We start from the raw sequence: 72,089 nt of genomic DNA on the forward strand, positions 1-72,089 counted from the left end.
TGCGGATGAAGTGCCGGTTTTAGAGGAGGATAATGCTGTGCCGATGGTGCAAGAGGCATTTGGATTGCAGCCTGAGGCTGCTAGGCTTCTTACTGTAAGTGCAGGACTCTGGGTTGATCCAAACATGGTGCAGCCGGTGTTGCCTGCCTTTAGTGGTGATGCAGGGTGTAGAGTGGATTGTGAACATTTTTTGCCTATACAATTTTTTAAGTTGTTAATGGATGATGTGTTTTTGGGTGAGATGGTTGAGCAGACTAATTTGTATGCTGAACAGTTTTTGAGGGACAACAGTGACAAACTTAGGCCCCACTCTAGAGCTACCCGGTGGACTCCCTCAAATTTGGAATAGATGAAGAAGTTTTTGGGTTTGACTTTATTGATGGGTTTGATAAGGAAGCCGTCCATGGCTTCATATTGGTCTTATCAGTCCCTTGATGGCAACGGCCATATTTCCTGCAGTTATGACTCGTGATCGGTATTTACTTTTGCTACGGATGCTGCATTTTGTTGATAATTCTTTGGCGTTGCCACGAGATCACCCTGAATGTGACCGTCTTTTTAAGATTCGGCCTGTTCTTGATTACTTTGTAGATCGATTTTCAGAGATCTATACTCCAGGGAAAGAAATATCTATTGATGAGTCTTTGGTCTTGTTCAAGGGCCGTTTGGTTTTCAGGCAGTACATCCCTAGCAAGAGGGCACGCTATGGAATTAAGCTGTATATGTTGTCTGAGAGTAAGACAAGATATGTTTTTAATTTCCGTGTGTACACTGGTAAGGATTCCACTATTGACCCCCCCGGTTGTCCGTCCACTTTTGGAGTTTCTGAGAAAATTGTGTGGGATCTTGCTAGAGGACTGTTTAACAGAGGCCACCATTTGTACCTTGATAACTTCTACACTGCTGTGCAATTGTTTAAGGAATTGTTCAAAGTGGACCTGTTGCTTGTGGCACAATCCGCTCTAACCGTAAAGGTTATCCAAAAGAGCTTGTTTGCAGAAAACTTCAGAGGGGACAGTGCAGTTCCTTGCTTAGTGATGAACTACTAGCTGTGAAATTTGTGGACAGGAGGGATGTGTACATGCTGACTACCATCCATGATGAGAGTACTTCACCTGTGGCTGTTTGGGGACAGATTTCTGAAGTGCGCAAACCTGGGTGCATTTTAGACTACAATAAGCACATGGGTGATGTTGATAGTGTAGATCAGAGGTTGGAACCTTACACTGCTATTTGTAAGGCTTACGTTTGGTATAAGAAGTTGGCCATCCATCTCTTTAATTTAGCAACTTTCAATGCTTTTGTTGTGTTCAAGGAGAGTTCTCCTGCATCAAAGTTGACTTTTGTTCAGTTTCAGCAATCTGTGATGGGCAGCCTTGTTGTTGTGGAACAGGCAAGTGTTCCTAGAGTTGGAGTGGTGGAGGATGTGGCTCGATTGAAAGATCGCCACTTTCCTGATTGTAATCCTCCCACATCCTCAAAAGACTTTCCCACTAGGAGATGTAGAGTCTGTTGGCGAAGAGGTACGCTGAAGGAGACTCGTAAGTACTGCCCCGAGTGTCCTTCTAACCCTGGGCTGTGTGTCCCGGCATGTTTTAGAGCGTACCACACGCAAAATAATTTTTGGGAGCATCCATGAGTGGTAAAGTGAACTGCCTGGTCTGTATTCTTTTGAAAAATTTGATTCTGTTTCAAGGTTGGCATTAGTGCAATGTATTTAGTTTCAGATTTTGTGTTAGTAGATTTGTATCTATTTGCAATTTGTTTGTGTTTTTATTTTTGTCTAACAAAAATCCTAAATGTGATGGTGGTGTGCGTGGACTGGAGCTTGGCTGGTGGTGTGCGTGGACTGGTGCTTGACTGGCGGTGTGCATGGACTGGTGCTTGGCTGGTGGTGTGCCTGGACTGGTGCTTGACTGGTGGTGTGTGTGGACTGGCGCTTGGCTGGTGATGTGCGTAGACTGGCGCTTGGCTGGCGGTGTGCGTGGACTGGCGCTTGGCTGATGGTGTGGGTGGACTGGCGCTTGGCTGGTGGTGTGCGTGGACTGGTGCTTGGCTGGCGGTGTGCGTGGATTGGTGATTGGCTGGTGGTGTGTGTGGTCTGGCGATTGGCAGGTAGTGTGCGTGGACTGGCACTTGGCTGGCAGTGTGCGTGGTCTGGCGCTTGGCTGGCAGTGTGCGTGGACTGGTGCTTGGCTGGTGGTGTGTGTGGACTGGCAATTGGCTGGCGGTGTGCGTGAACTGGTGCTTGACTGGTGGTGTGTGTGGACTGGTGCTCGGCTGGCGGTGTGTGAGTAGTGACTTGCTGCTGGTCACTACACACACTGCTAGCTGAGTGCCACTCCACGCAATCCATCAGCTTGTGTGGTTGCTGTGTCAGGAATGTGGGCGTGTGAAAGTGACGGGCCCTTGAATGGCGCTTTCTGCTGGCGTGAGTGTTGCAATGTGATGGGCCCGCGGCTGGCGGTGTGAATGGTTTGTATGTGTTACACGTATGAAAGGTGTATGAATGGCCTGTAAAGAGGTTGGTGCCTTGTCGTGGCTTTACAGCTCACAAGCTTTGAGTCAATGGTTCAGTTTCTCGCCCTTTCAATTATTAACAGTGCATTTCATTTTTGTGAAATAACTTGCTAATACAATTGAATATACTGAACCATCACTCACCCTCGTGCCAAATCCAACCAGTATGTGTGTGTGCTTGAGGATTAGATGGCTGTGCAGTAATATTTGTCTTTCTGAAGCAGGGTGTACCTTGTCCCTTTTTGTGAATGTTGTAATGTGTTGTTTTTGTGCCTGGTGGTGTGAATGGTATTGTGTGTATCACGTATGAAAGATGTGTGAATGGCCTGTAAAGCGGTTGGTGCCTTGCTGTAGCTTTACAGCTCACGAGCTGCGAGTCACTGGTTCGGTTTTTTGTCCATGTAATTATTAACAGTGCATTTCATTTTTGTGAAATCTCTTGTTAATAAAACATTTTATATACTGAACCACTTAGTCCCCGGTCCGTGGCCTCTGTGGCTGCCCCAATCCTGAAAGAATGGGTACCGAAGTTGGAAGCGTCCAAGCCTACCGCCCCCAAAGCTAGAGCAAGGACCCTCCCAAACTGAAACCTCGTAAGGGGGGAACCGTCCTGGTTGATCGATAGGGGCCCACCTGTGCCCTGTGGCCTGCAAGCCATATATGACTCCAGGTTGCCCACTGGACAACATGGGCTCCCTCGCGCTGTTTCAGGATAACATGATCCCCCCTCCAATTCTGGTCCATTTTTGATCTGGGAATTGATAAGGATACTGAACCAGCCTGCCTTTGAACATGGGCAAATTGCATCACCCCCGCCAATCCTTCTTGTTACGTGCCACCAGCTCTCCCACCCTGAAAGCACCGTAGAAGGTGAGGTTGCCAACCTTTCAGAGCCCTTTGGACCAAGAATGTGCCCGTGGGATCCCTATGTCCCATCATTTTTTTTAAAAATGCCACTGCGGTCATGTGACGCTTTGCGCTAGCCACCGACCGCCCTCCGTCCCTTAATTCCCTTAAGAATGATAGGGTGGATACTGGATTGTGCCAAGATTTTTCCCCATTGATGCCCTAGGGATGCGCAGTAAATGCCCCCTCATAGGCCCGCCTAGGCCTTGGCGCTAAGCTAGCTGCCATGAGGTTTGGTACGTTGGGGCACCAAGCTGCCACAGATGCTCCGGAAAAGGCATGGGACAGTCCGCTGCTTCCGTAAGATGAGACCTGAAAACCTGCATCTTGAAATGAGACAATGCATCAGCTGCGTGGTTGAGTATGCCCGGACATGCCTAGCTCTACACAACACATTTAATCTCATGGATTGCAGCACAATTTCTTTAAGCAAGTGAAGCAACATTTTACATTTTGCAGACTGCTTGTTGATGCATTCTACCACTGCCATATTGTCTGACCAGAAAACCACGGACTGATTGTGGAACTGTTGCGGCCAGATTGTCACAGCCACCAAAATGGGGAATTATTCCAAAAGTGAATTGTTATTTGTGACACCACTGTCGACCCACCAATCGGGCCAATGCTCTGCCGCCCAATGGGAACCCAGAATGGCTCCAAACCCCTCACTCCCTGCCACCTCTGTCATAAGACCAAGCTCTGGACTGGACCTGGCTGGGCTGGGCCACACTACCACACCATTGAAGTCACGTAGGAATGCCATCCAAAGCTGCATATCCTGCTTAACCTCGCTGGACAACCCAGTGTGGTGATGCTTGTCCTTTAGCCCTGACATTGCCTACACAATGGAACGTGAAAAGGGGCAGGCCATAGGGACAATTCTTAGGGCAAAGTTCAGCATGCCCACCGCTTTTTGTAACTGGTGTAAAGTAACTTTTTCCTTTCTCAAACAGACTGCTATTGCCAGTGAGAAACCTTTTACCTTGCTCAATGGTAGCGTGACACACCCTCAATGGAATGGAGCTCAATGCCGAAGAATTACATTTTTGTGGCTATCCCGACTGTCTTTTCCTGTGCCAGGGGGACCCCAAGTACCCCATAAGTGTGCAAAATGTTTCCAACGCCCTGCTACACTCCTGTGACTGTGGTGCACCTAACAGCAAGAAGTCATCCAAGTAGTGCAATACCCAGTGGTGCCCTTAGACTTGCCTGAAAACCCATTCCAAAAAGGAGCTGAATTTCTCAAAATGTGTGCAAGAGACAGAGCATACCATTGGAATGCACTTGTGCATGTAGAATTTCCCTTCCAACTGAAAACCCAATAGATGGAAATCTTGTGGATCAACAGGTAATAAGCGAAATGCAGACTCAATCTCAGACTTTGCCAATAAAGTGCCTGGGCCAAGCGACCACAGCATAGCGATAGCCTGGTCCAATGATGCGTATCTCACGGAGCACAGGGCTCCATCAATGGCCTCATTCAAGTACTGGCCCCTGGGAGTAGACAGGTTATGGATGAGGCGAAAATCCCCTGGGTCCTTTTTGGATACTACCCCCAGTGGTGAGCAAACAAAATTATTCACAGGCATTGAATCAAAAGGACCTGCCAATCTCCCCAAATGCAGCTCTTTCAGTACTTTTTCTCTTGCCACAGATATGTTGTCCCTCACTGACTGCTGACTGCGGCAATAAGACACCCCTGAGTAACCAGGAGCCGGAACCGGAAGCCGTCCCTAACACCTTCCAACAAAATATGGGCTGTGCTTGGGCAAGAATATTTATTTAACAAGGGTATCAGGGTCATAATGTCAATAGGTAAGTGTGCTTTCCCAAATAAATAAACCTCATTCTTGTTTCTTGACTCCCCTGTCTTTTGATTTATTTAAAGCACCACAGAACGAGCAGGCATGCTTGAATTTACAGGAACCACTGGGCCTGGTGCATGTCTTTCTGTTGAAATCCCCACATGCTCCCTTCTTGCTGCCCCTCCCGCTTTGCGGTGCGCCTGACCAAAAGGACTGCCCTTTTGGCGCATCCTTGCTTTGGTAATTCATGTGTATTAACCACAAAATCATATCCACCTGGTCCCATTTGAGCGCTGGATCAGATGCCTTTATCCTTCTAAAAGCCTTGTCATATTCCTTCCAGCACGTTCCACCATACTCATCATGGGTGCATGTAATCCTGTTCTGGTAGCACACCTATTCTGTGCCCAACCCTGAAAATTTCTCTATCATTGCCGCATGGGAGTTTCCAAATGCCTTTATCCAATTAATCAGTGTTTCCTCAACCTTTTTCCTAGAAGGCCAATTGGCCCAGTCCCTTGGGTGAGACCATTCCCTTAATTTCTTGGCCTCCTCCCTCTCATCTTTGTCCACCAACAAGGAAAACATGTTCACGTATACCCCCTTCCAAATTTGTTCTTTTACATCCTGTGCGAAGTGCCTAGCCAGACACTCCCTGTTGGAGCGCACATCCCCCAAACATAAACTTGGCAGCAGTTGTACTGTACCTGCCGATGTGCCCACTTGCATCTTGGCGTCTTCAGGTCCCGCAGTTGCAGCCTTCTTTGGGGGTCCAGAGTCAGTTGTGGTGCTCCCTGCTCTGTTGGGAACCTCAACCGGTGGTGGCACCACCTGTGTTGCTTTCTCAACTCACGCTACCAAATTTCTTGCCTCTTCAATCGCATCCCCCTCAGCTGACAGGACCCCACTACATGTAGGCGGAATCACTGCACCTGCTTTTGCCAGCCATGGTAGCAATGCTGCTAGATTCGCCACTATGTCCTGCTGACCCAGCGCTAAATTGGGAGTACTGGCTGATGGAACTACCGGCTGAGCTGGGCTCTCATTACAATTGGCACCCCCCTGGCGTGCTGGTCGGCCCTGTGCCTCCCATGCCTTGTGAAGGAGTTGCCCCCCCTGGCGTCACCCCCCCCCCCCCCCCGCCGGGACCCCAGGTACTGGGACTACAGCCCCCTGGATGGCTGGTGTTAATGGTACTGGGACCACAGGTCCCGGGATGGCTGGTATTATTGTTAATGGGACCACTGGCACTGAGATGGCTGGCACTACAGGCTCCATGGATCGTGACAGGGTCAATACTAGCGGTTCTGGTAATACCGGTAACGTGGGAATTTCTTGGACAGCTCCTCCCTTCACAAGTTTTTCCTTGGATCTCCGGGGTACCGGAGGAAAAGCTGCCCTGGGTGTCACACCAGAGCACCTGGGCCTGTCCTCGGTGTCCTCCTGCCCGTCTACCCTTCTGCTTAGCTCTGCCACAGTCTGATTTAGGTCACTTATGAAGCGCATCATGCTTGCCATCCACTCTTCCATCCTGGATGGAACCTGCCCCCTTTTGGCTTTTGGCACCATCACTAACTAGGGGTCACCTGCTCACTGCAGTGGCACCGAAGGGGCTAGTACTTGGCCAACCACTACTACCTAGTTTGTGCGGCAAACAACACCCTCGGTGCTCACCTCCACTAGACAAACTACTAACACGTTATTTGCCTATTAGCCTAAACACCCCACTTAGTGCCCAGCAATGTGCCCATAAACACAAACATCTCAACGGAGCGTCAGATACCCACTGCAAAACACCCCTGCCTAAACAGCTCTATTTTTGCAGGAAAAAACAATCCCCCCAAGACCCCCTTACCTCCCTACAAAAAACAGGACCCCAAAACTGCAGCTACAGCCAGAGCCACTCCCACACATTCAAGAAAGTGGGGCAGGTGAGGATTTACTCCAACCCACGTAGCTCCCGGTCTGTGCTTGGAGGTGGTAGTACCGATGAGGAAGGCGAAGGGATCTGCCGGTTGCTCCAACAGATGGCTCCGATCCTGATTTGCAAGCATGCAACAGTGGGGAAAGAAATTGAAAGAGGTTAAATTCCTTGTGCCCGTGCCGCGCCCTAGGGCAGAGGCGTGCGTGAGGTAGTGTAGTAAAAAATCCTCGCAAGCTTCCTCCCGCTGTGCTCCCTGAGATCGCCGGAATGCTGCCACCTGCAGTAGAGAAAGAAAGAAAGAAAATAATATGGAGGCTTCCTGGGAGAACTCCACGAGTGCAGTAGGGCGTTCTCCTCACTGGCAGAGCGGTGAAGAAGGAAGAGGATCTTCTGCCACTCTACTGTTGTTTTTAAAGGGGGTCCTACCCCAGAACTAGTTTAAACAGGTCCCGGTGAGATCCTGGATCCGTTTACCTCACGTTTGCCCAGGAAGGGCATGGACAGCTTCCGGGGCAAATCCACCTTAGCCAATGTGCAAGGGTTGGGAGGGCGGGTCCCCCGCATGCCACTAGCGCGTGCCTCACCTCGCCAGGGAAGTATACCGGGGGCCGGCACAACCGCCAAATTGGCAGCATAACTGAGTTCCCAGTGTCGCCTGTGGATAATGAGCAGTTTATCTATTACCCATCAACCCTCCAAATCAGTTTCTTGAGAAATAACAGAACAATTCAATTTTTTATGGCATAAAATAATTACTAACTTTTTCTTAGTGGTTGTAGGAGACACTAAAACTAAAGCAACCCAATTCTGTTTAAGTTTCAAAGCTTCAGACTCTGTCAAATGGGTTTCTTGTAACAAAACTAAAGCAGAATTGTAAGAAGCTAAATGGGATAATATTCTCTGCCTCTTCATAGGGTTAATAAAATCTTTCACATTCCAGGATATAACTCTGAATGCAAATAAATTAAACTAAGTATAAAACAGCATGCTCAACAGTGATAGAAAGGGGTGAGTAACCAAAAGGAGAAAGACGTACATAAGATAAGAGAAGACAGTACATGACATACATAGAATAACGACTGTAGTACATACCTTCAAAGGGAAATAAGGAAATAACAAGGAATGGCGACAGACAGTCAAGACGGCACAACCAACAAAATGGGAAACGTACCATATCAGGAGATCAGAAAAAAACAGGGGATAGGTATGTAAGGACTCCAGATGATCTGTAATAATAACAAAAAAAACAGATAAAGATGACTTAATACAAATATATCTCATAAAATGCAACCTGTAGCAAAAGAAAGAATTAGAGAAAAAACCAACATGGGATATTCAAATTCTCAAAAGTTGTCAGAAAAAAGTCAAGTGACAGAAGAAGGACCAGCTGTATCCATGGAAGCTGTAGAGTATACATGAAGAAACTTTCGAAGATCTGCAGGGTCTTCAAAGGAGGCGGTATGATTCTGAAAAGTCACTTTAAACAAGCAAGGGTGAAATAGAACATAGCGTGTACCCAAGGTACGTAGTGCTGGTCTGAGTTCAAGAAACTCCTTCTGGCATCTAGCCGTCCCTGTAGACACATCTTGGGACAAGAACATTTTGGCACCGACCAAATTAATTGTTTTTTAAGTTTGGTCACATTTAGAATTTGCACAAGATCAGTAAGTGTCAAAAATAGAAGGATTACGCCATGGGGCTTTGAAGGAGCGGATGAAGAGTTGAGACGAGGACCCAGTCTATGGGCATGTTGTATATTCAAAGACACTGACGCAGGAAGGTCTAGAAGCTTTGGAAGAAAAGAGGTGACGAAGGTCACAGGGTCATCACCCTCAATACCCTCTGGAAGACCCCAAAGACGAAGGTTATTGCGCCTATTCCTGTTTTGAAAATCCTCAGCAGACTTCTTTAAGAGTGTAATATCCTTCTCCAGTGATGAAATCCTCGAAGAGACATCTTGAAGATCACTGATGTGCTGTTCCACGACGGATACCCTGGAGTCAAGTGAAGACCACTTATTATCCAAAACTTGGAAACGTGTAATAGTTTCCTCAATAAATGGTCTCAAAGCACTCATTTCTTCCAGGACAGTGTCTAAAGAAACAGGTGAAGTAGATTTTGGTGGAGAAGGGAAGTCTTGATTAAGCCTTCTGTTAGCAGAAGCAGGCGAATGCATTTCTAATGGTGCAATAGTCATAGAAGTCGTTTTGGAAATGTTAGAATAAGTCATCTTGTCAGAATTATGCAAATCAGTCATAGGGAGCATAAAGGAAGCAGAACCTGATACAGGCAAGCCGGCAGTAATCATTTAATCGGAGTGCAGCAAATGTTTGGATCCACCCATATGTGAAGCAGATACTCTTAATCCTGCATCAGTATGGTGCATCAATAAAATCTCCTTTACATGAAATATGTTGATAAGAAAAGTTCAGATGCAGAGGTCCTGAAATATAGCCATTGAAAAAGAACAAAACAGTACCGTAACAATTTTCCATGGTAGAAATTAGTTCCTTTAGTCAGAAGGAAAACCAAAATAGTGACCGGAACTCAGCAATCCCTGTCACTTGACGTTTCAGACAGCCAGTAGGGAGGAGAAACCTGGGGACAGCCTCCCATTTAGAGATGCCACATTGGAATAGTTAAGCGTCCCTGCAACTGCCGAGAATAAAAGTGTCTCTCCCGACGCGGTTCGGAGCACCGAGATTAAGCGGCCATCTGGCGGGGCGAGGCGCGCCACAACCCAAATTGTACATCTAAGTGTGATACAGAGCCAGAGATGAGCAAGATCTCAATTAGTAAGTTAGGAATTAATTGCCTTAATAATAGGTTGAAGGAATTTCCTCTTGAGCCCACTGGAGAAACCTTCCACAATACGCTAGCAAAGAACAATACTGCCCGTCCCATGGCACATGCTCTCTTCACTCTTGGTAGTTGCTGGAAGAATTACCACAAGTTCCTAGTGGATGTGATGGATTGTACAATTTCATTCTGTCAATGCAGTAACACCTTTCGGCTTGGACTGCAGAAGGATCCCAAAAACATTTTCTCCAAGTGGAAGGGATGCTCTAACTCTTGGATCCACTGATGTCTACTCTTGCTGCTGAAATTTACATCCTTGTTGTTTTTGATGGAGCCTGTAAGTACTGAGTTGCAATATTCTATTTTAGAGCCAACTATGGCTGTTTCAATAGCAGCTCTATCTGACTCAGCCAACAACCTTCAAACTCTCCTATTTCATTATATGCTATAGTTTGAAATAGTCACAAGGCATTCACATATTTTGCCAGAGACAGATCAGTCAAAGATGACTCCCATGGTTTTACTTTACTCATGACTGATCTGTCATTCGTTTGGGCCTATAATGGGATGCTAATATCGAAAATTCAATGTTATATTCTTTTAGCCTTAGCTATCATTCACCCAGGTGTGGATTTCGTAGCAGATGGATATGACACGAAGATATCATGCATCTGAAAACCTCTGGAAGTGGATCACAGTTTTGGCAATGAGGAGCGCGGGGTTTGTTTCCAGAGGTTGATATACCTATATAAGTATGAAATGACATTGTAACTGAGGAACTTCGATTTCTGATCGCGATCGAATCGACCCACCATTTTGTGCTCCGTCGCCATTTTGTGTTGCCATCACTCAGGCAGCACGGCGAGCAAAGTCTATTCTGCTTTTTCTGCAACCTGGTGTCGAAATACGCTTTCTGCCTCTATTTACAAAGCTGGTGTTAGGTCTGGCCGAGTACACTAATCCCTGTCTGGCCTTCCTAATCCCCGTCTCAACTATCTGTAACACTATTCTTTCCTGACTTTATCTTATCGTCTGGCCTTCACTGTCTTCTGCTAGCGTTCTCTCGTTTCACAACTGTCCTCCAACACACACAAACGTATCTCGCCACCTGCAAGTTAGTTATGAGTCTGTTAATGAATTAGCTTAAGGGAGGGGTGACAAACATAGTTGGAGGAGAGGTTTCTTCGAGTCATCTGACACTTTTGTTTTCCAATCTCTCCTATTGGTTCTATCCTGTTTTTCCAACTTTCCTTATTGGCTCTTTCTTGTGTGTTCTGGGAGTGCTTTTGGTCAATGTATCTGAACCCTATACAGTATAAAACCCTGTGCGCCACAGAGTGAAGTGGCAGTCTCCTGAGAACCTACTTTGTGTACTTCTAGGATAACTGTACTAGCTGCTGTCAAATAAATCTGATCTTCTAACGCCGACAGAGTGTCCCGTGTCTCTGTGTAGCTGAGCAGGAGAACTCCGGAGATTTGGGCGTACCCTGCGCCGCCAGACCCAAAAGGTTCTGGTTCTTCAACTGGCGCCCAATGTGGGGCGGCTTCAGTGGTACCGGTTCTGCCTGAAGGTCGTGAGGAACCCCGCAAGAAAATTCTGGAGGATTCGCGAGCCACATTAAGCAACCCCTGTATGTCGAAAGTGGTCCGAAGGTCTTTTGCAGCGCGGTTACTCCTTCCTGATGGCTACTGACGACCGCTGCCCTGACTGCCGCCCTGCTTTGGCCCTTCCTTTGATGATGTATGGTAAGGCGAGACGATAGACGGGCCTCTGTTGGTGGGAGAAGACGTCCTTAGTTAAGTATCTTCGTGGGTCGCGCCCACAATTTTGGTTCTTTGTTTTTCTTTGGTTCTTAGATTTGTCTATTGCAATAAACAAAGCCGAGGGTAAGTGCATTTGTGCTGCGTAAACTGAGTTTTACTCCCTTGAAGTTTGTGAACAGACAGGAAAAATCGCGAGATGCCTGGTCTGACTAAGTTTGGAAGAATTTGTTGTCTTGGTTGTAATAGGGATTCTTGTCCTGATTCCTTCGGTTGGAACTCCCACATATGAGCTCTATTCAAAACATGGTATTGGCCCCATTGCCTTTAACGCGGCATGGACCTGATACACAAAGAAAGATGGTGTTCTAAAATGGCCAGAAAATGGTAGCTTTGATCCTGATGTGTTAGATAATTTGGAAGCAGTTTTATTCAAAAGAAAAGCCCGGCCGGCAATGTTTGACTCTTTCCGCCTTTGGCGAAAGGAAGCCAAACAGAAAGAAATTAAACAGGCAAAACGAGATAGAAAAGCACAGGGTATGACGATTATACAGGCTGCCCAACAGTTTAAAGATGATGAAATTGAAAAAGTAACTGAAATTTCAGAGAGACAGCATCGCATGGCGATAGATAAATGCTATCCGATGTTGCCTGTTTCCCCCTCTGAAAATAAGAAAGATATAGAAGAAGATCCCCTAATGTCCCATTTATTGAGGTTGCCTCCGCCCTATGTACAAAGTGCCAATGCACCTCAGCCTTTACAGCCTGCCCAGTCGCCAGCGGTACCTCCGCCTGTTCCGGCTCTTCCGCATTTGACTCCTCCAGTATTACCCCCTTGCCGGTTTTACCATTAACTTTGACTTCTTTGCCCTCATCTCCTGATCTTAGATCTCCTTTGCCTTCTGCTCCTCCTGCAATTATCAGTTCTCCTCCTGTCAGTTCTCCTAATACTTTGTCTCCAATTCTTATGTCTAATTCTCCGTCTGTGCGTAAGCGTCTCACAGACACTGTTACTGGTATTCTATCTCCTTTCTTTGAAGCTTTAAATGTGTCTCCGGCTTTTGCTCGAAGACAGTCTCGTAGTCAATTCCCAGATTTTGAAGAACGAGAAAGGTTAGACTCTCTTGCACGAAAATGGATCAAGAAGGGTCCACAATACAGCGTGCTTGATATTATGCCTACCTTCTCGCAATGGAATGCGCCTACGCAGAGATATGTTTTTAATGTAATGTGCACCACTCTCATTAAAGAATGGGAAGATGTGAGTTCGAGTCCAATCTCACAAGACCTTTTAGATGTTCAAGCTGATTTTGATAAAGGACTTATTGTGGGTTCTAAGGTTGAGAAAGCTATAAGGACACTTATTTCTTATAGATCCTTGTTGTTCTCTCAGGCTTTTCTTGATTCTGATCCGTCGGTTAGGTTGACACTGAAAAACTATCCCATGAGAGAGGTTCCTCCAGTATGGAAGGAAGAGGTTGCGGGAGTAGGTGCTAATGCAGCTATTCCTGCTCATTTTCAACGTATATGGGTACATGTTTCATGGAAACGATCTGAAGTCTCGGCTCTTAGAAAGACTCTACCGGATCCTCGTAAGAACCCTGCAGATTATTACAAAGAATTATCACAGACAGTTGATTTAGCTGATATCGACATGTTAATGGGAAATGTAGTCCCACAGACAATATGGGCTAAGATTCGTAGGGAGGATCACGCGCAGGAACTAGGTGCTACTTGGGATGTTATAACTACTACAGATAGAGATCAAGTGGGTGGTGGAAAGCCTGAAGCTTTGATTTCGGAACTCCCTGGTAGGATTATTACATTAATGAAAACTATGATGCCTGCATTGAGAGTTAACTGGGACAAACTAGCAGCATGCAAGCAAAAGAAAGATGAAAGTGTCTCTGACTTCTTCACTCGTTTCGAAGAGACCTTTATTGATCACAGTGGTCAAGATATGGCTACAGAAGGTGGACAGCGATTATTTGTGGACAAATTCGTATTCAATTTGCTTCCCGAGCTGTCACACAAATTAAAAGATTCTGAAAGTTCATGGGCTGTTACTTCTTCTCCCCAGATATTGGCTACTGCACAATATTATGAAAACAGAGATAAGGAGGAAAAAGAAAAGCAAGAGAAAAAGACGAAAGAATTAAAAACGAAGGTTCTCTTGCAACAAGCCTATCCTCCTCGCTATGTTCAGCCTCAGTTTCAACAGCCTCCGCAGTTTCAGAGGTTGTATCAAAAACCTGAGCCATACATTCCGCGACCTTTGTTAGGTCCTAATCAATGTGCCTATTGTAGATAGGAAGGTCATTTTAAGAATAGTTGTCCGGTTTTATTGAAACGCAACGGAACATTATCTGCTCCACGAGGTCGTGCTGGCCTCCAGTCAGCAAACAGAGTTAGAGGTCGAGGTGTGTTGACTCAAGAACAGCGTACCCTTCCTTCTCCCAATTCTGTGAACTGTTTTGATCAGGAAAATGTTAGGTCTACGCAATATTATAATGAAGATTATTATGTTGAAAACGGAAATGAGAGTCTTCATGCCAACTAGGACAGCCATGGACAAAGTAAGGGAGTTGTGTCGATTCCAGTAGATCAGAATGGACCTTATGTTAACGTCACTACAATGGGTGTTTCAGAGCCATTTCTTTTAGATACTGGGGCGATGAGAAGTTCTATCATTCATTCTAAACTCCTTGGGGCAACTTTGTCTGGCTTAACGAATGTTTCTGTAGGATTTTCTGGCGCCCCTGTTCGCAACCCAGTTTCTTGCCCTTTGCCTATTACAATTGGCCCCTATGATTTGGAAGCTCCACTTCTGTTGACGAATGGTTGCGGTGAGAATCTGTTGGGTCTAGATCTACTGAAAAGAATGCATGCTACGATATATTGTTCCCCTTCTGGTGTACATCTTACTTTGGGACAGAAATTGATCTCCCCAATGTATTTGTCCAAAGATCAGTTTCCACCTGAATTACTTTCTCTTCCAGCAACACTTTGGGCCACGGGTCCGAACGATGTGGGTTGTCTTGAGATTCCACCTTACGTTGTCACTCTCAAGCCCAATGTTGAATTACCGCGTATCCCGCAGTATAAAATTTCCACTGAAGGTGAAAAAGCGCTTTTGGAAATTATTCATGACTTGATTCAGAAGGGTGTGGTTGAAGAAACAAGAGGTAACGCGTGCAATAGTCCTATTCTTCCTGTTCTCAAACGCACTGATCCTTCTCAACCACCTGTATATCGTTTCGTAATTGATCTGCGGGAGGTAAACAAAATTGTTGTCCCACAATTTCCTGTTGTTCCAGATATCACTGCTCTGTTGACAATGATACCTTCCACAGCGACTTGGTTCTCTGTTATCGATCTAAAGAATGCTTTCTTTAGTATCCCAATTGCAGAAGAGAGTAGGGACATTTTTGGCTTCTCTCTTGGAGGCCGAAGCTTCCGGTTTAAGCGCGCACCTCAAGGCTATTGTGAAAGTCCCTCTATTTACAGCCAAGCTTTAAAATATCATCTTGATACTTTCATTTGCCGTCTGGTGCTGCTCTTATCCAGTATATGGATGACTTGTTAGTAGCCGCTGATTCAGAAGATATCTGCAAAGATGTCACTGTTGCATTATTACGCCATTTGTTTAATCTGAATCATAAGGTTTCACCTTCCAAATTACAATATGTCTGCCGAGAGGTTATCTCCTATCAAAGGAGGGACGACGACTAACGCCAGAACGAATTCAGGCGATTACGCAAATGTCTGTGCCATCCACACAAAGGGAGGTACGTGCCTTTCTGGGTATCACCTCTTATTGTAGACAGTGGATCCCTAACTTCTCTCTAATAGCCAAACCTTTGTTGGCACTCACTTTAAAAGATACGCCTCAGCCCCTTCCATGGACTGATGAGTGCCAAAAGAGTTTCACTGACTTACGTGCTGCTCTGTGTTCCGCTCCTGTATTGGGTACTCCTGATTACACTAAGCCTTTTACGCTCTATGTTCACGAGAGAGAAGGTTGTGCATTGTCAGTTCTAACACAGCAATTTGGAGACAAACAGCGGCCATGTGCCTATTTTTCGGCTACGTTAGATCCTGTAGCTAAAGCATTGCCCAGTTGTCTCAAAGCGACAGCAGCAGCAGCAATTTCTATTTGACAGTCTGCTGGAGTAGTGTTGGATAACACTTTCATTGTCATGGTGCCACATGCAGTGGATACCTTACTAAACAGAACGAAAACGCAGCATCTTACGAGCGCTCGTCTAACTGGATACGAGCTGACGCTGTTGTCTAGTCATGTACACATCAAACGATGTAATACCCTGAATCCAGCTACTCTGTTGCCCCTTCCAGATGAGGAAAGTGTTGAAGAACGGCATGATTGTTTCTTCCGTACTGAGGAAGAGACGAAAGGAAGAATTGACCTGAAAGACACACCACTAGAGAATCCGGATGGAACTCTATGGGTAGACGGTTCTTTTCTTAAAATGCCTAATGGAGATACAGTTTCAGCCTATGCTGTGACTACTTTGCACACAGTGGTGGAAGCTGCACGTATTAGACATAATTCAGCGCAAGCAGCAGAATTGATAGCTTTAACAAGAGCCTGTGTATTGTCGAAAGGGAAGAGAGTGAACGTGTACACTGACAGCCAATATGCTTTTGGTGTAGCGTTCAACTTTGGGCGTCTCTGGAAGGAAAGGGGTTTTCTCACCTCACATGGCACCAAAATACAACATGGTCAGTTAGTGACTGAACTCCTCGAATCACTTGCCTTACCCACCCAAATAGCAATCGTGAAGTGTAGTGCACACAAAAAGATTACAGATGATGTTGGTCGAGGAAATGCATTTGCAGATGGAATTGCGAAAAAGACAGCAAGAGATTCTACAAGTCGAATGTATGTGGCAGGTCCTGCGAATTGGGTCAGAGAGAGAGGAATGTATGAGAATACAGTAGAAAGTGTAAAAGCGATTCAGAAAGAGGCTTCAGAGAGGGAATTGAGCAAGTGGAAAGAAAGTACAGGAATGTCAGATGAAATGGGTTGTTGGGTAGAATTATCTGAACACCAACGTTGGCTGCTACCAGATGCCTATGTACTCCCAGTGGTTACTATGACACATGGTCCAGCCCACTTAAGTGCGAAAGGTATATGCAAGCTTCTGGCTCCAGTGTGGCAAAATGACAAAATCCCAAAATGTGCAGACAATGTAGTGAAACATTGTATTGTTTGTTTGATGTACAACCCAGGAAAGGGAACCCCAACTCCAGCAGGTCATTTTGCTCCTCCAACATATCCATTTGAAGTGTTGCAGATCGATTATATTCACATGGAACGATGCAACAACCTCAAATATGGTCTAGTGGTAGTATGCGCCTTTTCAAGATGGATAGAAGCATACCCCCTAAAGGATAACACAGCCTTATCCACAGCTAAAGTTCTACTAAAATAATTTTTCCCCAGGTTTGGTTTGCCGCGCATTGTCTGGAGTGACAATGGGAGCGAATTTGTTGGCCAAGTTATGCAGAAAGTTTGTGCAGGTCTTGGTATCAAGCAAAATTTCCATGCGGCAAATCATCCCCAGTCAGCGGGTTTAGTAGAATGTTACAACGGAACCTTAAAGTTAATACTAGCAAAGGTTCAAGCAAGTACAGCACTCAATTGGCCCGATGCTTTGCCATTAGCCTTGCTATCCACCAGAACTGCAGTACACTCTCGTTTGGGACTTAGCCCTTACGAAGTGGTTTTTGGACGCCCAGCTAATGTATGGGGAGTCCCTCGCCCTAAGAAATACTCAGACTTGCCGTATCCAATGTTGATTGACTATCTGCATGATCTTACGACTAAATTGCGTGTTCTCCATCAACAGGTTCAGAGTGCTTTACCAGAGGCTTCCACAGACCCAGGTCATTCCATCCGACCAGGTGACTGGGTCTGCATCAAAAACTTTCGGAAAACAAGGAATTTGGAACCCAGATGGAGGGAGCCCCGAATGGTCTTACTCACCACGAGAACAGCAGTTAAAGTCGAAGGAAAGAAAAATTGGATTCACGGTGTGAATTGTAAGAAAGTGCCTTTGCCTTTGCCCTTTGATCAGTGGGTTCGCAGAGGTGTTTGGTGACTGTGAAAGTGAAAAGATTCCACGATTCGTGCCTTTTAGTGATGCACACCTGAATGGGACACTGTGTGAGAAAGAGGACAACAACGTTTTGCAGGAAGCAATACCACCACATCGTCGCTTGGATACGACTAATCCACGAACTTTGTTCCAAGACCAAAGCGTTCCTGGGAGGGAACGATACAATTTAAGACCTAGACCAAAGAACACTTAAGAATTTTCTCTCTTGTGTAGTATTCTGTCCCGGTTGCAGGGTCACGGTAGGAGTCTGAATCACGACCTGAGTAGTGGCAATAGGCCTGCAGGACTTACAGTGTCATAGGACGGTAGACAATCGTGATTGAGCGATCGAGGAAGATTGCCATGAGCATCCATTAGCAAGATGGAAACTACACTAGGCAAAAGAGAGAGAAAAGAAGAAATAAAGAAAGAATCCTGTAAAATAATGTACAGTTGTTTCAGTATAACTTTATGTGTTATTATATTATTGTGTATTGTTTTGGCATTTATAGGTTGGATTATTTATGCTCTGCATCCAAAAGTTGTCTCTCCTTCTTCTTTTTCGTCTTCTTCAACTGTCTCTCCACATCTCTTTCATACTCTTCCTCAACATGAACTCATTAGAAGAACTGAATATTATAACAATTCCTTTGTCCAGTTATTACATCAGCATCAGTTAGTGGTCAATACAACTAACTGTTGGGTGTGTGGACTTATGCCACCCACCGCAGAGAAAGGAATGCCATATTTAGTTCTCCCTTTTTCTTATGAGGGTTCTGCTTGGGCTTACTTCGTCATCTTCTCCAATGCTTATCAAAGCAAATTCAGACGATCTGTTAGTTCACATGTTAGCGATCCTGATTTTAGTCATAGTTCTTTGATTAAGGGAATGGTAGCTATGGCTAAAATCATGGAAAATAGTAAAATCTCCATTGACGAAAGAAAGGCGTACACTAACTGGAATGTCACCCAATATATGTCTAGTCTTAGTGATAAAGTTAAAAAAGGAAAGTCTTCACCGATTTGGACTATACCACATCAGGGCAACTTCTGCTTACAGATAAACGATCGCTCTTGTGACACTACATAAAGGAATAACTGCTCCTACACGTACGTTTATTCCTCTCAGAACTCGCCTCCTCTAGTGCCGTCTCAAGGCACCTATTTCATTTGCTATAATAGAGCTTATACATGGTTACCAACGGGTTTCTCCGGTACTTGTTATATAGCCTTTCTTCTTCCCCCTACTTACACCGCTTCCACAAACCATCATCGAACCAGATACGGCAGAGGGATTATTGATTCGAAGGACACAGCAGGACAAGAGGGAGGAGATTTCCTCAAAGGATTCCTTCCTTTTTGGGGTCCAATGGCCAACAGCAGAAATATAAGGCAACTGGTCCGTGTTGTAGAGACCACAATAGACATCACTGTAGGAGCTTTAAGTAATATCACGGCAGAACTACAGGCGGACCGTCTTATGACCTTACAAAATCGAGTTGCCTTAGATTTTGTTCTCACAGATCGTGGTGGAGTGTGCAAATTGATCGGGTCAAGTTGCTGTATTTTCATACCTAATGACGCTCCGACAGTATACCAAGCTATCTCCAAGTTGCACATAATCTCTGAGTCTATTCACCAGGACGAAGGAGATTGGTCTTTTACGGAGTGGTTTTGGGGACTACTGTCCAAATGGGGTTGGAAAGCATTGACATTTCTTGGTATAATTCTGACCATTATTTTCTCCTGTTGCCGTTGTATGCACTGTGGTCCCACTATCTGTGACCTTTGTGCTACTATGTGCATCCCAAAACCCAAACCACAAGTAACAGAAAACATAAGAATGATGTTACAGCAACAACTCGATGACCTCATGACTATCGACATTGACTCAGATTAGCATGAGTCTATCTTGCCTGAGTTCTGGCAAAAGGAGGGTCTGAGGAACTTCGATTTCTGATCACGATCGAATCGACCCGCCATTTTGTGCTCCGCCGCCATTTTATGTTGCCATCACTCAGGCAGCACGGCGAGCAAAGTCTATTCTGCTTTTTCTGCAACCTGGTGTCGAAATACGCTTTCTGCCTCTATTTACAGAGCTGGTGTTAGGTCTGGCCGAGTACACTAATCCCTGTCTGGCCTTCCTAATCCCCATCTCAAGTATCTGTTGGTTCACACTATTCTTTCCTGACTTTATCTTATCGTCTGGCCTTCACTGTCTTCTGCTAGCATTCTCTCGTTTCACAACTGTCCTCCAACACACACAAACGTATCTCGCCACCTGCAAGTTAGTTATGAGTCTGTTAATGAATTAGCTTGAGGGAGGGGTGACAAACATAGTTGGAGGAGAGGTTTCTTCGAGTCATCTGACACTTTTGTTTTCCAATCTCTCCTATTGGTTCTATCCTGTTTTCCAACTTTCCTTATTGGGTCTTTCATGTGTATTCTGGGAGTGCTTTTGGTCAATGTATCTGAACCCTATACAGTATAAAACCCTGTGCGCCACAGAGTGAAGTGGCAGTCTCCTGAGAACCTACTTTGTGTACTTCTAGGATAACTGTACTAGCTGCAGCTAAATAAATCTGATCTTCTAACGCCGACAGAGTGTCCCGTGTCTCTGTGTAGCTGAGCAGGAGAACTCCAGAGACTTGGCCGTACCCTGCGCCGCCAGACCCAAAAGGTTCTGGTTCTTCATAACCCACTACACATCGGCCCAAGTCTGTCTAAAGTTATAGATACGGGTATAGAAAATAAGAGGCCTTAGTGAAGACAGACTGGTAGTAATTACTTAAATTAAAATCTACAAAAAATTGAGGAAAATACTTAGGTAAGCCTTAAGGAAGGACGAGCGGCATGTGTTGTCATGGCGTCCTCCAGACATGAACTCTCCAAATAGACTGCAGATAGGCACAAAAGGGCTATACTAGTCAGTTCGGGCCTGAGGCAGCACAATGGTGATGAACTGTACTGTAGAGGGACAGACATCAGGCTTTTGGGATTCTGGAAAAAGCAGCCTTGTCTATTCTTATATGATTTATAAACACAGATAAAAATGAAATACAACCATATTTACTTAAAAAAAAAAATTGAAAAGGGACTGTGAAGGTAACTATAAAACTATACTTTAAAACATGCGCTATTTTATTGCCAGTGGCTAAATCAACCCTGACGCTAACAATAATACATTTTAAAGATTGTTGTAAAAGCCTTCAATACTTTAATTATCTATGTGCTTTTAGCCTATAGGCAGTCTGTGTACTACATGCCTACAGCCTGGCACTCTGGCAGTACCGGGTGGGTCAGCTTTAAAGGCACAGTGTATGGGCTATTTTATTTTGTCAAACTCTTTATATTAAAGATGTCCATGGCCACAGTATCATACAGTCATCATATAGCGAGGAAAGTCATTAGCCATTACATCAAGATAACAATAATCTTCACAGTTGCCAAAAACATAATTTTGCCAAAAACAGCCAACATAGTCGAAGATGGCATTGTCAATTGTTCAGCAGTATGAGAGCAATTCCAGTGCTCAACATCCCCTGCCCCCCTCCCCGGAAAATACAGTAAACATTAATCTATGAGTGTGAATGATAATTTGTATGGTGTGTCATGTGTCGCGGGCACCAGTATTGCCACGGTTAATGGTGCAAGCTCAGGTCATAGTGGTGCGATATTCAGATTGTTCATGAGGATCCGATCTGGAAGAGGTGTAATACTCTTGTACGAAAGGTGTAAGTTGTAGTCTTTCTGAAAGAAAAGTAACTAGTGGTCTCCATTGGTATTCAAAGTTTTTGTTTATGTCCTGTAGGATGTTTGTCATCCATTCCATTGGCAATGCATGCCAAAGCCTGGTGTGCCATTGAGTGAGGTAAGGTGAGGTAAGGTGCTGCGGTTTTCTTCCAAATGCAAAAACAACAGTTGATGGACAGAATGCAGAACAATGTCATACATTCACCCCAGTACAGAGATCTTGGCCTAAATCCATCATTTTTTTGCTCACCATGCCATTCTAGTTTGGATCCAGCCATATGCAAATCAGTCTTGACCCTTTGCCTCATGGGAACAGTCCAGTACAAACTGCCAAACCAGGTCCTCCCTGGACTAGAAACAAACATCCTAGGACCTGTTTCGGGGTTTCACCCCTCTTCAGCCAGGATAGCTTGATTCCAGTGGCATGGAGAGCACGGGACCCACGTCTGTGCATACCCGTCCCACTCGGGTGACAAATGCAAAAAACCACAGCTAATGGACAGAATGCAGAACAATGTCATACATTCTCCCCAGTACAAAAATCTGGGCCTAAATCCATCATTTTCAGCTCACCATGCTATTCCAGTTTGGACCCAGCCATATGCAAATCAGTCTTGTCCTAGGATGCTTGTTTCCCAGTCCAGGGAGGACCTGGCTTAGCAGTTCGGGCTGGACTGTTTCCATGAGGCACAGGGTCAAGACTGATTTGCATATGGCCAGGTCTAAACTGGGGTGGCATGGTGAGCAAAATAATTATGGATTTAACCGAGAACTCTTGACTGGGGGTGAATGTTTGGATTTGTTCTGCATTCCGTCCATCAATTGTGTGTCTTTTACTTTCTCACCCTAAGCGCGCCAGGTGTGCCCAGATGTGGGTCCTAAGCTCACTTTGCCACTGGAATCAAGCTAGACTGGCTGAAGAGGGGTGAAACCCCGAAACCGGACCTTGGATGCTTGTTTCCGGACCAGGGAGGACCTGGCATGGCAGTTTGGGCTGGACTGTTCCCATGAGGCACAGGGTCAAGACTGATTTGCATATGGCCAGGTCTAAACTGAGGTGGCATGGTGAGCAAAAGAATGATGGATTTAACCAGGATCTCTTGACTGGGGGTGAATGTTTTGATTTGTTCTGCATTCCGTCCATCAATTGTACGACTTGTGGTTTTCATCCAGGCTGATGTCAGGGCTGTCTTAGCAGCTCCCAAGCAAAGCCACATGATGGAGCGATTGTTAGAGGTTTGGTGTTTTAAAGTGTCACATACCTAATAATTAAGGGTCGGCAGAACTTGCGAAATTGACTTTCGCAAATTATCGCGAAATTGCGCAAAATCTCCGCGAGCATGCGTAACTTTTGCGAAGATGCGGACATTGCTTTTCCCGCGCCTTCGCGATGTGTTTTTGCCTGCTCGCGGGGAAATATATCTCCAACTTGCCCATGAGGTCGCTAATGGGTGCGGCCATCTTGCTCGCGATGCTTAGTTCCTGTTCCGGGTCGAACGACGTGTTCACGATCGCAATGACGTGTTCACGATCGCAAACTCTCGCGGGATAGCGCGACCGGCTACCAACAATCCAACATCTCGTGCCACGCGCGAACGCATAGGAACACTCGTCCGCGAATGCAGGGACCCGGTAAGTTACAACCGCGCGCGCGAGAACGCATTTTTAAAGCGCGAACAAGAAAAATACATCCGTTTTGCGGCAGATTGCGAAAGTTTTGCCATTTTCGCACTCTCGGCGGAACGCGAAAATGTCAAAATATCGCAAATTCCGCGAGCGGAACAAAATTTACAGCCCAGGCCTACTAATAATGCCAACTCAGGTGTGGATGGAAGGGGATAGCACAATATCATTTTAATTTGTGCTAAACTTTCTTCCCAGAAGGGTTGAATGAGTCTGCAGTCCCACCAAATATTTCAAAAATCCCCAAGTAATCCACAGACTCTCCAGCAAAGATCTGATGTGTTAGGGTAGATTGTTTTCAGTTTGGTGGGGTAGAGGTCCCAGTAAAAAAGAATTTTTATAGTGGGCTTCCGTGAGTCTCAGGGAATGATTTTGTCTGAAGATGTCTTTCCACAATTTCTGCCACTGCTTCTCAGATATTCGATTTCCTAAGATGTTAGCTGAGAAATGTACACGTTCTGGCATGGGAGGGTTTCAAGTAGGTGGGCATAGAGAAAAGAAATTAAGCCCTTGGCATTGCTGGCTTGTCATACAAATGTTTCAGGGTGTAGGACCCACGTTTTTGATTGGGTATAATGATATCTTTCAGAAGCAAGTAACCCAAAGTCACGTTGACAATTTTCAAAGGTAAGAATGTCCCACCCAAGGAATAAGTCAGAGATAATGGGAAAGCCCTCTCTCTCTAGAGATCAAAGGGGGTTGGTGTTAAGGTAAGGGTAAGGCAGGATTGAAGTATATGGGAGTGTAGGGAGACGGAAAGCTAGCCCAATCTGGAATTCAAGTGACCGTGTCCCACACTTTCAGAGTCATTTGGGTAGGGGCACTCTAGTATGCATTAGGGGGTCGGTCAGCCCTGTCCATATGAAGCCAATGTTTGTCTGACTCTCCCATAGTCCATTCTGAAATTGCCCTCTTTTGTGCTGCTTTATAATACAATTGAAAGTCAGATAGGGCTAGACCCCACTCTCCTTTGGGAGCCTAATTTGTTGATAGGGGAGCCGGGCTCAACAGTCCTGCCAGATGATTCGGAGCAGAGTTATGAGAACAATTCTCAGGGCACATTTATTGGAAGGCCTTGGAAGAGACATAAGATACATGGCAGGACTATAATTAGAATGGCGTTGATGCGTCCTAGCCAAGACAGATACATAGGGGCCCAGTGTTTAAGTCTAGTTCGAGTTTTCAAAGCAATAGGGAAAAATTGAATTGATAAAGATCAGTGATCTTGGGAGTAACTTTAATTCCTGAGTAAGTAATGTGTTTTTTCCTCCACTGAAAGGGAGTGGTTGCAACTAATGTTTCTATCTCTGGTGTAGAGAGGATCAAATTTAGGAGGAAAGACTTAAGTAGATTTATCCAATATCCCGCCACTGTCTCACAGTGGGCCAATTCTTGTTGCAGAGCTCTCAATAAAGTGGAAGGAGATGTGAGAGAAAACAATATATCATCTTCAAAGAGCGAGCTTTTATTATCCACAGAGCCAAAGTGGAAGTCTTGGCTCTCTGGCAAAGCTGTGATTTTTGTCAGCTCGAGGATCTATACTGAGCGCATATAAGAGTGGGGAAAGTGGACGCGGATGGGTGCCCCTACTGAGATGGAAACAATTTGAAACCACCCCATTTACTAGTACTCTTGAGGGAGGGTTTTCAGAGTTCGCTTGGACCATAGCGATGAACCGGTCATCAAAGCCAAATTTATGGAGGGTATGAAAGAGAAAGGACACATCCATCCAGTAGAAAGCTTTTTCAGCATCTAGTACTAAAAGGATAGCTGGAATCTGCTTTTTGGTGAGCTTTTTCGATCCGGTGGAATCATTCTCCTTTGAATATTAGGTGTTGTCTCCCTCAAATGAAGCCTGATTGGTCTGGATGAATTAAATCTGGTCATACACTTTCCAATCTAGTGGCTAGGATCTCAGTGTAAAGTTTTACACCTACGTTAAGCAGGGCTATAGTTCGATAAGAAGCACAATATTTAGGGTCTTTCCCAGATTTAGGGATAACTGAAATGAGTTCTTCACTCATTGAGGGAATAACCATTTTAATAAATGCCATTTGATTGAGCAGGTGTGTACGGTGAGGTATGAGTTCAGCACTAAAAGTATTATATAATTGCGCAGTAAACCCATCAGGTTCTAGAGCTTTATGAGCTTTGAGTGCTGCTACAGCTAGTCAAACCTCTTTCTCCTCAATTGGGTTGCTGAGTTCCTTATTTTGTTCCGCAGAAATTTGAGGCAATTCCACACCCTCACCCTAGTCCCTTTGTGTCTCCAGGCAAGGTGACTCAGAGGTATATAGTTTTTAGTAAAAATCATGAAAGTGCCCACTTTGTTTCCAATACCTTATGTCACGTTTGACGCGTAATAGGGTGAATTCGGCTATGTTAGTATATATTGCAGTAAGTTTACCTCTATGTGCTATGACATTCCTTTGCAGTGCGAGGGTGGGGTTGTCTTTATGTGCTCTCATTGCCAGTTGGAGGTCCATTTCTAGGGACAGTCTGTCCTTGGTCTTTTGTTTGGTTAATGCTGAGAAGAGGGCAATGAATTTCCCTCTGATTACTGTTTTGGAAGCAACCTATGAACTGGATAGGTTGGTGAAATTGAGCGGTGATAGTGGAAGAAGAAGGTGTAATACCTTGTAGTAGGGTGCACCATGTGCCACCCATCCATCAAACCTATAGAATGAAGTGATTATTTAAGTCCTTTTGCGAAGCTGCCAGCTTCCGTTCCTTGTGGATGAGTCCTATCCAATTGTTGGTCCCAAGTTAGGTTAAAGTCACCCATAAGTGTGATTTCTCACTCTGCAAATCCTCCCAAGAGTGTGAGAAATGAATGGAGAAAAGTAGATTGTGCAGAATTTGGGGTGTAGATCGAAGCTATTGTACATAGCCTTCCCGATATTGTTCCCTTTACAGTTAGTATACAGCCTTTCTTGTCTGTTTTACTACTCAGGGGATGAAAGTCCAAAGACAAGTGACATAGGAGAACGACTCCGTTGTGTTTGGTGGGTGCAAAGATTGACATATTATCGGATAGGCCTTGTGGTGAAAGCCGATTTTCATTGCTGCGCTTAAGTAGAGTTTTTTGGAGCGCCACTACATTGTATCACTTATCAAGAAGGTATTTCCACACTTTTTGTCTTTTGGCTCGGGAATTGAAACTCTTAATGTTTCAAGTCATTGTGGTCAACACCATGACTCTAGTAGATGGGTGTCCCAAGTCAGAGTTACTGTCTCTACCCCTTCATCTTGATTGTGTTGCATTCCCCCTCTTCTTCTCCACCAACCCCCCAGGACATCCATAAGGCCTCACTCTTGGAACAACTAATGAACAATAGAATGAAAAAAAATGGGAACCGTGTTTCCAATATACGAAAAACAGATGAGAAAAATGTGGACATGTGTGCTTGTAAGTCATGAGCCACATAAAACATTTATATCACAATAGTTAGTGGCCAAGGCAACAGGTATTACATTGAAAATAGAAAAAGAGCAGTTGGAATCTCAGAGCATAGTGGGTATTTTATACTCCTATATTAAAAATTGATAACAACTGAAAACTATAAAGAGCATTCCCCACATCAGGCCCTACAATACCAATGGGCAACAGACAGCGACAGATTTGCACAGGTACACAGTTTGAGGACATCAGGCCATATCAATGTCTTTTCAGAAATGAGGAGGGTGAGATTTTCTCAGCTGAGTGCTCCTCGCCTCCCCCGTCTCCAGGAACTGTGGTTCGGTCCATGACCTTTACCAGTCTTAGAGCTCATAGACGGACTCTACACTGGGTCCTCCGAGTGGTCTAAGTCAGAGATCTTCACTTCGAGTAGAGCCACCGCTTTGTGAGGTCTGTGAATTGGTGTGTTTTGTTCAGGTAGGTGAAGACCATGTGACTGGATATGTCCATTGGTAATTAACGTTGTCTTGATGAAGTTTGACAGTGACTGGTCTGAGTTGTATTCTTCGAGTTAGAGTCGCTTGGGCAATGTCTTGGAACATTAGACACATCATACTTTGAAAGATCACATCATCCAGTTCCCTTGCTGCCTGAAGGATGGCCTCTTTCATTTTGAAGGAGTGTAGTTTCACTAAGATATCTCTTTGACGTTTCCCCTCACTGTGGTTTAAGGGACCCAGTCTGTGGACTAGATCTACCTTTACCCTGGGGCCTCCTATTCATAATAGCTCTTAGAACATACCTACCATACAGGCCTCCAAGTCCGGACACTCTGCTCTTACTTCCAGGCTCGTAGCCTGATATTATTGCATTGAGACCTATTCTCTAAGTCCTCACATTTCAGGAGCATTGTGCGGAGGTGGCCAGAGGATCTCTCCAAGTGATCCACTCACTGTGTCAGGGTGTGGCAGGTAGTATCGAGGTTGAGTGTCCAATGAAATCCATATCTTGTTGAAGAGTGGTTAATTTGGAAGTGTGCTCGGTATGGAGGCCCTCTAAGGAGGAGTTAAGGTCTGCCTTAAGTTCCTCATGCAGTTCCTTTTTGAAGTCACCAAGGAGGTTCTCCTTAGTCAGAGCCATATTTTCCCCTGTTGACTGAAAGTAGCTTGACACTCTATTTGATTGTTATTTTTTGGGAAGCATGTAGATTGTGACTGTGCAGGACTAGGCAGGGATGTGATGCATCACTACAAGGTCTTACTCACATGTGTCGTAGAATGTTAATCAAAGGCGTTGGACTCACTTGGTGTCACCGTGTAGTACAGAGGGAATCAAAGAAATTAGTGGGCTCCTGCAGTGCTTTTCGCTGATTCCACAATGGAGAACGATCCCTATGAGAGATGTCTCTTGCCAGCCTCTGTAGGGGATTTATGGAAGACAAGTAATGATGGTCAGGGATGGCTGTGCGCCAAGGCGAGGGGAGAAGAATCTGACTGGCTATGTGTGCTGTTTAACTTCCTCAGGCAGGGGGGCCATCGGTGTGTGCCCGATATTGCATGTGATGTGGGTTAGATATTCCAGATAAGAGCATTGAACACCATTGTGCTCAGGAAATAACGGTAGTCTTGGAGACTCTGAGCAATGTAGAATGTATATTTATCCAACAGTTGGTCTTTGAGGAGGTATTTGTTAGCTGAGTAAAGCATCTCTAGTGGAGGAGATAACGTGGTTTCGCTGTCATCACATATTAAGCCTCTTTTCAAAATGCAGGGAGTGGTACCTCCAGTCTCTTGTCCTATCTCTGAGTGTTGAGTATGGCTGTGCAGGTGTAAGGGCTTCACTCCCAGAGAGCCTTATGGTGCGGCTGCCATTTTATAGGAGCATTAAGAGTCTGGTTGTCGCCAGACAAGGTCCTTACAGAGGCTTGAAGTGATGCACCCCGGGGCCAAAGGCCTCCCTCCCAGCTGCCTCAAAAGACTAGTTCAATATGGGTGGGAGCATGCCACAATACACTCCCACCCCAGGATGACTTGTCAATTGCTGCATGTCACGGGTAGTATCTCTGCAGCGCTATCTATTTTGTAGGCCAAAGGAGCTATAAGGGGTGATCGCAGCACTTTCTGCAGGTAGTCACAGGCATCAACTTTTTCTTGATGTTTGAGGCTCAATTGGGCCCAAGCTGACACCACTGTCCAGCGCAGAAGGCTGCCATGCCACTGCGAGGCCCCACACCATGCTCACACCGCGCCGTCAATGTCGCTGGCACCAGGTCTGTAAATGGCAGCTTAGTGAGATCAAGGTGTCACCACATGGGCCTCCAAACTTACCTTATTAAATCCAGTCACCCAAATTTCTCTGATGATTCTACCACAGTGGGGATGTTGCCACTGTAGCTGTAGGGAAGTGCGGGAGCCACCAATCCCCAGTCCAGACCACGCTGTGTGTAGCTTCTTTCTTGGAGTTGATGTGAATTAATCGTTCTGCTGTGCTCATGGGGGGACAATCCGCTTCCATCATGGACTGTTCTTGGCATCAGTAACATTTGGAGAGTGAAGGGCCGCCAGATGACACTGGTTACCTTGATTGAGAGAATAAATGTTGTGGAGCTGGTACGGATCACGTCCATGTGGCCAGGATGGTTGGCCATGCCCCCGCTATTTTGTTTTACCCTGTCATGGTCCATAGGACAAAATAGAGCAGCTCATACTCTGATTCTTTCAAGCTAGCCCATCTGGCATTTCCAGACTGCCAGAAAGGCTAGTCCAACACTTATGAGAGCCAATTAAGCTTTGGACTGCACAGTGATGATGATACAATGGGCACATTGGAGACAGGCATCATGCTATGACATTCAGAAACTGTCATTTCCAGACCCCAAAAGCATGAAGCCCAAACCTGTGACTAGAAAGTTTACTACTCAGGCAAAACGCATGTAAATCCCTACGTAAATTTGTCAGTGTGGTTCTGACCCTATCTTAACTTCACTTGACTCTATAGGATTCACCACATATACTTAGCTACTTTATTTTCACAATTTGTCATTTAGACCTTCACATTCAGAAGTTAAAAACATTTGTTGAAACTTCATGGAAACAGAAATTGCTGGGAGGGATAGCAGGATTACTGAAAGGGGAGACCTGTGCACAGAGACTCTGGCAGTTTTGGGGACTAACATGCACAATTGTGATGGATGAAGAACCCTATGCAATGATGATTCAGATCATTCCTTCCTGCTCACAGTCTCTCTTCCTAAATTCAACTGTACCCTTGAAAAATCCTATAAGCAGAAACTAGAGTTGAAAAGAATGACCAAGAAAAGTTGGGCTCTTCCGTGTTACTACACCTAAATTCCACATCTCTAGAAGTAGCAATGGATGAGAGTGAGAGTGAGACCTTCACTTCGAAGACTTGGACTCTTCTTCCTGGTCTTCAAAACACACAGGCTTCAGCCAACGCGCTCTCCAGTGACGAAAAGGAGATATGCAGCACTCTAGTAATACACTTAATAAATAAACACATTTATATACTTAAAATTTATCTGAATTGGCAAGACTCAAAATGACTTTCTCACATACACAATCAATGACAAGGCAGAGATTTCTGTCACTTCAATTCACACCAGTCGTTCAAAGAATCATGAGTCAATACATCAATCACAATCTACTGAAGTCATAGACACATATAGCCAATAATCAGGTCTTTGACAGTCATCACTCAAATGCAATCATATTTCTCAACACTCTTTCTGAGGTGACCGGCAACCTATGGAAGCCCCTGAAGTCTCTCTGTTAAATCATTTGCTCTTCTGTTGTTTTTCATTCAGCAATTTCACACAATCACTCAGGAGATAAATGAATACAATGCCTTACCAACGGACAGAAGCTCATTTATACTCATTTAAACTTCCCAAAGGGCTAATAAATTAATAAACAAATCATAAATAAATACATTAGAAAAAACATTAAGACACATTCCCTCACTTCTAATTGTCAGTGTTAGATAGCTACAAAAAAAATTAATATTTTATATATTAAATTGTGACTATTTTCAAATTTCATTTTACTAATGTATGTATGTGTTTATTTAGTTACTTATTTATTTTTTGGATGTTGGAAATATTTCCTAGATTTTTTTTCGCTGTACAGTTTATGACTTTTAATAAATAAAAGCTATCTGTGACTTTGCATTATTCAGATATTTTTAGATAAAATCTTTGGGTATTAAAAATTATTTTCTATGCCATTTGTGCTTCTAAATTAGAACTGTTTTCAATTTGCCTATATTTACCTTTAAAAAAAGTTCTGTTGGTTGGTAGAGGTTGCTCCTCGGGAGCTATTAATCGAGGATGAATGAAATGGAAATAATTTTTCAGCTTACGCTTTGGTGATTGATGCTGACGCAGACACCAGAAGCCAGAAGCCGGATGCTGCGAGGGAGCCAGAGGGAGCAGAACGGCTGCAACAAGAGGTGGCTTGACATAACTGCAGCCGTAAACAGTACCTGCAAACCCCCAATTGCAGCTAGAGTTACAGGCCCCCTGTCAGTCACTAGAGGGACCTGTATGTGGTGGCAGAAGTAGGTGAACCATGCCGGAGATGTTTGGCCTGAAGAGGGGGCTCATGTAAGCAACCCGGGTGCGCATGCCACAACCACAGCATTCTTGCTCCTTTCTCGCTTCCACTCTTGTTGCCTGTTTCCCGTGTTGGGTGCTAGGTTGTGCTGTCTTGCCCCACCCGTTTGACCATCCACAGCACCCTCCTCTGGGTGGGTTGGGGTTGTTGGATTGTTATTGGGGTTGTTGCTATGGAGTGGGGGAGCAGAAGTGGCGGTGAATTGCGGCACAAAGGGAATGAGAGTTTGGACGTTGAGTTTTGCTAGGTTGGTCGGCTGGTGGCCTGGGTGCGGCTTGTAGGTGGTTGCATGGTTTTTAAAGCTAGTGTTTGTAGCCAAAGTTTTCAAAGAATTTCACCAAGAGTCCTCCAAGAGTCTTTGAAGAACTATCCAGCTTATTCGTTAACATACAGAAGTTCTTAAAGTGGAAAGCGTGACAATACATGAGCAAATCCAGGAGAACAAGTCCCCTCACCTTCAGCCTTCTCCTCAGTTTTTTCCATGCAATCCTGGGTCCCTTTAACGCCCAAGTAAAACTACCAATTTCACCCTGGAGCTTAGCTATATCCTCCCTCCGAAAAGTTAACGGTATGGAATTGAAAAGGAAAGTAATTTTGGGAAAGATAGGTATCTTGAATACTGCTTATAAGATCTTCTCAGGGATAGTAGCTTCAAGAGTAGCACAGGTCATTAATGGCATTGTACACTCTGATCAGAGAGGTTTCGCTCCAGGGAGGCAGCTAAATGAGCTACCATATCTGATGATGAGGGTTATTGACATGGCGGAGGCTCAGAAATTGCCCCTAACTGTAGTGGCTGTAGATGCGGCAAAAGCTTCCGATCGAGTACACTGGATGTATCTCTGGGAGATTCATAAAAGCTTTGGATTCCCACAGAATGTAATGACGGCTGTGCAGAACCTTTATTGCCTGCCTAAAGCTAGGGTGCTGGTTAATGGAAGCTTTCAGACTGGTTTCACATCACCAGGGGTACGAGACAGGGTTGTCCCCTGTCTCCTCTTCTTTTTAATCTATATACTGAGCCCCTAGCATATCAGATAAGAGCAGACCCTACTATAATCCCCTTCAAGTCAGCCGGGTTAGTAATAAAACTAGCTCTGTAAGTGGATGACTTGGTGCTATACACCACTAAATTGCAGGTTACAATCCCCAAACTGATGGCAAAGGCGTCGAACTTTGGCAAGATCTCGGGGTATAAGGAGAATGTAGACAAAATGGTCTGGATTGGAACCAGGGAAATAGCAGTCTGGGGCAAAATCCCAAATGAGATACCTCGGTATATTATTCACGCAGAAGCTCGATTAAATCCCTAGCGTTAACTGAAAAAAAGTGAGTCAGGAGGTGGGGAGACTTCTAGTAAGATGGGCCAATTTACCATTAAATATCTATGGTAGAGTTAATCTTATTAAGATGATTATCCTTCCCAAAATTACTTACCTTTTCAAAAGAAATTGCTGCTGTGATTCTAAAATTGCTACTGGGGAATGATTTCAAAAGTGCTACTGAGGAGTTCTAACTCTACACCCAGTGTCGGAGGGTGCCGAAGGTTGCGCGTGCCCCGGGTGAAAAGGCTCAAGGTATTGAAGGGTCTCAACCAGTAAGGGCAGCACAACATATATCCAAACAATATAATATCAAATATTAAACATTAAAACAGTTTGTTGTGGCCAGGACTTGGAAAAATGTCACAAGTAAGAAGGAGCATGAGACAAAAAAGGTATTTGCAAACCTCAAGGCAACAATCACTTATTCTAGAGGAAAATATGGCTAATATGGTCACAGAAACGACCAAGGTTTTTGTTTCGCAGCTCCTAGCAGATGTTACAGAAATTACTATAGAAGAAGACATAGAAGTAAAAGAGGTGGATGTGTCAGTTCCCGATATTGAAAAATTACTACCAGCGCCAACACACCACCTGAATAGGCATTTGCCTATTGACCTGTACACTGGTCGTGCCCAATCGCTTTAGTTTATTCCAGCGCCAGTCAATGCTGATTCACCTAGTAGCAGAAAATATTTTTTACTAAAGGTATTGGAGCAACCATCTGTGCGTATTGTGCCCATTGCGCTATCACAAAATAAAATCATGAACTATTTTATGAATACATCGGTCAACGAGCAGTCACTAGCGAAGGCAGATACAGAGCGATAGTTATCTGACCTAAAAATTAAAGACTGTCCAAAAATAAGTGGCAATGTGCAGATTACCCCTCCTAAGAGTTTCTAATAACTGTCCATGAAAGTGCTTGCCAAAGAAATGAACATACAAAGGTTTTGGAAGCATAGATAGATTTGCCCTTAACTTCGACTGATTGTGATCTGTCTAAGAATCAAATCACAACTGTGGCAGCCATCCACAAAGAATATAATGCAGAGGAAAGTAAAAGGCAGGATCTAGTGAACAATTTATCAATTAGTTCTTCTGGAAAGAATGGAACAACTGAGAATGAAAGAAAATGTCCTTCTACCCCTCCCTTTTCTTGGCTAGTCTAAATCAGCTATTGCAGTCACTAGTGGGGAGTCTGACATCTGGTTCAAGCTGGATAATAAAGTCCTGGGCCTGGTAGATACATACCATGGTGTGCTTCATTCCAACAGCTCCTGCCCAAACAGCACTATGGGATCTGCATTCTTGGGCTGTGGGTCACCAAAGCATGGGGCAAAAATGCTACAGATCATCTTCTTCTGGAGCTGCACTCAGATCAACTAATTCTCGCCACAATGCACACTATGGGGCCGATTCCGATCCTGGAGAAACCGGGTACGAACCGTCGGACGGAGCATTTTCTCCGTCCGACGCGTACCCGGTGAATAAACATTACAAAAATGCAAGTATGATTCGCATGGAAACACCATTTCCGTACGAATCGTCAAAAACACTGACCGACGAAAATATACATACAAATGTGATCCGGGAATGCTCCGACGTGACGTCGGGACGCCTTCAGGCTGCGTTTCACGAACCAGGAAGTACGATCCGCACCGACGTCACCCCGCACGGATAAAATCCTCCAACTGCCAAAAACTGCCGGGAAATCAGGACAACGCGCGCAAGGAGCACCTGTACGCCACGAACAGCCATGGACCCGAACCTACGTGTCATCCCAGCCCTCACAGCAGTCCACCTGCTCTACAGAAACCGACGCAGACGCCGCAGAAGGTAAGAACAACACCCAGGGGCAAAGGGGGGGGGGAAGGGCAGGACACAAAACCCCCACCCAAGTCACAAATCATACATGCCCTGGACATACCTGACCGTCAGGGCCTGGTCACTTCGAGGGGGTGGGGGCGTGTCCAGCAACGGAAGTGGATGTAGGCGCGAACCGGCAACACAAGTCCGGTACGTACCGTACCCACACCTTAAGAGCGTGGGTACGAGTCGTACCACGCCCACCCCTACGTCACCCCAATAATGGCGGTACGGCCCGTACCCACGTTCCAAAGGCCTGGGTACGGGCCGTACCCCCACCTGTGTATGTAAGGACCGTACCCACACCCGTGTATGTTCGGAGCATACCCCCACCCACATATGTATGGAGCGTACCCCCACCCCAACAGTGGATGTATGGAGCATACCCCCACCCCAACTGTGTATGTACGGACCGTACCCCCACCCGTGTATGCATGGAGCGTACCCAGACCCACGTATGTTCGAAGCGTACCCCCACCCTTGTATGTACGGACCGTACCCACACCCGCGTACGTATGGAGCGTACCCCCACCCCAACAGTGTATGTACAGACCGTACCCCCACCCGTGTATGCATGGAGCGTACCCAGACCCGCGTATGTTCGAAGCGTACCCCCACCCGTGAATGTAAGGACCGTACCCACACCCGCGTACGTATGGAGCGGACCCCCACCCCAACAGTGGATGTATGGAGCGTACCCCCACCCCAACTGTGTATGTACGGACCGTACCCCCACCCGTGTATGCATGGAGCATACCCAGACCCGCGTATGTTCGGAGCGTACCCCCACCCGTGTATGTACGGACCGTACCCACACCCGCGTACGTATGGAGCATACCCCCACCCCAACACTGGATGTATGGAGCGTACCCCCACCCCAACAGTGTATGTACGGACCGTACCCCCACCCGTGTATGCATGGTGCGTACCCAGACCCACGTATGTTCAGAGCGTACCCCCACCCGTGTATGTACGGACTGTACCCACACCCGCGTACGTATGGAGCGTACCCCCACCCCAACAGTGTATGTAATGAGCGTACCCCCACCCCAACAGTGTATGTACGGACCGTACCCCCACCCGTGTATGCATGGAGCGTACATGGCCAGACGCAGGAGGGGTGGGTGCAGAGTCCCCCCAGCAGTGCCCAGACATAGGAGGGGTGGTTGTAGAGTCCTCCCAGCAGTGCCCAGACACAGGAGGGGTGGGTGCCTATCACTCCCAGCAGTGCCCAGACGCAGGAGGGGTGGGTGTAGAGTCCTCCCAGCAGTGCCCAGACGCAGGAGGGGTGGGTGTAGAGTCCTCCCAGCAGTGCCCAGACGCAGGAGGGGTGGGTGTAGAGTCCTCCCAGCAGTGCCCAGACACAGGAGGGGTGGGTGTAGAGTCCTCCCAGCAGTGCCCAGACACAGGAGGGGTGGGTGTAGAGTCCTCCCAGCAGTGCCCAGACGCAGGAGGGGTGGGTGTAGAGTCCTCCCAGCAGTGCCCAGACGCAGGAGGGGTGGGTGCATATCACTCCGAGCAGTGCCCAGACGCAGGAGGGGTGGGTGTAGAGTCCCCCCAGCAGTGCCCAGACATAGGAGGGGTGGGTGCCTATCACTCCCAGCAGTGCCCAGACATATGAGGGGTGGGTGCAGAGTCCCCCCAGCAGTGCCCAGACATAGGAGGGGTGGGTGCCTATCATTCCCAGCAGTGCCCAGACACAGGAGGGGTGTGTGCAGAGTCCTCCCAGCAGTGCCCAGACACAGGAGGGGTGGGTGTAGAGTCCTCCCAGCAGTGCCCAGACACAGGAGGGGTGGGTGTAGAGTCCTCCCAGCAGTGCCCAGACGCAGGAGGGGTGGGTGTAGAGTCCTCCCAGCAGTGCCCAGACGCAGGAGGGGTGGGTGTAGAGTCCTCCCAGCAGTGCCCAGACGCAGGAGGGGTGGGTGTAGAGTCCTCCCAGCAGTGCCCAGACGCAGGAGGGGTGGGTGTAGAGTCCTCCCAGCAGTGCCCAGACACAGGAGGGGTGGTGCCTATCACTCCCAGCAGTGCCAGACGCAGGAGGGGTGGGTGTAGAGTCCCCCCAGCAGTGCCCAGACATAGGAGGGGTGGGTGCCTATCACTCCCAGCAGTGCCCAGACATATGAGGGGTGGGTGCAGAGTCCCCCATCAGTGCCCAGACATAGGAGGGGTGGGTGCCTATCACTCCCAGCAGTGCCCAGACACAGGAGGGGTGTGTGCAGAGTCCTCCCAGCAGTGCCCAGACACAGGAGGGGTGGGTGTAGAGTCCTCCCAGCAGTGCCCAGACGCAGGAGGGGTGGGTGTAGAGTCCACCCAGCAGTGCCCAGACACAGGAGGGGTGGGTGTAGAGTCCTCCCAGCAGTGCCCAGACGCAGGAGGGGTGGGTGTAGAGTCCTCCCAGCAGTGCCCAGACGCAGGAGGGGTGGGTGTAGAGTCCTCCCAGCAGTGCCCAGATGCAGGAGGGGTGTGTGCAGAGTCCTCCCAGCAGTGCCCAGACGCAGGAGGGGTGTGTGCAGAGTCCTCCCAGCAGTTCCCAGACACAGGAGGGGTGTGTGTAGAGTCCTCCCAGCAGTGCCCAGACACAGGAGGGGTGTGTGTAGAGTCCTCCCAGCAGTGCCCAGATGCAGGAGGGGTGGGTGTAGAGTCAGCAGTGCCCAGACACAGGAGGGGTGTGTGCAGAGTCCTCCAGTAGTGCCCAGACACAGGAGGGATGTGTGCAGAGTCCTCCCAGCAGTGCCCAGACACAGGAGGGGTGGGTGCCTATCACTCCCAGCAGTGCCCAGACACAGGAGGGGTGGGTGTAGAGTCCTCCCAGCAGTGCCTAGACACAGGAGAGGTGGGTGTAGAGTCTTTCCAGCAGTGCCCAGACACAGGAGGGGTGGGTGCCTATCACTGCCAGCAGTGACCATGGAAAGAAAGGGGTGGAGTACCCACAGATCCAATGGCCACAATCGTCAGTCAGGTGCACAAAGACCCTGCAGTACATGTAACACATGTGTGCGAGGCTGGGAGTACACACATGCATACTGCCTAAAAGGGAACATGTCCACATGAAGTCATGTCAACAGACTACATACACAAGTACAGTGATCACCAAGGATGCCACGAATGATGCAGGTGGAGACATCGCTCTGCATGCATGGCCAAAGTTGAAGGGGTCCGTCACACACCCAGCTAATGTAAACACAGCTCAGCACAACATATTGGAAACACCCTGCAGGGAAGATGTCAGGGTACACAGAGGAAGGAACACACCTTGGGACAATTTCACCATGCAGTAACTGCTTACATGAACAAAGAAACTTAGCCAACACCTTGTGATGGCACACAGATACCAGGGTCTCCCCCATGACCAGCACACTACTACATTTCCCACACACCCAACACATGATCACCACCCAAAATCATGTAGCAGCCCCACCAACAGCAATACCAGAAAAGCAGCAGAGTCCTAAGGGAAAAAAATGGCTTTATTCAGCATGAGCAAAAATTGTTTGTGTGTATAAAGTTCAATATTTACAAAGCCCATAGGGCAGTCCATAAGTCACAGCTGGATGGGGGACACAGTGGGACGTGTGTCCCCTAGCTTGCCTGCACAGTTCAGACCACCCTGTCATCCACAGGGGGGGGGCATCATGTGGGGGGGAAGGACCAGGCACCGCAGGGAAAGAAGGGGCAAGGGCAGGTGTTGTGGGTGCAGGGACGGAGGACTCCACCACAGGGGGTGGGGCAGCACCAAAGGAGGTGGTGAGGATGGCACTGCACACGTCAGCAAGGTCCCCCAGGGTCTCCCCTGCACCCGAAGGAACCACAGGCCCCAAGGAGGGGGGGCGGAGGAATGGGTCGCAGCGCCACTGGGGGAGGGTGTGGACAGGGTGGGCACTCAACTACCCTGACCGGGGACTCCTTTGACCGCTTGCGGGGTGGTGTCACTGTTGGGCTCAGGGACAGAGCGGCCATGAAGGAATCTTTGCTGGATTCGTGGCCAGGAGAGCTGAGGGGAGTGGATTTGGAGGGAGTGGATTTTGCGGAATGCGGACTCCCACTCTGGCTGCGTGAATTACGTTTACCCCCCGACCCAGTGGGTGTGCCTACCTCACCCTGTGTGTGCGTGCCAGGAGGTGTGCGCTTGCCCTGCCCTGCTGGTGTGGTGCCTGTGTCTGGTGGGGTGCGTGCATGCTGACGTCTGGGTGTACGTGGGACAGGCATGGGAGTGGGAAGTGTGGATGGGGCAGGGGTAGGGGGTGGGACGTAGCGCTGCAGGAGACCCACTGCTGCAGTCAGTGTCGAGTCTATGGACCTCAGCAAGTTGCGTTGGTCAGACTGCGCGGCTGAAATGCCCTCCAAGTATGCCTCCATCTGGTTCAGCACTTGGCTGTGGCCATGGAGGACATTAAGCATCGCAGTCTGACCAACCCGCAACTGCCGCAGGATGTCCACAGACTCAGCATTGGTGGCAGCAAAGGAGACAGGGGCAGGGGGTGCGGTGCCTGGCAAGAAGGAGACACGTGGTGACCGAGCACGGCGGGAATGGACACGAGCAAGTGGGAGGCCGGTGATCGAAATGGAGGGGGCGGGTAGTGATGGAGTGCTGGTGTCAGCTGTGGGACCAGCCGCTGCCCCCTCGGAGTGCTCAGCCTCGGACCCGTCTGCGTCATAGTCGGTGGTGGTTTGACTGGACAGGTCCTCTGCTGCACTCCCGTTGGCCTCCGTGCCACTGGATGTGCCAGACAACTCTGCACTGCTGGCACTGGTGCTCGCTCCCTCCTCACGGTCCGTGCCAGTGTCTCCCTCGGTGTCCCCCGACGATGCTGTGGGCAAGGTGAAGAGACAGGAAATAATCAGATACCTGTATACATATGCCACATGAGTCAAATCCACATAGGTCACAGTGCATAGCCTGAAAAGCAACATGAGTAACATCTACAATACAAGGTACATATGTAGGCCCTGCAACACACAGTTGGTTGACCCACGTTGCTAAGGATCAACTATCGAGAGCATGACACAAAAGCAAATAACATGATATGGATTTGGACAGAGGAGCCAGGCACTGGGGACAATCCAGCACAGCATCTGCAGCACACAGCGTTGGCGTAAAAAGGGATGAGCAGGAACCATGTCTATTAACTGTAGGCACATGCTGCAAAGGTAATACTTAAAATCATGCCCAACATAAATGAGTCACTGCACCTTGAGTGTATGTCCAGACAAACATCACACACTGGCCAGACCTAGCAAGGAGACTTCAGGTATAGACATGTAGGCCTTGCCCGCACCAACCACCCCCTACATGAGTCTATTTTTTGAGACACAGGAAACACTTACATCTCTTAGTCTGGAATTAAAACACATGGCCTGCAAGAAATCCTGATTGGACACAAAATACCCCTGGTGCGCCGGTACAAATACATCATCTACAAATGGCCATCATCAGATCATTTTACCAAGACACACAGGCACTGGCCCCCGTGAGTATGAACAAGGGACATTTGGTCAGCCTGTACAGTGGACACATGCAGCAGAGTTTACTTAAATACAAATGGTGCCAGGGTACAATGGCACAGAGCACAACCTATGCTGTAGACACAGAGATTGTCGACATTTTTGGATTACACACATGATACCTAGGAAAAGATGCCCCAGGGGACAGTAGTGGCCACACCACTCCATGGTCCTGAATGGTAATGACTGCAACACAAGCCACCATCCCTGCACTCTGCATATCTCACACTCATGCACATCATGTCACAGGCCACAAAATAGGACATGCATGCTGTAAAGCCATACACGTTAGAGACACACTCCTATGTCTGGACTCAGCATCAGTGACAACTGACATGGACCCCACAAGTACTGAACTGGACAGGGCACAGGCAAGGTCCCAAAACCTTTTACACACCACCCCCACACATGAAGCTGCAAGCATTGGGCACATCGATAAACTGGCAGCCTAGATATCCTTGTGCAAGTGTGACTACACACAGACCAGGGTACACATGGCAAGGAGGGGAAGGGAGGAAGGACAGCACCGCTACACCTTGGGGACCAGGAACTGCACTGCACATGTAAACCCTGCCAGTGTATCCATGCAACTGTGCACCTACAAATGCTGGTGACACACAACAAACATACATGTACCTACTCCCTTCCTGCTGCTGCTTTTCCTGTAAGCGCCTGTCCATGTCAGTCAAGACGACCGCCAGCACACACTTGTGGATGTGGGTCAGACGGCGGCGCCCATGGTTCTTTTGGCTCACAGGTGAGTCCCCCAGCAGGACCCGTGCGATCCTCCGCGTCCAGCACCGGATATCCTGCCAGCGTTTCCTCACCTGGGCTAGGTGCCGCGTCCGACCCTCCGTCTTCCTCACGGCACTGACGGCGTCCTTCCAGATCTGCTCCTTGGCACAGGCGCCTACCTGTGAGGATGAAAAAGTGAGACAACATCAATACACCTGCGACATGTCACAGAGACACACATTAGAACAATTTGGCCGTACTATGCAAAGTAATGCAATATAACTTATAAGTATTCTTATTACTGCAAAGTTTCAATAGGGAGTCAATTAGATTCCTCTTTCCAGTGCTTAATTGGATCCCAGATTTTTTTCCCCAGTTTTCTCCCTCTTTTCCCCTTTCTAGCATATATTGCCTTTTCTAAATTAATTATTACCAATAGTCGAGCAAGCAACTGGTGATACGTTGGCGGTATCGGATCTAACCAGGCGGAAGTTATGCATAATCTTAATACTGCCATTGCGACAAATATAAAATATCCCCCCTTCATATTAATGTCGCTATGATTAACACCGAGGAGAATTATCGATGGGGACAGGGTTATTTCAGCAGCCAAAACTCTGGAAAGAAATTCCTCAATATTCTTTTGTGTTGGTTGCAGATGGGTACAAGTTGCAATCATGTGTATCAGATCCGCCTCTAAACTTCCACACCTAGGGCATCTGATCCCCGAGGCCCCTCCCCACTGTGCAATTCTAGCAGGAGTATAGTAGAGATGGTAGATAGTTTTGTAGTGCTGTGCCTGTAGGGATGCAGAGCATAGAATACTCTGTCCCAGCTCTAGTGAAACAAGAAAACACTCTTCTGCTATTTGTAACTTTGTTGCCCATTGCTGCGCCATTTTATCCTTATCATCCTGCTTAGCTTTTATCAGTTCCAAATAGAACCTCCTGATCGTGCAATCCGTTCCTGCTTGTACTAGATCCATAATTGAAATCCTGCCGAACCCAGTCGGGCCCCCCCCGCATTACTTTGCATAGTAAGGATAACTATTTGGTTATTGTTTTGTTTTTTACTTTATCTTAAATGTGTCGTGCCTTGCACATATATGTTTATATATTCATGTAAGAAAATCTATAAAAATATTAAAAAAAAAAAAAAGAACAATTTGGCCGGTTTTAACAGGGCATAGAATGCATCACACTCATTACACCTGTGTCATAGGGACATATTCCTCTGTGGAAGGCAAAATGCACTAGGTGGCATTGTAGAGTACACAGGTGACATGAGGGGTACGACACAATCAATCATCCAGGCTCACACTGTGCATCACAAGCAACACCAGGATTATGTGCAGCACCTCAAAGCAGTCACATGCCACAGGCCACTGAGGCGCCCTCAGCAGAGTACTCAGACACACACAGCCACAGGACTATCACCTGCCATTGCCAACTGCAGCTACACACCTCACTCTGCACATGTGCCACTAGACTGGGGGGTGTCACAGGTGTGGGGCTGGCCCATCACCGCAGACACACAGCACTGCTCCCTGCTCACATCAGATGGGCAGGGTATATCCATCCCTCATGCAGCTGGGGCGCTACACTCCACATATGCACTCACCCACATGACAGGGGACTTACACACACACACCAATGTCCAGGGGACAAACACATCATTTGTACACTCTCAGCACATGTACACTAAACAAACACACATCTGTGGGTACTGCCACCTGTCACACTGGGGGGACCACAGATTCACATAAGGACTGTAGTAACAACATTCCTAGGAGGATTAGACAGGCAGAATGTGTAATGCCACATGCAGTGATTGTCACAGTACACACAATGCAAGTGAGGAGAGCAGACATGCACCACAGCATGCTCTGGCTGGGAGACATTAGGCATTCCCCCACCCGGGACCCACCCTACAGTACATTGCATGTGTGTCACACCTGGACACAATGCCAGAAGTCACAGTCACAGAAAAGGGGCACAGTCTTTGCTAGTGTACTCAGCACTCACCTGCTCCCCTGGTCGACCATACAGCATGGTGTACTGTGGGAGGATCACATCCAGCAGGGCCAGGTTCTCCTCGTGGGTGAAAGGCTGGGCCCTCTCCACAGACCTGGACATGGTGCCAGAGGAATCACGAGCAGCAGCAGTGTTGTGTGATGAATGGATGTGCAGGCAAGTGCTCTCCCATGGGACCTGGCTGCCTTATATCTGCCTTGCTGCCATGTTTCATTCACAGGAGTACAGAGTGATTGGTCACTCACATTTGCATCCTATGTTTCCTCCAATCCCTTTAAACCTGCCACAGTCAGTGGCTTAGCTGTTTTTTTTTTATTGAGCAGGATGTCAACTCAACAACCACTTTGCAACAAAGTAGATTCTTTCAAACCGACTTTAGCTGGGCACATGATGAAATAATTCAAACTTTAAACTCGGTCTCCATGACAACCAGCATGCATGTAGGGCTTTATACTTGTCCCTCATGTGTCCCCTATGTAATTTGGACATTCACACACAGGTACGGTGAGTTCCAGGGCCCTAGGGCATCCCAAATGCATAGAAACGGCCCGTACACGCGCGTGTATGGGGCGTATCACTATGGGTACGTATACGCGAGCAAACCCATAGTGAAACGGCCCGTACACACGCGTGTACGGGGCGTATCACTATGGGTACGCATACGCGAGCAAACCCATAGTGAAACGGCCCGTACACGCGCGTGTATGGGGCGTATCACTATGGGTACGCATACGCGAGCAAACCCATAGTGAAAAGGCCCGTACACACGCGTGTACGGGGCGTATCACTATGGGTACGCATACGCGAGCAAACCCATAGTGAAACGGCCCGTACACACGCGTGTGCGCTCCGTATCACTATGGGTAGGCCTACGGCAGCACTCCCATAGTGATGGGGAACGTACACACGCCCTCAGAGCGCATGTACGGTGCATTTCACACCTGACAGTGGTGACAGGCAACACACAGAATGGAATAGAGCTTACATACTTGTCCAAGGCTGGACATCAAGGCATTGTGTGTGCAGTACTACATGTGTGGGGCACAGGTGTGTCAGGCTGTAACGTGGCACATTACTCCTGAGTTGTGAAGGCAATAGATGTATGATGAGATGTGTACAGATGTCATGTGTGATGGTGGACTAAGTGCCAGACACCCCCTTCACTCCTTTGACATGTGTGCATGTAGTACAGAACACTTGTGAAAAGCGTCACTGCCATGGCACAGTCAACAACACACGCAACTGTCCCCTGATGCCAGCTACTGGGGTTTTCACACCTGACATGTGACTACCCGCGTTGCACGATGTGACTATGTCATGAATGTGTCGTGTGTTCCCATTAGCTTGCAGTAGGTGTTTGGTCACATGCATCTGCAGTTGCTGCAACCAACATGTGTCTGTGTGTAGATGGCCATGGCACAGTGTTACGCATACCAGGCCACATGTGGAATCTGACGTAAGGTGTGTATGTATGCATCGACACGGAGTTTCAAAACAAGGACATATCTGCATACTCTCAATGTATGTGTGATCATTCTTGAAATGTAATCCTTCATGGCAAGGTGTGTGGTCTGTCCTTTTTCTATTACATGTGACCTGTGCCTCTAGTGTTCCGCAACCTGTCTGTACAATAAACATCCTTCCTCTGCACATATTTGGTTGTCTGTAACTCCTGTGATGCGTCTGCCTGCTCACTTACACTGGCCCACAGCTAGTTTCATGGCATGGCATTATGAGGTTGAGAATAAACGTTTGGAGCTGTCTCTTGGTAGGAGTGTCACATGGCTGGCATACGTGTCCAGGGCATATTGCACAGACCTGACTCTGTATGTAGCATATGTGTATTGCCTGTTGACCATGTGCTCAGTACATTGACGTTGGTGGTGTACTGTACTCACTCTTCGTTGTCCCTTCTAATTCACTGCAGGGCTCCGCCTCTCGCTCGAGCAATTCCGGACTTGGCTGACATGCGGGAAAATGACTGTATACGCCGCTACCGCTTCCCCCAATGTTTGATTGTGGACTTGACGACACGGCTGGCAGCACACCTCCAACCGCTACACAGGTATCCTGGTGCACTGACACCCAAGATGAAGGTGATGGCAGCCCTACATTTCTTGGCCACGGGTACCTTCCAACATACCATTGCCCATGTCGGTGGGATGTCCCAAACCATGTTAAGCCGTGTTCTGCATGATTTTTTAGAGGCCATGTTGGAGCACCTTGATGAGTTCATAAAATTCCCAACTCCTGAGCAGTTGACAGCTGTCAAACGTGAGTTCTATGTCCTGGGAGGGATGCCCCATGTCATTGGCTCCATAGATGGAACACATGTGGCTTTGGTACCAGCACAGGCACAGGAGGTAGCCTTCCGTAACCGCAAGCATTACCATTCCATTAATGCCCTTGCGGTGTGTCTTGCCAACATGCTGATTTCACATGTCTGTGCTCGTTTTCCAGGATCAGCACACGATGCGTACATCATGAGGTGTAGCAGGGTGCCTGAAATGATGCTGCAGCTGCGCAACGAACGAGCATGTATTGTTGGTGGGTATACTCTGGCAGTCCTGTAATTAACGTAATCTTCCTGTCTTACTGCTTCTCCTGACCCACTCTTGTCCATGATGTTTACATGTAGGGGACGCTGGCTATCCCAACATGCCATGGCTGATCACGCCTCTCCGCAACCCCAGCACGGCTGCCGATCACCGCTACAACAACGCCCATGGGCGGACCAGGCGAGTGATAGAGAGGACGTTTGGCCTCCTGAAGAGCCGATTCCGTTGCCTCCACAAGACCGGTGGCGCACTCCCATATGCACCGGTGAAGGTCTGCAAGATATTCCTCGTGTGCTGCATGCTGCACAACATGGCAGTGGAGAAAGCTGTGCCACTCATCCTGGATCCAGATAAGCAGGACCATCCACCCGTGGAGGATGAAGGGCTTGGGCACGAGGCAAGTGATGTGGAGGAGGAGGAGGCGGTAGAGGACATGCGGAGTTGGCTCATATGCGACTTCTTTGCTTAGTGGTGAGTTCCAGTGTCTGAGTGTGCACGCATTTGGCTGTGTGTGGCATGTGTTGCAATGTGTGTGTCCATCTGCATGTCTTCCAAGTGAGTCTGAGGTGTTTGGATGTGTCACTCGAGTGATGGTGGAATAGAATAATGTTGTTCCAGAGTCATTATTGTCACCTCGCATGTTGACAACCTAATACGTGTTGAGTACATGCACATGCATGCGGATGTGCTTCTTTTGGCTGACTTCTGGTGTGTCTCCCATCCACAGGTACTTGCGCATGCTGTCCGCTGGTGGCATTGTTGTGCTCCTGCTATTCCTCATGAACACAGCAACATGTGCTGAATCAGCGTGACATGCACGGACAAGTTCGTAAATCTCCTTCGGGTAAGGGATGCAGCACGGCTTTTTGGGAGTGGTATTTGTTTTGAATGTGTGTGCACTGCTCCTGTTCAAGTTTGGATACTTCACATACATGTAGATTCACCATGGGGCACATGACCTGGAGCAGAATTCACCTGAATTGATGGTCACACTTGGTGACAGTCATCTGTAATGGGATTGTGGATTGTGATGAAGCCATCAATGTGTGTAACACTGCCCTCGGAAACATACGGGTTGCACTGGGTTGACATGGTGTGTGAATTCCCCATTAGGGGCTCAATGGTGTATTGCAGGCTCTCCGTGAGCAGCAGGGGGTGTTTAGCTGTAACCCGTCACTTGTGTGCCAGTGCCATGGATTTCCAGCATCTGTGGTGGTAAGGGGGGTGCCAGTGTTGGTCCCACGTGTTCATCCACATGACCTGTGTATGTGTTGACAGAGTTGCATTAGCATTCCGACACACATGAGTAATAAAGGTGTCCCTCTGCCTCCAAGGTGCCTCATCTCTGTCAATGGTGGTCTGTTGCCACTGTGCATGCGGCATGTCTGGCATTGTTCTCAGAGATGGTGCATATGAGTCTTTGTGTGGAGTAGCAAGATGCAAGCTGTTTGTCAGGGATTAGACTCTGTATTGTGCATGATGTCCATGGCTGTGTAGGTATTGTGGCATGTCAGTCTCCACGACGGCCAATGTGCTGCATGTGAATCCATTGTGTGTGTGTGTGCCATGTTGAACCAGACATTCCATCCTTGACATACACCTTTTGCATAGTTCCTTCCTGAGATCCTTGTCTTTGTGTGCTACTTGTGGCATTGTTTCCTTGACATGGCGCATGCTGCTGCAGGCCCTGCAGCAAGGGCACCCAGTGTCCACGCAAACGAGCTGGTGTTCATCATGGATTGCTTGCTGACATGTGCTATGCTGATCAGCAGCATCTGTGCCTCATGCGGCAGCACACTCTACATTATGCACAAGATCCCCAGTTCCATCCACCTCAAGGCAAGAGGAAGACCATCCCCCAGGTCAACTACGACATCCGTGTCTAATCCTACCCTCCACTCTACGGACATGTGCGTTACGAATCCCATGATACTTGTCCACATCCAGGGTGCATCTGCACAGCTCTGCTACTACATCCGGCGACCAGGCAACATCAACGTCAAACAGAGATGGGGGGAGTGAATCACTGCCAGATGCAGGATGAGCTTCTCAATCCACGCACACACTCAGGATGCAGACCACAAACACAACACAACCTTGTGGCACTGTGATCCAACAGCCAATTGTGCCATCTCCATGCATCCAACCTTGGCTGGCCCACCATTCCCCACATCCACCTGACTCAGGCATGCAGGACATGGTTCTGCCACGTGTCTACACATACCTGGGACTCCCACCCCAGGGCACTCCACATGATCCCTGACCTCTGCGCATGACTGTTGCTCTTCTAAATAGGTCTGTAGGCACAGTTGTGCGGGCTCCCCCTCAGCTGGTTGGGCCCATCACGGGTGAGTATGGTGCTCCATGTCTGTCTTGGATGGTACATTGTGACCCATGTGTGTCCTGTGCCAGACTCAGACCCCAGGGTATGGATGTCTGGAGTTACTTCAGAAATCAGGCATGGTTTGACTTTACAACACACACATGTAGTGGAATAATGCAAAATGACGGCATCATCTTGTGATTGTGATGATTTTTATTAGTGCTGGGGTACGTGTTTGGGGGGGTGACAAGAGGTGCTTGGCGGGAGTGTAGAATCCAAAGTTCACGGGGGGAGTTGGTGTCCTTGCCATTGAAAGTCATCAGAGTGTGTGCCACAATCTTTGTGAACATTGGTCAGACAGTGACCAGCAAGGCCATGTGGCAGAGAATGTCCTTTGGTGCTGTGCTGCTGTTGGGCCAGAGGGCCAGGTGCCAGGCCAGGTGACCTGGGGGATGGTGATGTTCCGCTGACTCTCACGGTCTTTTTCGTGGACGACCCACCTTCCTGCGGGAACCCTCAGATGCAGGCCTTGACGATGGCAGGGACGCTCCGTCAGATGAATCCTCCTCCTCCTCCCTTCCTGTGTCTTGTTCTGGTCTACGCCTGGTGGCACAGGGAGGGTTTGCCAGGCTTTGGGCGATCTGACGGAGGGATTGGCTCACGTCCCTTTGCACCGCCAGGAGCTCTGCCTGTCCTGCCTCCATCCTGGCATGATGCTCGACCTGCATGTTCTTGATCTCATTGAGGGTCCCCACTACCTGGGCGATGCCTCTGGAGTCACGCCGGTATGCGTCCAGGATGGTTCTGACGTGTGCCATAGCCGGGTCCTGAGCCAACTGGTCAGGTTCGTGCCTCCGCCGTCCTCCACTCCCACCACCCCTGCCCACTTGCGCCTGGCCTGCCGTTGTGGGCACATCGGGTGCTTCCGGGACCCCTGAGGGATGGCATTTGCGGTGTCGCCTGCCTCCTCCTGGGTGCCCGGAGAACCTTGTCCCTCCTGGACAGACTGGCTGCGTTGTTGTGTGCGGGCAGGGCTCCTGGGTGTCTCCTGGGATGTGGCAGGAATGGGGGTGGTGGTTGGCACAGTTGTACCTGACGCAGGTGCTGCAGGTGGTTGGACACCAGAGGGGCCAGGTTGGTCTGGGTCGTCCACGGAGTGGTGAGAGTTGTCGCTGCCGGTGGTGTCCTCTGCACGCAGAGCCTGGTCCTGTGAGTCTTCCCCCCCAGTGTTGGGGGGAGATCGATCACGTTGACCTGTGTGTGAGAGAGACAGTGTTAATTGTGTTACATGCGACATCCATGTTTCATTATTTTGTGATTTGGCACAGTTCCTCTGGGTGGTTGGATTTGGCTAGCATTCCTCACACAGTGCACTTGTGCATGGGTATGTTCCTTTGCCACACCTTTCAACACTTGACCTATGTGTGACACAATCTTAGTTGATGCATATTTTGGGAACGCAGTCAGCAGTGTAGTGAGCGGGCATAGCAAGCCATGCAGAGCCGCCTTACGTGTTGCACTGTACGTGGCCAAATGCTGTTTATTCAATGCTATTTGAGAATGCAGGTAGTTAACTTAACAATTTGTGGCAGGGTTCTGACGAACACAGTGGGTAGGTATACTGGGTGTAAGGTTCTGTGTGTGCCTGCAGCACGGATGTACTCGTGCACAGATTGACACATGGCCTAGTGTTTATCGAAGGTTGAAGGAGGGGTTAAGGCACTGCCAAACCTTGTCTACATGCACACAGTCCACCTGCTGACGAGCGGACATTGCCACACCACCCAAGGGTGATTTGGTCTCCCTCTGTCTCCCTTTCTCCCTCCCTCTGTCAGCCTCCTCCCTCTGTCCGTCTCCCTCTGTCAACCTCCTCCCTCTGTCCGTCTCCCTCTGTCAACCTCCTCCCTCTGTCCGTCTCCCTCTGTCTCCCTTTCTCCCTCCCTCTGTCAGCCTCCTCCCTCTGTCCATCTCCCTCTGTCTCCCTTTCTCCCTCCCTCTGTCAACCTCCTCCCTCGGTCCGTCTCAGTCTGTCAACCTCCTCCCTCTGTCCGTCTCCTTCTGTCAACCTCCTAACTCTGTCCGTCTCCCTCTGTCAACCTCCTCCCTCTGTGCGTCTCCCTCTGTCAACCTCCTCCCTCTGTCCATCTCCCTCTGTCTCCCTTTCTCCCTCCCTCTGTCAACCTCCTCCCTCTGTCCGTCTCCCTCTGTCAACCTCCTCCCTCTGTCCGTCTCCCTCTGTCTCCCTTTCTTCCTCCCTCTGTCAGCCTCCTCCCTCTGTCCATCTCCCTCTGTCAACCTCCTACCTCTGTCCGTCTCCCTCTGTCAACCTCCTCCCTCTGTCCATCTCCCTCTGTCTCCCTTTCTCCCTCCCTCTGTCAACCTCCTCCCTCTGTCCGTCTCCCTCTGTCAACCTCCTCCCTCTGTCCATCTCCCTTTCTCCCTCCCTCTGTCAGCCTCCTCCCTCTGTCCGTCTCCCTCTGTCTCCCCTTCTCCCTCCCTCTGTCAGCCTCCTCCCACTGTCCGTCTCCCTCTGTCTCCCTTTCTCCCTCCCTCTGTCAGCCTCCTCCCTCTGTGCGTCTCCCTCTGTCTCCCCTTCTCCCTCCCTCTGTCAGCCTCCTCCCTCCCTCTGTCTGTCTCCCTGTGTCCACCTCTGTCTCTGTCCCTCTCTCTGCCCCTCTCCCTCCCTCTGTGTGTCACCCTCTGTCACCTCAGCCCAGCTTCCTGGGCACACACAGTTTGCAGGTCTTGCAAAGGCCATTGGCTTGTTCATGTGGGTTTGTTTCTTCTCTGCTGGCACCCATTGGGCGGAGTGTCTGAGTCTGCGCTGCTGCTGTGGCGGTGTGTGCTGACACTCTTTCAGTGTGCTGCGTCTTCATTAGCTGCTGTTATGTGCAAATTGTGCCTTCATACCCATGTCATCCTGCAACGCGGCCACCATTGGCAGGCAACACAGTACTATGTGGGGGACACACTGTTTGTATGGCTGTGCCCTAGGCCATATGGGCTGAGGGCATTGTTGTGTGCTTCAGAGTTGCTCTATGTTAGTTTTGAGGCCCACCCTCCCGGCATCAGGGACATCCTGTCTTGTGTTGGTGTTTTGTGTGGCCTTTGACTTGGCATGGCCTTGCTTGGGGCATGGGGCATGGAGGCGCTAGTGGCATGTGTGTGTTTTTGGAGTGTGGTTGTGTCCGGTGCTGGCTTTGGGGGGTTGCGTGCATGATTGGTATTTGGGTTGTATATGGCGTTCCCCCCCATGTGAGGTGAGTTGTTTGTGTACTCACCAGGCTCTCGGACTCCTCCTAGTCCGTCTACTATCAACGGTGGCAGCGTGGCCATCACCTTCTCCTCCCAGGGATGGTAGTGTACCGGTCTGCGGGCCGGACCTCCTCCAGTGATGTTGGCCTGGTTGTGCTCGTCCGTCATTTTGCGGCGGACCGTCCTCCGCAGATCGTACCACCTGGCTTGGCACTCATGCCTGGTCCTTCTGGTGGACCCAACAGCATTCACGGAATTGACTATCGTCTCCCACATGGCAGTTTTTTCTGATATGCTGGTCCGTCTGACCAATGTTCCAAAGAGCTGTGGCTCGACTCTGATGATTTCGTCGACAAGGGACTCCAGCTCGTCCTTTGTGAACTTTGGATTCTTGTTGGTGGGCATGGTGTGGCGTGTGGGTGTGGATGGTTGTGGGGGTGGGGGTGTGGATGGTTGTGGGTGTGTGAGAGTGGTTGTGAAGGTGTGTGTGTGTGAATGTGATGAGGGTGTGTTTGTGATGGTGGTTGTGTGAAGGAGTGCAAGTGTAAGGTGTATTGATGGTTGAAGTATGGTGCAGTGCGTTGTCTCTGGGGTCTGGCAGCAGTGGATCTGTTGCAAAGGATCATGGTTTGTGTGTGTTGGGCCTTTTTATTGGTCCATTTGTGGGTGTGGCTGTGTTTGAACTTTGGGTGGGTGTGTTATAAGGAGTGGTAGTGGTTTGGGCCTCTGTTTCTCTGTTTGTCAGTTGCAGGTCAGTGTATAGGATGTATTTGGCCTTGTTGGATATGTTTTGTGGTGTTGTGTGCCTCGGATTGACTGTCCTTGTGTTTTTTTGGTTAGTTCTGGTTCAGTAGGAGTGTTTTTAGCCTCTGTACGGTGCGTACATGGGCCATGTTGTTGTACAGTGCTGTCCTTTGCTATGGCTTAGTACGACTCGTACATGCCCGATGTTGGGTGAGGGTGCTGGTGTGTGGGCCTGGGGTAGGGTGCGTACGAACACGGGCAGGGTGTTGGTCCGCACCGTCCATCGGTGGTGGTGTTTCGCACGGTACATACAAGGGGGGCTGGGTGTAGGGTCCGTACATACACGGGTGGGGGTACGGTCCGTACATACACTGGTGGGGTGGGGGTACGGTCCGTACATACACTGGTGGGGTGGGGGTGCGGTCCGTACATACACTGGTGGGGTGTGGGTACGCTCCATGCATACACGGGTGGGGGTACGGTCCATACATACACTGGTGGGGTGGGGGTACGGTCCGTACATACACGGGTGGGGGTACGCTCCGAACATACGCGGGTCTGGGTACGCTCCATGAATACACGGGTGGGGGTACGGTCCGTACATACACGGGTGGGGGTACGGTCCGTACATACACTGGTGGGGTGGGGGTATGCTCCATACATACACTGTTGGGGTGGGGGTACGCTCCATACGTACGCGGGTGTGGGTACGGTCCGTACATACATGGGTGGGGGTACGCTCCGAACATACGCGGGTCAGGGTACGCTCCATGCATACACGGGTGGGGGTACGGTCCGTACATACACTGTTGGGGTGGGGGTGCGGTCCGTACATACACGGGTGGGGTGGGGGTACGGTCCGTACATACACGGGTGGGGGTACGGTCCGTACATACACTGTTGGGGTGGGGGTGTGTTCCGTATATACACGGGTGGGGTGGGGGTACGGTCCGTACATACACGGGTGGGGGTACGGTCCGTACATACACTGGTGGGGTGGGGGTGCGGTCCGTACATACACGGGTGGGGTGGGGGTACGGTCCGTACATACACGGGTGGGGGTACGGTCCGTACATACACTGGTGGGGGTTCGGCGCGTGCATCCGTGGCCGGGGGCGTTTTGCGCGTACATGCGGGGTCTGTGGTGGGGTGTTCGGCGCGTATGCGGGCACGTGTCTCCATGGTTGCTATGGGTGTTCGGTCCGTATGGTGTTTTTTCCATACAGTTGTGAATTCGAAAGGACGGGAGTGATCGTACTTGCGCGGTCGGACTTCATTTTTCCCGATCGTACGGTATATCGTCCGGGGATGTGTCGGACACATTTTCCGACCCGAGGACGTGTGGGGAAATGTTCCCGATGTGATTCGTATGGAGTTTTTCCCATGCGAATCGTACTTGGCAGTTTGTACGCTACTTGTACGATTCGGACGGAAAAAAGTCCAGATTCAATTCGGACGGGGGAAATCTTTCCAGGATCGGAATCGGCACCTATGTGTAGAACATTGGACCTCATGGTGAGCAACCTAGCAGCGCATAGCATAAAACTGGATTACCAAACCAAATCCTCTGTTAGATGTCATCTACCATAGCAATTATTGATTCTTGCATGCATGCAATGGAGGGTGCTATGAAAGAATCACTCAAGAGCAATGCATTCTCCAACGAGGTAAGAACTTGCTCAAAGATTGTCAGCAAGGTTACAGAAGTCCCGGAAGTCATCAGCTTAATTTCAGATGATTGCAAAAAGACATCAGGCAGAGGAATATCTACAGTAACTGCAACTCAATTCAGGTCCTAACTTTTCTAGTCCCTCTTCGCAATGGGCTGAACAAGGACAGGCCTTAAGTGAGGTCCAGAGACCATTGGTAGATCATGAAGGTAGAGTGGATAAACGGTCCAATTATTGCATTGACCAGAGCCTTTTAACCATAATATCTGGCTATTCCTTAGAACCTCTGAAAAAAGGCAACCTTTAAAGCAAGATCATATGCAACGGCTGAATACATTTTTTGCAAAAGCACAAAAGAGAAACCGCAGTTAGATTTTTATACAAGGAGGAAAGAGTTTTAAAAGCAGAAGAAAATAATGAACAAGATGGGCAATCCAGAAGTGAGGTAAAAGTAGGTAATCCTACAAAGAAAGTTATCAATGCAAAGAAACGTATTAAGCGAAGCGCAAAATCTGAAATGCAAAGCATCCTATCCGAAGCATACTCATATACAAAGATTTCCACCTGGATCCAGGATGGGTCTCAAAGTAGTAGATAGTGAGCAGGTTGCTGCTGATGGAACATGCGGAGCAGTGTAGAGAGTAGATCAGAAAATAATACTCCTTTAACATCAAGTATCAAGGCCACCCCGTCACAATGCTTGGCTTAAAGTCCAAAGAAGGATACAATCAAGGTACCCCATAAGATATGTTCAGGATCAGTGGTCACCATCCTAGACAATGATCTGTTTAGCATGGCAATAGGGTCTGTCGTTAGTAATATGGGGCAGACAGAAGTACCCACCCAACTCTAAATTATAGACATACATGCGGTACCTGAGGTCGACCCCCATGACAACATTGTCATAGAACCTGCCAAGAGTACAGCAGCCCTACATGCAGGATCCAAAATGAACCCCTATGTCAACGGCCCACTCCGATGGACTAGCACTGCTGCCTGTAACAAAACTTGTGGACTAAAGTTAATTTCAGGGCTAAAAGCCATTGTACAACAGCCTTAGTTAATGCACCGGCAGCATTTAAATCCACTCATAATATAAGATCTCAAGACACCATAGTGCCTGGACTAAGGCATGAAGGAACAATGCTGTGGGCAAGTGGTGCACATACCGTAGGTAACGCACTGGCAACCAAGAAGAGTTTGCAATTAGCCAACTGCATCCAGGTCTGGGACAAGGTCTCTCAAGTCTCGCAATAAATGCTATGGGGCCTAGCATGTTGTATAAGGATACTATAATCTTGTTATTTACACCAACATACCAGTTCCAGGTACATCATGACATCCTTAATAGATGTTATCTATTGAGAGTCCTACACTCCTTGCAACGGTCGCAAAATGTGTCATCGCAAGAACTATAGAGCGTTGGATTCATACCAACTTACTCTACAGAAGAGGGGCAATCGACGATATCTTGGTGGGCAGATAAACATACGCTGGAGATGATTCTTGTCAATAGCATTAGATTGGCCAACTGGGGAATACTGGTCCATGAAGGTACTCCAACACCCTATCCAACGGTATGAAATTGTACACACAGACTCAGCGAACCATCAGCATGTAGAGCCCCACAAGCCCTGTGTTTTAGTTTCAGCCATAGGTGCCTTTTGCCATGTTTCTGAGGCGGAACCTCAAGGATTAAAGGTTGATGCACAGTTGTCTACCACAAGCTCTTATCTGCAAAGTTCAGGAAACACCCAAACCCATCCCATTATGGCTTACACGCTACCTGAATCTTCACAAAGTCGACCTTCATGGCCCTCAAACACAAATCTCCCAGGATTGCAGGCATATGCTGCTAACCAGGGCTTTGGATGATATCACTGTGGATGGATTTGCTGCGTTTCCAATGAAAGCCACAAAGGAAACAAAAGGGAACCTGAGAGGTGGTCTTACTATCTGGATATCCACTCTATTGGATACAGTCAGCCAAGTCTTCTCCTAAATTAATTAGAACTTTCAAATGCTGGTGATCTCTGGTAATATTTGGGAGCTAACTATAAAGAACTTTTACTTTTGCCATGTCTGCATTCAGACTTTCATAGGCAACTGAGGGGCCTATTTACAAGCCCCTATCGCCACATGAACTTTAGTTTTAGTGACGTTCATTTGGCAATATGGCCTACGCCTTATTTACAAGGCAGCGTTAAGCCACTTAGGTGTCTTAACGCTGTCTTGTAAATAAGTGCCAACACTGATATGTTATTCACCTTTCAGAAAACTGGAACATCTAAGAAACAATGTCACCACGGAAAATCAATTTCCATCTGAATTAATCACAATTTATTTTTAGCCATAGACAAAATTACATAAGCAGAACACAATGTCATATCTTTTAAAAATTAAATATATATACATCATCATTATCTAACCTGCACACCACAAAATGTAACGCATTCGCATCACTTTCAGCACCCATTCAAACAATTTATACCACACTTTTTAAACCATACTCCGATTCACACTTCCCAGACATGCAAACAACCCACACCCAGACCACTTTCCCAAATCAATTTTTTCAATCAAATTACATAAATAAAAATAAAAATAGTCAGGGCCAAAGATCAAACACGTTTTTAGCAATTCAAAACTTTTTGATTCTTTCAATAACATGCAAAAAAACAATTGGCCACGACAATGAGGTCGACACGTTTCGAACCCCTCCAGCTACGGGGTTCTCTTCAGGACCAGAAAACTTGGTTTAAATTGCCACCGGATCAGCTGATCCATGCCTCTAAATCACAACAACGTAAAGACCGGTGCTTATCGCGATAAGCACCGGTCTTTACGTCGGAAGAAGATGCTGTGGAGTCCACCGCTGTTACGGAAACAAAGGGCGGGAGAGACTACGGACGATTGTGTTCGGCTTAGTCAGGCTTCACTACGCATTAAGCACCAAATCTAGAAGGGAGCTGAGACATATACAAATCGGAAGGATAACAGATCGTTTTTTCTGTTTTACCATCAAAAACAAATCATGGGTCATGTTGTGATTTAGAGGCATGGATCGGCTGATCCGGCAGCAATTTAAACCAAGCTTTCTGTTCCAGTTTTCTGAGAGGTGAATAACATATCAGTGTTGGCACTTGTGTGTTTTTTGATATATTGGGGCTCAGCCTCACTGATTAAGGCCAAACCCTTTACAGATATACGGTCTTGTAAATAAGGCACCCTTTCACGCTATTCTTTGTGTGAAAAGAGTGGCAATGGGTGTTGTGGTGGGCGTTCCACTGCCACACCCATTAACTTTGACATTGCTCCATAATTACAAGGGTGGCTTAAATATGGGGCAGCACCAGAATTAAGACCAGGGAAAACCTGGTGTTACCCTGGTGAAACGAGGAGAAATACTTTATTTCTCCGCGTTTTTGCTGTTTCTATGTGTGCTGTGTTGTGCAGCAAACATAGAAACAGCAAAACGCCATTGATTGTTTACATGCAGGAAGGTGTCCCTTCCTGCACATAAGCAATCATTAAAGAAAATTAGTTGCAACTTCTATGTGTGCTGCACAAAGCAAACAAAATGGCATTTCAGATTGTTTATGTGCAGAAAGGGACACCTTCCTGCACATAAACAATCCTTCCCCTTAACGCAGGCACCCTTGCACTATGGTGCAAGGGTGCCTGCGTTGGCACTAGGATGCTCAATTTAGTGTCAGCGCAGGGAGAAACGCAGGGCTGCACCGTATTCTTGTAAATATAGTGCAGCCCTGTGTTTTGAAGTGGCGGAGAGTAGCATTAAGCAAACAAGGCTGACGCCACGCTCCATCACTTCTTTTGTAAATATGCCTCTGAATGAGCTGAAGCAGCATTTTGAAATTGACCGACAAACTTCTTCGACATCTTCATGTTCCTTCCATTCTTGAGCAAAGCAGCATGTTATTTTTGTTTGTGAGGACTTTAACATGAACCCAATGACACAATGGCCAACTTAGATTTGCTTCACAATCATGTACCGGCAGACCACCCCATCCGCGGAGTTTGTTATCTCGTCGCTCAAGGAGAGGTGCCTCTCTAACGCCTCTTGCGCTTAAAAATTATCTTTGCCTTCGAAATAGATCTATGCCTTCAGATTCCTCAGCTCATCACATCTTTTGCTCAGGGGATTTTTTAAGTCTGATAGACTATATCCTAATCAATCTGGAATCATGGCAGCTGGCCGATGACCTCATAATTGAGCAAAGAATCAAGAGTGATCATGGCCCTCTGATAGGATGTATGTGTACCAGCAAGGATGAATTTGTATGCTACTTTCAGCCCTGAGTTAAGGAAGAGCACATTACAACTCACAACAAATAGGAAGTCCATCATATGGCACAATTACAGTAGGCCATAATCTGGCCCACTAGAGCCACAAGCTTCCAACAAAATGTACTCAGGGACTACAAGGGGTAAGTAACCTCAACGACGCAGAGATCATTCCTAAATTTGACACTCTAGTTAACTTGTCTCGAAGGCATAGAGGTCGACAATCAGAGCTTGGAAGTATGCAAGTCAGTAATTGTATCCCCCTGCACTTAGAATGATTCAATCAGGAGTGCAGTAAGTTAAAGTCTGCAATTTCAATGGCACTAAAAACAAGGTACAATATTTCTGATAGGGAAAGTCATCTAAAATAGCTAAGGCAAAAGTACAAGGGTCTTGTTAAATAATAAAAAGTCAAGTGCTAGTAAAGGCCCGAAAGGCACTTATGGAAACTCTCAGAAGCGAGAACACCAGGCACTTCTGGGAGTTATTAAAGTGAGGATCAAAAGATGTCCCTAGACAGTTGGAGAATACTATTATGAATGCTTAATGGTTTAACAATTTTTCTACACTACACAGTCTTCCAAACCAAAGAAACTCTAATCCAGGATAATAATATTGGGGATTGAAGCATGACAGAATACAGAATGTCATATGGAGGAGACTTGAAGCCTTATATCATTGAGGGCAAGCTAACAAATAAGAAATGTGCTGAAAGTAAAGTTCGACTAGCACTTCTCACTCAGAAACAAAACATGGCTGACAGGATCTCAGCGAACAAGTATAGATCAGAGCTCACTTCATGGGTACCTAGTTTGACTTCAGTCTATTTTGACTTCAGTCTATATTGCGATCTGGTTCAAGGAGGGGTACTGGCAGTATGGAAATCTGCAATAATTTTTCCCCTACACAAGAAAGGTCCTCGGGATGATCCCTAGAATTATCGTCCATTCTCCCTACTTGATGCAGTAGGACGAATTTATGCTAAACTCTTGCATGCCCGTCTTGATGATTGGCTAATCGACAATGGGATCATCAATGCATTATAGGCAGGTTTTCAGAAGGGACAAGGAACAGTTGACCATGCCATGAGGCTATTTAATATCAGACTGAAAAATACCAGAATTAAATACTCAAAATTATATCTGACTTTTAAAGACTTAAAAATGGATTTTGATACCGTTGACTAAGCCTGGGCAAAGCACTACGCTACTCTCGCGTAGTTTGCGAAGTTTGCGCTACTTCGCACTACGCGAATTGCACGTAGCACAGTGCAAACACGCGTAACGTAGCGTAGTGCAGCGGTCATTTTTTGCTTGCTCACAGTCCTCAATGTCAAGTTGGCGACCGCGAGCAAGCAAAATTACATCCTGGCAAGACTTTTCCTCGTTCGCGATCAGCAACATCAAGTTGCCGATCGCGAGCGTGGAAAATAAACCTCCCGGCGAGATTCTCTACGCGGGGAGGTCAGGTTTCTCATTGTGAGTGGTCGCGTATGCTCGCAACCGCTCGCGATGAGAAACTACCAGTCCGTATTGAGAAAGCTGCCGCTCGAGTAAAAATCTACTCGAGCGGCAGAAAACTACAGCTCGCACTGTGCAAGATGCCGTTTTCAATTATTGTACAGTGCCGTATGCTTGTCCGCACTGTGCAATCATTGAAAACGGCATCTTGCACAGTGCGAACAGGGTACTACGCAGTTCGCGAAGTGCTACGCGTAGCTCGTGTAGTGCGAAGTGTATTTTGCGTAGCTACGCGTAGCGCTACTTCGTGAACTACGCCCAGGGTTACCGTTGACCATGAATTACTCTGGCAAACATTACTAGCCCTGGGCTGCCCAGAAAAACTAGTGTCAGCCATCAAGCAATTATATAGCAACAATGCTTCATTGGTCAGGTATGGCAGAAGAGGCAAAATTACTGAAAACTTTAGCATAAACATTGGGGTCAGACAAGGATGTTTCTTGGTGCCAGCCTTGTTTAACATCTTCATCAACAATGTTGTCAACGATCTCGGGCCCCTAAATCTCGATGTACCAGTTTGTAGGGGTCAAAAAGTGGCAATTTTGCTTTTTGCTGACAACGCAGTGCTTCTGTCACGTATAGAACTAGATATACACAAGCTCTTGAATGCATTACACCATTATTAAAACAAATATAAACTGCAGATTTATACTGCAAAAGCAAAATACATGATCTTAAAGGGCAGCCTTAAACTGAGGACCTCCTTAAAAAATCTATGGAACCCCACTGGAACACATCAACCACTATGATAACCTAGGAGTAAGCTTTGACTCCAAGTTCGCCTCAACTCAAAGGAGAAGCTACTCTGAGCCATTATGCTAGCAGGGTACTCAGCTTTTCTAAAAGTCAGAGCTACAGACAGATTAGCCCTGCCCTTGAAACGTACAGAGCACATTCCTTCACTGCAAGCCCATATGGTGCAGAGCAATGGCCTATAAAAATGTGAAAAAGTTGTCCAAGGCAGAGAACCATTTTTTACGTTACCTACTTCTGCTCGGTCCTAGGACCCCTAAGGCTGCATTTGTCAAGTAGTTCCCACTAATCCATAGGACCTCCATGCCACCATAATACCCCCTACTTAGCTGAGGCCGATTTCCCTACTACCACGGATGTCTCTGGTTTGAAGGTGAGTAGGAGTCTCTGAGAAGGTATGATTGAACTACTCAGGTTTATCCGTAAAGTAAGAACCCACCCAACATTGATGGTGCCATGTCATGTAGTTCCCACTAATCCGAAGGACCTGTGCCTTTGTGGACAGCATAAACTTTGGGTGAGGTGCCTAGACACATTCCAAGCACCCCTGCAGGATATGTTAGCCAGAGACCAGCTAGCTCACAGTGCTACCATAAGCCCCCCAAACCAACAGGGAGCGAATGGTTTCCGGTAACCGCTGAACATGACAACTCAGACCAGTGGCGGCCCCTACATTAGGGCGGAGGAGCGAGACTCTCCCACCACCAGCCGCAACAAATAAAACAATACTAAAACGGGTTTCCAATGCGTTTTATGATAATTTTTTTAAATCCCCCTGGACCCACTGATGAGTCTTGGGGGTGTGTTCAGAGGGGATATCTTTGAGGTGGGAGTGTGCACTGTACATGAGGTGTTTGGCTGGCCATTTCAGGCCGGCCAAACACCTCATGCACACTGTAGCTTTCTCCAGCCCCAGCTGCGTTGCTGGAGAAAGAAGGCACAGGCTCCCAGTCTGCCTGGGAGCGCAAAGTTGAAGCGCTCAGACCTATCATGATGCTGCTTTCCTGCAGCCTCATGATTGGCCCAGTAAAGTCTGGGAGCCTGTCTCAGAATCAGGAAGAGAGGGACAGCGCGGACTGTAGAGGCGGCAGCGGCTATCAGATAAGTTTGGTTCCTTAATTATTATTTTTTTTGTTCCCCCCTGAGTGCCCCGAATGCCCCCCCCAGGTCACTCCTCTGGCCTGCCCCACCTCTTTAGCAGGGAACGGGCCACAACTGACTCTGACCTCTCAGGGATCGTGGTAATAGATCAGAACCCTCCGGCTCAGTCACTCGCACTCTCTTGTTCTCAGAGCAATGTACAGAGAATACACATTGGGACATTTTCAATATATTTATTGAACCACAGTTATTCTTGTATAGAATACATGTGCTTGAATAATCAGTAGCCAGATGCAGATGAAAGTGATTACAAGCACCAAAAGAGTAAATAGCATATTCAGTTCCACCATGGTGCTTAGAAAGTGTATATATGCAGGCATATAAAACAAGGTAGTAATCAGGCATACTCCTAAAATGCAATCCCTACGCTGTGTATGTATGGAGTGTGTGTAGGTGTAGAGCTAAGAATCCCCCACTGGATGATCCAACCCCATTACCTGGCAGGAGAGAATGCAGTACCCCGTCTTGGTCACATATTGGACAACCCTCACGGAGATGTCAGGCAGCTGTTCTGTGGCGCCACAGCATACAGGGACCCTCAGTGTCAGCTGATATGCCTCCTCTGCTAACCCCCGGAAATACTTCTTTATTTATAATAAAAAGCATTCTTGTGATGTGCACACAGATTCGCATTGTTGTGGATATGTAGATAGCCCGGTCGCCTCGTAGATAAAGACAAAATTACATTTGTACATCATGCGTAAAAGCCTTGAACCCCCGTTTTCGAGGCATTATGATAATGGTGTGCGAAGCCAGATATATAAGCAAAGCAGTTTCAGAAAAACAAATCCAACTTTGTCATCCACGCGAATATGCAGAAAAGGTTACCGCAAATTATTTCATTGTGCAAAAAGGAGGACAATGTAAGAAAATTGGCCATGGTGCTACATGGGCCGACCTCGGGCACATAACACATTGAGGGATGAATTGGGTGTCAAATCCACTGAGCAATATGAAGTACTACGTCCCATCCAATACTGGATAATATTTTGAACAAAACCTGAGTTGAAACCTTATCTTTCTATTCCACCAGAGGTTTGGGTGCAAGCCAAACAAGTTAAATTCCCCTAGTTTAGTCATGTGGTCAATATCGTACAACCCTTATGATGTGCTGATTGCAGGGTTGATCCAGAAACATTGACGAAAGATACCTGTCAGGCTGTAAAGGATGGGCTCTGGTAATATATGTCCATTGATCTGTCAGGGCAGAAGTTAGACCAGCTGAACCCCCTACTTTTAAAATATCATTGTATATAAATTTTAGGCTAGGTACTCTGCCAGTGAAGAAGTACACCAGCTCATGGAAAAAGGGTGGGAGCAGTTCATCTTACTGTGGATACGTTTTTGGGGGGCAGAGTCTATTATGCACTTTAAGTTGTTTTGTACTTTTACGTAGAAAGCCAGAAGAGAATACCTCTGCACCCTTTTTTATTGCTCATGCCATGAGAAATTGTAGGGATGCTTTGATATTATGTATGCATCCTGACTTCAATCAAATTATTAATCAAATCTCTTCAGACATACATATGGCCTGGAGAGTAACTAGACAACTGCACTAACCATGCTATTTAGGAGCTTCTAAAGCAGTTTTTGCATATTTTTATATACCTGAATATTCTATTGATTGCACTTTAGCCGTCTGTATTTAGTTCTAACCAGATGTTGCTCTGGCCAGTTGTGATGCATGTCTTTGTTTACGTATTAACATTTTGGAGCCAGATGATGTCTATGCATGTGCACTTTCTTTATTGTATCAGGGACACTCTGAGATGCACCTTCTTAGTGAGCTAAATTGTTTTGATTGGCTCTAAAATTACCTACGTGGCGCTGCGATATATGCCCCTCTGGTCAGTTGTACTCATGTGTCCTAACAGGAACTTATGCCCTAGAACTGCCCATTGGCAAGGCACTAGTACTTTTATAGTAGAAGTGCCATCTCAAAAATCACTTTAACAATGACTTGATTAGATTTGGTGGTCTAGTTAATTATCTGTGTGGCTTTATAATTCTTGCCACTTTGATCAACCCCAATTGAATTACTTTTTATTAGTACTAGCTTTTTAGAACCAGGTGTTTGCTATGTATTAGCATGTTTTATTATATATGTTATGCTTTAGGTATCAAAGTATGTTTTTAAATCTCAAAAGTGTGAATATCTTGTTATGTATATTGTATGGCCTGTCTATGACAGGCTGGCACTATACATAAATGAATGAAAATAATAGTGATTATGAGAACTATGATGGTATTACATACTTGCATCTACCAAAGAATATTGTATATAATCTCTGTTTTAAAGCCTTAGTCTTAGTCTTGTTTGGGTCAAAACAAACATTAATGTATGTGTTAATAGAGATCTGTTTTGTGTGAAATGTATTTTTTAGTTGGACTCTTTTGCCCCTGTGACAGGTAGAGTAAGCTCGCAAATCGGGAAAAAACGTTTTTGTTGACTGGCCATTAGTTTCCAAACCAAGCAGGATTATAAATTGTGGATGCCCACATACCACTGTAAATTGGTGCCAAAGCTGTAGCATGGGCCCTTGTCATTATCAGCGCTTTGCATCAAAAATAGGACCGATGCACAGGATATTGGGGTCATGTGAGTCCAAAAAGTCCGAGAGACCGTGAGCAAATAAAGAAAACCTTTGCAGGGCAATATTCAAAGTCGAAACTATAAAGGCTTCTTCAAAATTAAGATCCATTGCATAAGACCAAAAGTGGTTAGATTCGAATCAGCATCAACAATGCATATAAATAAAGCCAATTGTGAGATGTCATAAGATTAGGGAATTAGCCATACCCAAATATATAGTTTAATAATGAACTAGTATAAATGTACTTAGTTTGTAAGTCAAAGGAGAGTAATCAACAATAGGAATTGCATGAGGTCTGCCGCCAAAGAAAGAGATACAAACTCTAACGTGGAGATCACTCAATTCAAAGGTAAAGAAGAGCCTAATTACAAAGTTAGATAACAGTCCAACTTGGGAGCTGCTCATATGACAACAAGAAAAAGTCTTTAAGCATAAATCAAACAGACTATCTTAGAGTCTGCCTTCGTAGATACAAGCAAAAGGTCTGGCACACATCCAAATGAGGGCACATTCTATGGTATCAGCAATGTGAAAAACAACTTGAGAGTGTGAATAGGATGTGTAGGGCTGTTCTAACAAGGATACATGATATGAACAAATCAACATGTAGAAGTTGTGCTATATAAAATAAGTTACTTTAGGAAAAGCCTAAATCGTGAATAAATGTTATATACCCTTTACCCTACAAACTGGGGAAATGACATTGCTCTATTGAAGCAAACCAAACAATAAGCCATTTAAGAAGGAATGAGCATATTTGTGGCTTGGCCAACAGCAGCCTTAAATACTGTAACATATGAGAAGACATCTCAACATGGTTTCCTCCCAAGGCATTCACATAAATGCATTTTATTCATTACACACCGTGAAACGAATTTCATTTCGAATATGAAATTTTTAAAAGCCCCAATATCTTAAGCACCTATAACATGGATGTTAGTACAAATAAGCAGTTGTCCATTAATTGAAATTTTTGGCCTAGGTATGCTATCGAAAACATGTAACCAAACATTATTTTAAAATCATCAAAAACACTTTCACATCATCTATAATAAGTCAAATAAATCATAGCAGTTTACAATAAGTAGGGGAAACACTTTCACATCATCTATAATAAGTCAAATAAATCATAGCAGTTTACAATAAGTAGGGGCTTGACCCTTCCACCTACTTAAGGAGAGATGGCACCAGTGTAAATCTCACAAAGTAGTCTTGAAAATCATAAACGCTGTTAAAAAAAAAAAAAATGTGGCCACACTTCTAGAATGAATGTTGAAATAATAGAGCTGCACAAGGATTTTGGGAACGTTAAATGAAAAAGTATGTTTTCTTCCACACATATCTCTATTATCGTTTTGCTGTTCATTCAATTATTCGTGCTCCGTTTACATATAATAGAAAATGATTTTCAGTACACATTGCCAAACATCCCCAACATAAATGCACTTGAAGACATTGAATAAAAACATAGGCCCAGATTCACAAAGGTTTAGTGTCAAGTTAGCGTCACTTTTTTAATGCTAATCCAACGCTAACACTTTTTGGGGATTAACAAACCAACGCTAATTGGTATTAGCGTTTCTTCGTGTAGGAAAGTGATGCAAAGCAGCCCGAAATGCTGCATTCCATTCATTTACGTCAAGGGGGAGTTACATGGGTGGTACAGGGTTGTTCCTCTGCAAATACCCATGCTTTTTTAGTGTGCTCAAACCTGTTTGCTGCTTCGGAGACGGACTCTGTGCGTTGCCCTCTGTGCTGGGGATTCCACTTGCCTTCTGCCTGCCTGTGCCCGTGTCCCAGTTGCCTTCTGCCTGCCTGTGCCCGTGTCCCCCTCTCGCCGCCTGTCACCGCGTTTGACACGCTAGCGGTTGCGGCCAAGAGGGGGACTACACCTCCCAGTAACACCTGGTGGGGCGGGGCGGAAGGTTACGCCCACTGGAGGCGCCTGGAGGCGCTACTAAAAGCGCGCTCACCCTCGGTGGAGCGGGGTGTTCAAACCTGTTTGCTGCTTCGGAGACGGACTCTGTGCGTTGCCCTCTGTGCTGGGGATTCCAGTTGCCTTCTGCCTGCCTGTGCCCGTGTCCCAGTTGCCTTCTGCCTGCCTGTGCCCGTGTCCCCCTCTCGCCGCCTGTCACCGCGTTTGACACGCTAGCGGTTGCGGCCAGGAGGGGGACTACACCTCCCAGTAACACCTGGTGGGGCGGGGCGGAAGGTTACGCCCTCTGGACGCGCCTGGTGGCGCTACTCAAAGCGCGCTCACCCTCGGTGGAGCGGGGGTGTTCAAACCTGTTTGCTGCTTCGGAGACAGACTCTGTGCGTTTCCCTCTGTGCTGGGGATTCCAGTTGCCTTCTGCCTGCCTGTGCCCGTGCCCCAGTTGCCTTCTGCCTGCCTGTGCCCGTGTCCCCCTCTCGCCGCCTGTCACCGCGTTTGACACGCTAGCGGTTGCGGCCAGGAGGGGGACTACACCTCCCAGTAACACCTGGTGGGGCGGGGCGGAAGGTTACGCCCACTGGACGCGCCTGGAGGCGCTACTAAAAGCGCGCTCAACCCCCGCGTCGCGGGACCTCGCGCGGGCGGCGCCGGGCTGAGCCCGGGCAGAGGGCGGGCCGTCTGTGGCCGTCCGGGGCCGAGGGAGGCCGGGCCGGGCCATTCCTCTTCGCCGTGTCATTGGGATATCGTCGCAAAGTCTTATCATCGGATCAAAGACTACTGCCCCCCCATTGCTCCTTAAGGTTTTGTTAACCATAGCAGACGGTAAAGTTTTATCTTACCTTTACCATAGCGTGAACCGTATTGTGCTACTTATCAATTTTTTTGTAATCGTTCCGCCTTTCCAAAATGGAAACACGCAAAAGTACAGCGGGAACATTAGACGCCTATCTGTTGAGGGCAGAATCTCTAATCATACAGGAAATACAATCAACCGAAAGGAGGCTCTCTTTAGAACCCTTGACAAGATCCAACAGAACTTCTGATGTTTCAAATTCATCCTCACTGCCTAAATCACCTACCCTGATGATCACCACTGAACTTTTTCCTAATCCCCTCTCAACCTCATCTGAACGAATTGGACTCCGGTCGAACGTCGGTGTACCACAATCAAAGGGCCCTCTAACACGAGGGAAAGCCAAAACTAAAATGAGTATTGGGAGGGGGACACATAAAAAAGGTCAGCTTCCCAAAGGGGGGAAGACTTTACCATTTCCAGCTACCTGCGATATAGGCATACAAACAGAGGAAATAAATCTATTTCCCCATGACCAATTATTTGCTCTTGGCGAGACGATCAAGCTATCGGTAGAAAATAGTGTAAAGACACTACAATTAGCCGTCAGTCATGACATCGAAGACAAACTTGGTGAAATGGTTTCTCTACTTTCTTCGGTATTTGAAGACAAATTTGTCCAACTCACTAAAACCGTACTCGATGGCATAACCCGACCAAACTTGACAAATACATCGTTGGTAACCAGTCAATCAAATGCACAACAAAACCGGAATTCACCACTTTTAATCAATCATTCAAATAATCCTGGTGTAAATACCCCTACTCTTCTCCCCACAACTAGACCGACGAAGAATCAAGTAACAAAGGGACCCTTAAGACCAAATACTGAATTAGACCCACCTGTGAGCTCTAAAGTAACTCCAAATCATAACAACAGGCCAGACTCTATAGCTTCTACTATCCCTAATAAAGATCACTTACACTTACCACCAGCTGCCCGGCCATACGTCCTGGTCCTAACAAATGTCCCTTTCTTACAAAAAGACTCTACCGAAACATGGGTCTCGCTAAGGAACAAGGTCACCTACTAGCTCACTAAAAACACCTACTTCCACCCAAGACATATAAACCAGATCTTGATGGTGCGGAGAGTGGGCTGGATTGGTGACTCTCACAAAAAAAGTCCCGGAGACTGTATAGTTGTAAACTTTAGGTCACCAGGCCTAGTTCGCTCTCTACTTAGAATCAACAGGACAATAACACATGAAATCACTCACATTAACATGGTGTCACTTGACTATTTCTACCACAGCGAGCAAATAAGTGCTCATAGAGGGAATGGGTGTATCCTTACCCGAAATAGATTTGAACAGCTTACCACACTAGAGGAGGTGGACTGACAGTTAACATCATCGGACAACTCTGTCCCTCCGATCACCATCCTTCCTCCACCTCTATCAACTGCCCACTTTGAGTTACATCTTGGAAAAAATAAGACCCTCCCTTTCTCAACTCACCTAACACCCACAAATCAACAAGGGATCGCACTCAACCCTGAACAGATCAGTACTCCTGAAAATATTTTCCCTCCGACAGCTAGATCTCATAGGGAGGGTGACACTAGTACCAGCATGGACCCTACTGTACACAAGCAAAACACTCGTAGGATTAACCCTATACGTAAGAAAATAAACTCACCTTTAAAAATAACATTCTGGAATATATCAGGTCTCCGTCTAAAGATCCAAAACGAAGAATGGATTAAATTTATTAAAGAAAACAAAATCATTGCTCTCCAGGAGACATGGTCAACAACCCCTTTACATATAAATGGCTTTAAGACCTTTTTCAGCCCAGCACTCCCTTCAACATCTGGTAGAGCAAAGGGTGGATTAACCATATATGTCTCAAATTTAATACCAACTTTGGAGGCCCACACCCTTAAAATTGAGCCACAATACCAGATTATACGAGTCACCATAAGTAGAATGTCACCTATCTTAATAGTTAACTTCTACAATAACCTCCCGGATACCAGATTTGTAGAGGTTATAAAAGAAATTCGCGTTTCCTTACAAAAACAACTTACCTCCACTAAAGGTAAGGAACCAATATTTAATCTGGGGGGGGATTTTAACTCAGCATTATGTAAGAGTACCTTAAATGGTAATTGCGGTCATTTGGACCATTTACAAAATAATATCCCCCATTTTTTACACTCTCATAAGGGGTCTGTTCTGAATGAGACCATGATTCTTTTCCAACTGGCCTTCGCAAATGAACTTACCATCCCCACAACTCCCTTTGCCCCAACCTTTAACGGCAGAGGCTTATCCTCCTGTATTGATTTCATTCTAGTAGGGAATATTTTCCCTAACCTGATCACTGATGTCATCACTCATGATTGTGCATTTAGTGATCACTTTCCATTGACCGTCACAATTCAAACCGCTGCCCCACAAAAAAATGCTGAAACACTACTTCACGCAGATCTTATCTCCATGCCCCGTTCAAATGGCTATGCACTGAAATGGTCTAAAATTAACCCCATTGCCATTCTAGAAACCATAATTAATGCGGCCCGCCCAGCCTTTGAAGTCTGATTAACGGAGACGTCTACTCCTGCAGAGATTGTGGCTAACTATGAAAAAATAACACTAGAGGTTAAGAATGTCCTGACAGTGCACCCACGGGTGCAAAAAACACCACAGGATAAACCCAAGTTCAGGTGGTTCAACTCAGTATGTTCCAGAGCCCACAAAAACCTCAAGATTGCCCTCAAAAAATCCCCAAGAAATATCCTTGAAATCTCAACAGCCAGGCAAAACTATAATAAGGCAGTAGCATCCAGGAAAAGGGAACTTAAAGAAGAACACTGGACTGCATTACATAATAGCTGCCAAAATAAAGATTCGGTAACTTTTTGGGAGATTGTAAACTCTTCCTTTCTGACGGGACCGAAAGTTAGCGGTACACTCGAAACTACCATTTCCGAACAAGAGTGGGTCACCCATTTCTCAAAAAAATGTTCAAACCCGGCCGGGCCACTTACACACACTCACTCCTCACCAACGCCTCGAGCCAACTCATTAAACATGAATTTTGAGCTCGCAGAGGTAGAGCTGGCCCTGAACGTTAGCAGGTCAGGAAAGGCCCCGGGACCTGATGCGGTCCCTATGGACCTATATAAATCAAATATTGACCTCTGGGCTCCTCTGTTATTAAACGTTTTAGAGGCGCTGGGACACGTAGGACTACCAACTTCTTGGTCAGACTCGATCCTAGTCCCCATATTTAAAAAGGAAAATAGGAACAGTCCTGCGTGCTACAGACCCATTTCCTTACTGGATTCTTTTGGAAAAGTAGCAGGTAGAATCCTTTTAGCACGCCTACAAAACTGGGCTGAGACAAATAACATCCTATCTGACCTTCAGTTCGGGTTCAGGGAAGGTAGAGGCACCACAGAACAGGTCCTCAACCTTACCCTTCTGAGAGGGAAGTATGTCCATGCAAAGGGTGGCAGTCTTTACATGGCATACGTCGAACTGTCCGCAGCTTTCGACTGCGTAGATCACACCAAACTCTGGACTGTAATGACCCAATTGGGCATTGATACCAATCTGGTCAACTACATCAGAGAAATCTACTCGAATACCACTACTAGAGTAAGATATGGCATTGGGGGGCAGTTAACATCATCTTTTGGAATTGAGCGGGGGGTAAGGCAAGGCTGTGTCCTGGCTCCCTTTCTTTTCAACATTTACACCAACGGCCTAGAAGTAGCCCTGTTAAAAGGTAGCCAGGACCAACCACACATTAAACAACGCCCAATCCCCGCCCTCCTATATGCGGACGACGCAGTTATACTCGCCCGCACCCCCCTTGAGTTACAACGGGCCCTGGTCAGATATACAAATTTTATGAAACATCTGGACCTAAACATTAATGCCAAAAAGACCTTTGTGATGGCATCAGGGAAACATTCACGCAAAAAGAAAAACATCTATTTAAACGACACCAAAATAGAGTATACCACCACTTATCCCTACCTAGGAGTCGTGATAGATAACAAAACCACTTGGAAAAGTGCAATAGAGAATAGAAATTTACAATTTTTAAAAGCAACAACAGCCCTGAGAGTGTTCGCCCGGAGGTTGGGCAAAAAAGCATCTAAGGTAATATTAGACATTTACAACTCAAAATGCCTTAGTACAGCAACCTACGGGGCCGGGATTTGGGGAACTGCACGAGTCACTTTACTTCAAAAGACAGAGAACTCCTTTCTGAAATTTCTGTTGGGAGTTCCACCGTCCACTTCAACTTTTAATATTCACAGCGAACTGGGCCTTCCATATATCACTGGCGTGATACGCATGCAGCCTATTCTTTTATGGCACCGCATCTGGTCCACACCAGAATTAAAATTCACTCAGGAACTCATTAACGATTGCATGAAATTGGAGCACGGATCACTAATCACTTGGCTTGCTTTCGTTAAAAACTTTTTAAAGGATTTAGGACTTGAGCATCTCTTTTCAAACCCCCAAAATACCATCCTAATCCCCAGAAAAAGACTGCGAGACATGTGCCTAATCCATCTAACTGATCTGCGCCTGGCTCTAGAATTAAACAAAAACTCTGCACAATTGTCTTTTTCTATACAAACAACAGATCAAATAGAGCCTTATTTGAATTCCATTCTAAGTAATCATGAGAAATTCCTACTCACCAGAATGCGACTGAACATATTCCATCGTTTAATTACTTTCCCTGTGATAAACGATTGGAGTACCCAACTGATGCCGTGCCCTTGTGACGACCTTCCTCCCCAAACAACTTTGCATGTAATTATGTTTTGTAAATTCTATGTAGAGCCAAGAAAGTTATACCTGATCCCTTTTCTGAAACATTTGGGCCTAACCCAATGTCGGCCAGCTTTTATGGCCCTCCAAATGTTAGAAACAGAAACATTGGCAAAAAATATGGCAACGTTCTTAAAATCTGTGTGCGACATAGAACTAACCTTTAAACGGAGATTTGTCCCCCCTCCTTGCTTTTAAAACATCTAATTGACAGATGGTCTTCACGAGTCATCTAAACATACCCTACGATGAACTGGGATTAGCCCTCCTATGCATCCTAACATTGCTAGCGGGGGGTTTGTTTCTTTCCTGTCCTGTATCGTCTAAACACTTTTATTCTATTTTACTATTTTTAATGATTGTCAAAACATTTCTTTTAACCGCTTTTCTCTTTTTTGCACTTACTGCCTTTTAGTCAGGCCAAACTAATTTATCCTGTTAAAATGATATGTGTATAATCGTTAATGTATTTGATATGTAAACGCTTTTATGGTATGTAATTGCCTTACCGAATAAAGTTTTTCAATTATGGTCTAAACCCTATCTACTAATATGAGTAGACAGGATTTAGTACCAAAAATGAACCTCACTGTACAAGAGTACCCTTCCTGTACAAAACCTATGCTAGCCTCAGGCACGCACCCTAGCACTATGGTGCTCAGGTGTGTGCTTGGCACACAGCAGCTGAAATCAGCGCTGGTGCTAGAGAGATGGTTGGATAGTGCCACATCTCTGTGGACATGGGGCTTTCCTGCTCTCTCCTTGTCAAACGACGCAGGTAGCCTCTTTGGGGGCTACCCTGCTTTCCCTGAAAGCTTTCTGAATCTGGGCCATAGAGTACATTTGTAGT

Source organism: Triturus cristatus, chromosome 8 (assembly GCF_964204655.1).
Source record: "Triturus cristatus chromosome 8, aTriCri1.1, whole genome shotgun sequence".
NCBI classification, from domain to species: domain Eukaryota; kingdom Metazoa; phylum Chordata; class Amphibia; order Caudata; family Salamandridae; genus Triturus; species Triturus cristatus.